Here is a 70,718-nt window from a genome sequence, read left to right as displayed (position 1 = left end):
GGAATAAGTTTTGTACAGCCAGAACCGGGAAACAACCTAAATGCCCCTCAACCAAAGAATGGATAAGGAAAATGTGGTACATTTACGCAATGGAGTACTACACAGCAGAAAAAATAACAACATCTTGAATTTTGCAGGAAAATGGATGGAGCTAGAAAACATCATTTTGAGTGGGGTAATCCAGACCCAGAAAGACAATTATCACATGTACTCACTCATAAGTGTTTTTTTTTAACATAAAGCAAAGAAAACCAGCCTACAAATCACAATCCCAGAGAACCTAGACAACAATGAGGACCCTAAGAGAGACATACATGGATCTAATCTACAAGGGAAGTAGAAAAAGACAAGATCTCCTGAGTAAATTGGGAGCATGGGGACCTTGGGAGAGGGTTGAAGGAGAGGGGAGAGGGAGGGAGGAAAGTAGAGAAAAATGTAGAGCTCAATAAAAATAAATAAAATTAAAAAAATAGGAATAAGCTTTGTATATACATTATGGTTCTCATAACTTCAAGGTTAAACTTAGAAAGTTGGCTGTGTTTTCACAGATGAGGCTAACTTTCCTGGGTTGGAGTTTTCCTTCTAGTACCTTCTCTAGTGCTGGGTCTGTGGACAGGTATTGTTTGAGTTTGGTTTTGTCGTGGAGTATCTTGTTGATAGGCCATGCTTTGTTGGCACCCATGGGAGTCCTGCCCCATTCTGAACAGAGGTAGGAGAGCGGTGGATGCATCAGAAAGGACAAGAGGAGATGGAAGGGGAGGGAAACTGTGATCATGATGTAAAATAAATTAAAAAATTTAAATAATGAAAAGAAATACATGAATCTCACGAATGGGTGTTTTATGATATATTCTTATATTCAAAGGAGAACTTAGCCCTATTGTTAAAACATAATTTAAATGACTGAAGAAAAGTTGGGATAATGGGTTAGACCTTTTCACCAAACTACTCAAATAGCCTTTCCTCCATGGTGAGTCAAAGAGGACAGTGATGCCTCAGCGCGGCAGAATCCAGCGCAGGTGGTTGTTCATTGCTCTGCTGTCCTGAGGACCCCACAAGGCTCCTCCTCCATCTTTTAGTATCTAATGGATTTAAAAACTTCAGAATAGGAATGTGTGTAAGAAACCAAGCTACAGACATACTCACTCTTACCTATTGTTAAATTTGTATTGTTTTTGTGTATGGGTAATTTTCCAGCATGTCTGTCTATACTTTAATGACTGCCTGGTTTCCAGGGAGGCCAAAAGAGGGCATTGGATCCCCTAGACCTGGAGTTTCCTACATGACCTGCCATTTGGGCTTTGGGAATCAAACTCAGGTCCTCTAAAATAACAGCTGGTGCTCTTAATTGCTGAACCATCTCTCTAACCATGTAACAATCTTTTAAAGGTAGCCAAACACTGGTGGTGAGGGGCTAGGCCAGATCTTTGAATCTGATAGGCAAGTATTTTTCCATCGTACTATCTATGTCCCTGGCCTCTACCGCCCACATCCCTGCTCCCTCTCACCCCCAAGCAGGATTTCACTGTGTGGTTGTGGCTGGCCTCAAATTGGAGCACCTCCTGCCTCTGTCCCCTGAGTGCTAGGATTACGGGCAGACATGTAGTATCGCGGCTAGACCTGCTTTTCACATTTACTTATCTAGTTTGGAGTCTGCCATCAGACACTGAAATGAACACACAGAACCACTAGACAGTTCAGTCTCTGCATTTCCACAGGGGACCTTGCAAGCTTCTCGGGGTCCACAGGAAATTTCCCAGTACTGAAGAAGATGCTTTTTCATTTAAACTGAGAACTTAGAAAGCTTCAAGATAAAAACCATCTCCCACAGTTCAGGAAGCCTTGATGAAGAGATCTTTGAGGTCAGGAGTCTGTGCTAGCAGGCACAGGGCACAGGGCACAGGGCTTCTCTGCACAACAGAGGAGCTGGCGACTCCTCAGAAGGAGGACATTGAACTCAAGTCACGCTCACTTGGCTGTGTTTCCCAGTGCTTGGAGCGCTTGCAGTATTTGTACAATAGAAACACCAAGCTACAGACTCCAAGAAGCAGCAGAGCGAAGAGCACATTCACCGCCGTCTGTGCTTCTGTGATGCCCAGCATCAGCCCCAGGAAGGGCACTTCTGTCTTCACAGGGCTGGCAGTGGGTTCAGCATCTAGGAGAGGACAATGGAGCTTAGGTTCTGGCATTCTGGAAAGTTCCTGCTGATCCTGGAGTCCAGAGGTGGCATAGTATCCCCCTCATAAACATACACAACAAATGCTCACCGCTGTGTTATCAGCGTGGGTTCCCTTCATTATTGTGTTAGTTTTGTGTGTGCATATACCATGATGTTCATGTAGGGGCAAAGAACAACTTTCAGGAAGTCTCTCTTTCCAATTTGGGGTTCCAATATAGAACACAGGCTATAGTGCTTTTACCTACTGATCCATGAGCCACCTTACTGTGCCTTCCCCCTACATATGCTTTTTCCCCTGAGACCAGTCTCATGTAGCCCCACAGGCCTCAGGCTAGGAAGTTAGCCATAGATGATGTTGAAATTCAAATTCTACTGCCTCTACCTCTTACATGCTCAGAGTACACAGATATGCTACTGCATCCCGTTTGTGTTACAATGTGTATTGACCCCCATCACCATGAACATGCTAGGTGAGCTCTCCATCATCTGAGACATATCCCCAATCCTGTCTCAAGCATCACTTTGGGCAACTAAACAACAGTGTGAACTGGATAAAGGTCTTTTACTATCATAGTCATTTACATATTTTAGTCACCCCATAAGAACTACCTGTAGTGTTTATAAAATCCTTTAACTTGACCAAGAAACTACCTGGAAGTGTCTGTCCTTCTCAAGGAAGGTGCAGCAGTGACTTTGAGGTAGGACTGGAGGAATCTAGCTCTGCTCATTCTCACAGCAGGACCCAGTCTCTAGGGTAAGACAGGCTCTGGAGAGACCTGCAGCAGCCCAAAGGCACCTGGAGCACATGCTAATGAATGGAGGGGACAGAAGGGCAGGAGAAGGCCAGGAACTAGAGGAAGGTGGGTGGAAACAGCAGCTCCCCCTCACCCTTGACCCTGCAGTCCCTCCCAGGGCCACCTACCCTCTGGTTGCTGTAGACAAGGGTGAGGTCCTTGTGCAGGGTCAGGAAAGCCATTGCAGCGCACTACAGAGGCATAGAACTTGGCCGATGCCTTGGGGATCCTTGGCAGAGAAGGGTCCGAGCAGTTCACAAAGTGCACACCGAACCTCTCTGCAAAGCCTATGGCCCATTTGAAGTTGTCCATTATGCTCCATTCTGTGTATCCTCGAAGGTCCACCTTATCCTGCACAGTGGCTGAAAAAGATGCCAGGTGTGAACACTCACATGAAGACACCTGTGTTCCAGGTCTCCTGAAGCCGGGCTCATAGTTGTCCCTACTGCTGTGCTTTGTGGAGTGTGAGTTCCAACTCTGAGGCCCTTCCTGTGTGCTAGCAGGTCCTCTACAGTGGACATGCGGGACCATTGGTATCTTTCTACAAAGGCTCCGTTCTGAATGGAGCTTGGATAGCCTGAGCTAACCCCACAGCTTTCTTCTGTAGCTCGGGGTTGGTCTGAGTCAGGACCTTGAAATACCAATGGAGAGGTAGGAGCGTTTAGAAGCAAAAGATCTGATCTGAGCTGTAGTAAGACCTCCTGTCTGTTCCCTTTACTGCAGGAGAGCCCGAGGTTTATATATATATGTCACACACATAGTTTGTAGCTATGTGTCCATGTGAGTGCTGTGTGGTGCATGTGGAGGACAGAGATGAGCCTCAGGTTCTGTCCACCTTTTTTTTTCTAGACAAGTAGGCTAGGCTACCAGTCAAAAAGACCCAAGGGTCCCCCATTTTCTCCCTCCCCAGTGCCAGGATTACAAACACCCACCACCACACCCAGCTTTCCACATGGTGTCTGGGATTGAACCCAGGGCTCACGGTTGGACAGCGAGCCCTTTCCCACCTGAGCTACCACCCCAGTCCTTCTACCTTGCAAACAAACAGCCCTAGAGCCACCAGACAACTCTTGTCTGCTCACAGAGGAAGGCAATGTGCAGAAATGCCAAACAGCAAGAAAGACTAAGGTCAGGAGCTATCTCAGGCCAGTACAGGAAAATGGGTTTACTTGCTGTGGGTAGGTGAGTCTAGGAAGGAAAAAGACTTCTGATTCTAGCCTCAAGCAAAGGCTCAAAATCCTCTGAGCAAAGGGCCTTGTCATTAGTGTCCCCGAGGAGCCAGGCTACTGTCCTGCAGACACTGATGCTCTAGCAATGAAGGAGCTCACTGGGGCCAGGCAGTGAGGTGGGAGCTCTCACCTTTGAGGGCCGCATTGATGTAGCTGCGGAGGTAGTAGATCCTGTCGGTGTCATTGAGTTCTGGGTCCCCCCATCTGGACACCCCATTCTCTGTGACATAAATTGGAGGGTTGTTGTATTCTTCCTTCAGCCAGTTCAAGATCCTCTGGAAGCCAAAAGGGGTCATCTTAAACCAGGAGGAGCCAGAGTCTGGCCAAGAGCTGTCTGCAATGGTAGCCATGCCCTTGCAAGTTCACAAGGTAAAGGAGATGTCTTGTTTATAACTCCCAGGGGGATAATCTTAGTTGTTTCATCTAACCTTCCCTGGGCCCTTGAACTCTTAGATGTCTCCCTACATCTGCATCCTGAGTAGTGAGATTAAAAACATGAGTTACCATGTTCAGCCGGAGAGCATGTGGCTAACCCCAATGCTGGGAGATGGAGATAGGTGAGTCCAGTCAGTCTAGCTGAATCGGTGAGTTCCACAATCAGAGGAATTGAGACCCTGGTTCCAAAAAAGAGATAGGGGTAAAAAGTGTAAAAGTGACAGAAGACACCCAGTGTTGGTCTGGCCTCCAGAAGCACCTGGACACACACCCACAGATGTTCAGGTTACATCTGCACACACACATATTATATTATTGAACATTTATTAGTGCACATATGAGCACACATAGAAAATCTATCAAAATAGAAAAAAAGGGATTCTGCCTGGTCTGTAACTTACATATGCTTGAAGAACTTTAAATTCAGAATTTAAACATGAGAATACAGTAGTGGTAGTCATACATGCATGCTTGCACGCGCACACACACACACACACACACACACACACACTTACCTCAAATGCCTGGCTGACCACACTATTGCTCAGGCTGGGATCTCACGAGCTCATCACTGCCCTTGTCTCACACAGGTCAGCTGTTTCACAGGTAAGGCACCAGTTGAGAGCCAAGCACTTAGTCCCCTAATGCCCAACTCTCACTAGCTCCCCAATGCCTTTCTAATCAAGTTATCCCCAGTGTCCACCAGATTCCACATCTGCTAGCTCAGAAAAATGAAAACCAGCCACGATAAGGTTCTGGATAAACAAATCCCTTGCTGATTAAATGCCATCTCAATTAATTTACTGAATGAGAATTGCTATCTAGAGAACAAAGTGCTGATCACAAAAATCCTTGTCAGCAACAACCTTTGAACTGGTATTTGGCCCTCTGCAAAGCTCAGGGGTAAACGCAGGACAGTGTCTGGTTTCCTTCTGAGAAGTGCAAACCCCCAGGGCCTTCAATGGGCCTGAGCAGTGTGTGCCTCTCTCTGGCTCTGGACTCCCTGCTTTGCCCTGTGTCTGTCTAATACTGGCGCTGACTTCCTATCCTTTTGCATGATCCCCTACCTTCACTGGTATCCATCCTTTTCTGTCTCTTGATATTTCCAGCAAAATTCTCCCTACTGTTAACACCCACACAACAGTGTCCTCCAATGCCGGGCAGTGGTGGCACATGACTTTAATCTCAGGACTCCAGAGGCAGAGGGCGATGGATCCCTGAGTTCTGAGTTCAAGGCCAGCCTGGTCTACAGACTAAGTTCCAGGACAGCCAGGGTTACACAGAGAAACTGGTTTCAAAAAATAAAAAAGAATGTCCCTCAATAGGAGGCTCTTACCTGGGCTCCTCTCTCCTGAGGTGCTCTTTCCCCATAGGGAACTATTAGCTTAGATCAGCAGAGACCCTGGGCTGGGGATGTGGTCCAGCAGGGATCTTTGCCTAGCATGCACAAAGGCCTGGGTTCCATCCTAGCATGATGGAAACCGGGCATGGTGGTTCATGCCAATAACCCAGAACTTGGGGGATAGAGGCAGGAAGGTCAGGAGTTCAAGGTCATCTTCAGCTATACAGTGACTTAGGCTAGCCTGAGATACATGTGGCCCTTTCTCAAAAACAAAATGAATAAGCAAATAAAGGAGTGAGTAAATAAATAACAGTTACTAGAGGAGATGGTGGGGACACCTGAGTCTTAGCAACTTGATATATTTTTCTCTCTCTGTGTGCATGTGTAGACCCTGCAGGTCCCAGAAATATATTTGTTTTATTTTGTTAGACACAGAATCTCAGTATGTATCTGCTTGCTCTACAACTCACCAGGTAGCCTAGGCTGGCCCCAAACTCAAAAAGATCCTCCTGCTTCTGCCTGCTAGGTGTTCAGATTGCACATATGAGACACACTGCCTATCTGAACTCTGCTTTCTTAATGGAGCCAGGCTAAAACATGACAAATCAAGAACCAGGCCTATTTCCTTTTACATTAGCGACAAATCGTGGGAACGGATACCGTTTAGAAGAGTTTATAGAGATGTCAAACTAGGACCGGGTTTGTAGCTTGGTTAGTCCCGTGCTTGCCCAGCATCCACAAAGTTCAGTGAGAGCACTGCATTACCCAGGTGTGTGCCGCATGCCTGTATTCAAGCTGGAGCACCCGGGAGCTGGAGGCAGGAGGCTCACAAGTTCAAGATAGTCTTCTGCTGAATACTCTGAGATACATAGGACCCTATCTCAGAAATTTAAAACTAATAATAAAAGCAAAGAAGCAATCAAAATCTCACTTTTAGGAAATCACAATTTAGCCAGGCATGCTGGTGTGCACTGTTAATCCCAGCACCTTGGAAGGCAGAAGCATGTGCCTCTGTGAGTTCGAGACTTCCTGAACTACATAGGGAGACTGAGGGAACAAGAGTATGACCATCTACCTTGGAGACACCCCCATTCTGGCCTGAACAGAACCCGTTCTCAGTGATTAATCATAGCCTAAGAACCAACCCCACCCCTGTCCGCTCACGAGACTAACAGTTCCAATTTCCCTAAGTCAATGTCATGAAGTCAGCACAAGCAGCATTTCTGCGTGTCCTAGATTAACAACCCTGGCCAAACCCACCCTCTGCCCTCTGACCAGCCCTCCTCCCCGTCCCTGATAAAATCCTAGTCAAGCTCAGTCTCTCTGATGACTGAAAGAAGTAAGATAAGAATAATTTCCAGTACTTTTATTCCCTTAGTCCTGAGTCAAATGGATCCTGGTTACAAATCATCATGTAGGATCTAAGTTTTGTCTGTACAGTATGGTTCTCATAACTTCAAGGTTAACATTAGAAAGTTGGCTGTGTTTTCCTGAATGCAGCTAACTTTCCTGGGTTGGAGTTTTCACTCTAGTTCCTTCTCTAGGGCTAGGTTTGTGGATAGGTATTGTTTAAGTTTGGTTTTTTTTATGGAATATCTTGTTGATAGGCCATGCTTTGTTGGCACCCATGGGAGTCCTGCCCCCTTCTGAACAGAGGTGGGGAGGGGTGGATGGAGATGGGGGTCAGAAAAGACAAGAGGAGATGAAAGGGGAAGGGAAACTGATCAGGATGTAAAATAAATGAAAATTTTAAATAATGACAAGAAATATATGAACCTAATGGATGGGTATTTTATAATATATTCTTATATTCATAAGGAGAACTTAGCCCTATTATTAAAACAATGAGAGAAAAAAAAGTTGGGATGTTGGGTTCAGAACTTCTCCCCAAACTGCTCAAATAGTCTTCTCACAGGTTGAGTCACAAGAGGACATGATGCCTCAGCACGGCAGAATCCAACGCAGGTGGTCGTTCATTGCTATGATGTCCTGAGGACCCCAAAATGTTCCTCTGCTAACTTAGTATCCAAACGGTTAAAAACTTGAGGATAGGAATGCTCATAAGAAACAAACCTTCTAACATAATCACTCACTTATAATTAATTCTTATTGTTTTTGTGTATGGGTATTTTCCCTGTATTTCAGTCTACACATCACATGAGTGCCTGGTTTCCAGGGAGGCCAGATGAGGGTGTTGGATCCCCAAGACCTGGAGTTTCCCACTGCTGCCATGTGAAAACTGGGAATCAAATGCAGGTCCTCTAAAAGAAGAGCTGGTGCTCTTAACGGCTGAACCATCTCTCTAACCACATAACAGTCTTTTAAAGTTAGCCAAACACTGGCGGTGAGGGGCTAGGAATTGAACCCAGATCCTTGAGTCTTATAGGCATGCATTTTTCCATCATGCCATCCATGTCCCTGACCCCCTACTGCCCCCCACCCCAGTTCCTTCTCACCCCCAAACAGGGCTTCACTGTGTGGCAGTGACTGGCCTCAAACTGGAGTGCCTCCTGCCTCTTGCCTCTGCCTCCTGAGTGCGAGGATTATAGACAGGCATGCAGTATCACAGTTAGACCTTCTTTTCACGTCTACTTATTTAGTTCAGAGTCTCTGCATGCCCACAGGGTCTTTGGAGGCTTCTCAGAGTTCAAAATTCCCATATTGAAGATGCTTTTATTTCAACTGAGAAGTTAAAAAGTTTCAAGATGGAAACCATCTCCCACAGTGCTGGAAGCATTGGAAAGGAGATCCACTGTGGCAGGAATTGGTACTAGCAGGCCTGTCTAAACAACCCAGGCTTCTCTGCACAACTGAGGAGCTGGCGACTCCTCAGAAGGAGGACATTGGACTCAGGTCACGCTCACTTGGCTGTGTTTCCCGGTGCTTGGAGCGCTTGCAGTATTTGTACAATAGAAACACCAAGCTACAGACTCCAAGAAGCAGCAGAGCGAAGAGCACGTACAACGCCGTCTGTGCTTCTGTGATGCCCAGCATCAGCCCCAGGAAGGGCACTTCTGTCTTCACAGGGCTGGCAGTGGGTTCAGCATCTAGGAGAGGACAGTGGGGATCAGGCTCTGGCACTGTTAGCTACCAGATTGTAACAGTTCCAGAAAGGTCCTGCTGAGTCTACAGTCCAGAGGCTGCATAGTACTCTCCTTTCAAACAAACGCAGCAAGAAGGCTAATCGCTGTGCAGTCGGCATGGACACCTTTCACTATTTTGTTGTTTTTGTACTTGTGCACACCAGGAGGTTCATGAAGCAGCAGAGGACAACCTTCAAGAGGACACTTTCCACTTTGTACTCCTAGTATAGAACTCACTCCAGAGAGCTTTTACCTACTGAGTCATGAGCCCTCTCACTGTGCCCCTCCCCATATGCACATATCTTTTTTCCCCTGAGACTGGTGTCATGTGGCCCAGAAAATCCTCAAGCTAGCTAGGGAGCCATGGATGACCTTAAACTTCAATTCCACTGCCTCTACCACTCAGATGCTCAGACTGTAGGGCTATGCATCTGTATGCTGTTTGTGTGATACTGGGTATCATAGCCACGTGTAATTTTTAGCTTCCCAGTAAGTACTGGCCATACTGTTTATACAATCCTTAAAGTGACCTAGAAACTACCTGGAGGTGTCAGTCCTTCTCATTGAAGGTGCAGCAGCGACTTTGAGGTAGGACTGGAGGAATCTAGCTCTGCTCATTCCCACAGCAGGGCCCAGTCTCTAGGGTAAGACAGGCTCTGGAGAGACCTGCAGCAGCCCAAAGGTGCCTGGAGCACATGCTAATGAATGGAGGGGACAGAAGAGCAGGAGAAGGCCAGGAACTAGAGGAAGGTGGGTGGAAACAGCAGATCCCTCACACCCTTGATCACACAGTGTTGGTCCCTCCCAGGGCCACCTACCCTCTGGTTGCTGTAGACAAGGGTGAGGTCCTTGTGCAGGGTCAGGAAAGCCATTGCAGCTCACTACAGAGGCATAGAACTTGGCTGATGCCTTGTGGATCTTTGGCAGAGAAGGGTCTGAGCAGTTCACAAAGCGCACACCAAACCTCTCTGCAAAGCCTATGGCCCATTCGAAGTTGTCCATCACGCTCCATACTGTGTATCCTCGAAGGTCCACCTTATCCTGCACAGTGGCTAAAAATCATGCCGAGTGTGAACACTTTAGAAGCCGGGCTCATAGCTGTCCCCATTGTTCTGCTTTGTAGAGCGTGAGTTCCAACTGTGAGGCCCTTCCTGTGTGCTAGCAGGTCCTCTACAGTGGACATACGGGACCATTGGTATCTTTCTACAAAGGCTCCGTTCTGAATGGAGCTTGGATAGCCTGAGCTAACCCCACAGCTTTCTTCTGTAGCTCGGGGATTGGTCTGAGTCAGGACCTTGAAATACCCATGGAGAGACAGGAGCGTTTAGAAGCAAAAGATCTGATCTGAGCTGTAGTAAGACCTCCTGTCTGTTCCCTTTACTGCAGGAGAGCCCGAGGTTTATATATATGTCACACACATAGTTTGTAGCTATGTGTCCATGTGAGTGCTGTGTGGTGCATGTGGAGGACAGAGATGAGCCTCAGGTTCTGTCCACCTTGTTTTTCTAGACAAGTAGGCTAGGCTACCAGCCAAAAAGACCAAAGGGTCCCCCATTTTCTCCCTCCCCAGTGCCAGGATTACAAACACCCACCACCACACCCAGCTTTCCACATGGTGTCTGGAATTGAACCCAGGGCTCACGGTTAAACAGCGAGCCCTTTCCCACCTTAGCTACCACTCCAGTGCTTCTACCTTGCAAACAAACAGCTCTAGAGCCACCAGACAACTCTTGTCTGCTCACAGAGGAAAGCAATGTGCAGAGATGCCAAACAGCAAGAAAGACTAGGGTCAGGAACGATCTCAGGCCAGTACAGGAAAATGGGTTTACTTGCTGTGGGTAGGTGAGTCTAGGAAGGAAAAAGACCTCTGATTCTAGCCTCAAGCAAAGGCTCAAAATCCTCTGAGCAAAGGGCCTTGTCATTAGTGTCCCCGAGGGGCCAGGCTACCGTCCTGCAGACACTGATTCTCCAGCAATGAAGGGGCTCACTGGGGCCAGGCAGTGAGGTGGGAGCTCTCACCTTTGAGGGCCTCATTGACGTAGCTGCGGAGGTAGTAGATCCTGTCGGTGTCATTGAGTTCTGGGTCCCCCCGTCTGGACACTCCATTCTCTGTGACATAAATTGGAGGGTTGTTGTATACTTCCTTCAGCCAGTTCAAGATCCTCTGGAAGCCAAAAGGGGTCACCTTCAGCCAGAAGGAGCCAGAGTCTGGCCAAGAGCTGTCTGCAGTGGTGGCCATGTCCCTGCAAATTCACAAGGTAAAGGAGATGTCTTGTTTATAATCCCTGGGGATGATCTTAGTTGTGGCATCTAATCTTCCCTGGATCCTCGAACTCTCAGAGACCTCCCTGCACCTGCCCCCCGAGTAGTGAGATTAAAAACATGTGTTACCATGTTCATCTGGAGAGCATGAGGCTAACCCCAATGCTGGGAGATGGAGATAGGTGGGTCCAGTCTGTACATCTGAATCAGTGAGTTCCAGGATCAGAGCGAGGCTGAGACCCTGGCTCCATAAAAGGGGTGGGGGTAAAAATGACATAAGAAGACACACAGTGTTGGCCTCTGTCCTCCACAAGCTCCTGGACCCACAGATGCACAGGTTAGTGCATCTGCACAGATATGTAATATATTAGTGCACATTTCTTATTGCACACATGGACACATAGAGAAATACAATCAAAATAGAAAAAGTATTCTGCCTGATCTGTGTCTTATGATCTACTACTGGCTTGTCCTGCCACTTGGGTACTCTATCTTTTTAAGAGACAAGCCCTGCCCATTTCCCCCTTCACAAGGCAAACAGATCTTCTGCCTCCTTCAACCTGTGCCCTCTCTTCCAATCCCTCTTCTGAAGTGACTGATTCTTCTCTCTCTCTCTCTCTCTCCATTTCTGTTCCATCTCTCTTTCCCTCTGTCTCTCTGTCTCTCTCTCTCTCTCTGTATCTCTCCCTCTCCCTCTTCCCCTTCCCTTCTATAACCCACTAAATAAACTCTATACCCAAACTCTCTCTGCATGGTGTTTCTGTGTGTCTCTCACCCGCCATGGTCTTCCATCTGCCTTGGACCCTCCAAGGCCTCGGGTGGTAGGACTGGCAGCCCCTCATGGCTTGACATTGCCCTGCTTGGGGCACCCGCCATGGTCTCCCACCCACCAAGGGGACCAGGATTGGCCTCAGGTCACCTGCCGAGGCCTCTGACCTGCTGACCCCTCCCACAGTCTCTGTCCTGCATGGGATACCCTTCGCTTTAGAGAATAACACTGTGATTTACACATCCTTGAAGAAGCCTTAATTCAGGATTTAAACATGAGAACACAGCAGTGTGAGTCACACACACACACACACACACACACACACACACACACACACACACACTTGCCTCTTCATAGCTGGCTGGCCACACTATTGCTCTCTTGTGTGGGATCTCACGAGCTCATCACTACCCTGTCTCCCACAGGTCAGCTGTTTCACAGGTAAGGCACCAGTTGAGAGCCAAGCACCCAGTCCCCTAATGCCCAACTCTCACTAGCTCCCCAATGTCTTCCTAATCAAGTTGTCCCCAGTGTCCATCAGATTCCACATCTGCTAGCTCAGAAAAATGAAAACCAGCCACGATAAGGTTCTGGATAATGAAATCTCTTCCTGATTAAATGCCATCTAAATTCATTTACTGAGTGATAATTGCTATCTAGAGAACAAAGTGCTGATCACAAAAATCCTTGTCCAGCAACAGCCTTTGAACAGGTATCTCATTCCATGTATCCAGCATAAAGCTCAGGGGTAAACCCAAGACAGTGTGTGTTTTCCCTCTGGGAAGTGTAAATCCCCAGGGCCTTGAATGGGTCTGAGCAGTGTGTGCCTCTCTATCTGGCTCTGGACTCCCTGCTTTGCCCTGTGTCTGTCTATTGCTGGTACTGACTTCCTGCCCATTTGATGATTCTAGCTTTTACTGGTATCCCTCTGTTGTGGGAGGCTTCTTGTTTGTTTCCTGGCTGCCAAGACTCCTGAAATAACCACCCAGAAACTGTATTAATTAAATCACTGCTTTTCCTATTAGCTCTAATAGCTTATTGACTAGCTCTTACATCTTAATTTAACCCATTTCTATTCATCTGTGTATCACCACATGGCTGTAGTTTACTGGTAAGTTTTCAGCAAGTCTGTTCCCGGCTGTTGCTACATGGTATCTCCTGACTCTGCCTTCTTCCTCCCAACATTCAGTTCAGTCTTTCCCACCTAGCTCTCTTCTACCCGATCAAAGGCCCAAAACAGCTTCTTTATTCATTAACCAATAAAAGCAATACATATACAGAAGGACCTCCAAATCATAAATGTGTGGTTTTGAAATGGCGACTTCCAGGTTCGTGATGTCAGCTCGAATTCTGACTCTTTCAGGAGGTCTGGCTATAAAGCATTTAAATGGGGTTTGTAAACACAGTGTTATAAACTGCTTAATGATGTGACATAGACCCGCTGCATACCTGGAACTGGGTGGTGTGCACGGCTGGCAGAGGTGGTGAACATGCCTCTGCCATGTTGGATTGAGTGGAGCCAGAAGGTCAAGCAGCCTTAGTCCTAGTAATGCAGCTTTGCATTTTAAGAAGCAGTCCTGGTCAGAAAAGGACTACAGAAATGCAATAAAGACAGATTCAGATAAAAATGAAAAAAAAAAAGACCTCAAAACGAGATACAGTGTTTTTTTTTTTAAAAAAACGTATATAGGCTTGGGAGAGAGAAGAAGAAGAATATAGAGAGCTATAAAAGGAAGTAAATGGTTTCTAAAAAATAAAACAAAGTCTTTAAAGAGGCAGAGTAAACTTCTAGAAAAAGTAATAAAGTAAGAAAAATAAGCCATATAAAGATGGAAAACACACAGAGAGTCTGGATTATGTGCATTCTTGTGTTTCCTTTAAATTTTTTGACTATGAAGGAGCTAAGTACAGAGAGACATTCTATTGTATGGACTGAAAAGCTAAACCAACATATGTGTTTTAATGGTTTCTTGACTTCAAAATTTGAGTTTAAAAATATGTTGATTTGGAAAAGAGGTTCCTCTTTTGTTTCCAGAAAAGATGAGAACCTGTGGAATCCTTCTAGACTAATGTGGTTTGATGGACCAAGACCACACAAAAGGTCTCTGTGAAAAGCCCCAAATAGACTTCGTCCAACAAAAAGCAGGAAGTAATTTGGAGAGACCTATATACAAATTCCCTAAATGATTGTTTATAAATGTTTGTTTATATTTAATGGAGGATACAATAGATAAGAATAATTTGCTTTGGAATAGGTCTTGGTCTATTGATACAAATTTTGGGTCAATCTTATTATATGTATATTTCTGCTCTTGATTAAGGTTTTGTGATTGTGCAGTTCATTTAAAAATGTAATGTATAGTTACAAAATACAAATTAATAGATAGTTATCTATAATAGTCAAGCGTGTAGTCATGTTAAGTTAGGGTTTCTAGATGTATAGAGATATATTTCAGTTAGATGGAATATCTTCAAACTTTTCAAAGACCAAAGGAATATGGCATTTAAAATATTTTAATATTTTAAATATTTTAGGACTGTTCATGACAATGAGATACAATGAGATACTCCTGGCAGCACAAATCTACTTCAAGAAGATGATGGACATTGAAGAGGCTCCAGTGGAGTTTGTGAGCTATTTGGGCAAGGAACTGCTCTTGCCTGGACTGCTTGATGGTATGCTGTATGAACTGGACACGCAGGACCCACAGAAGAATGACTGCTGAAGTTGTCTAAAGGTGAGACAGTCCTTTGGTGTTCCTGCTCCATGAAAGAGTCTGCCAGTCATTCTGCAGGACCCAGAAGAAAGGGCCTGACAAACTGCCAATATAGGCGGAACTGTCTTTGAAATTTCCCGTTTCGTGGAAAAGTCTGCCAGGTACTATGGGCCTGTGGGCTGAAGATGGATGCCCCAATGGTACAGAAGAACTTTGGTTGACTGCCCAGGCAGCAAGATGTCTCTGTCAATTCTAGAGTTTTGAATGTTGCTTACAATGTACTTCCTGTTAACTTAGGTAATATAGTATCCTTCTGAGGTTTTTGATAGAGTTAAAGAATAGATAGCTATAATTATAGTTTTCCTTAGTTATGATAAAAGATAAAGTAGATATAAATATTGTAACTATGATTCTTGCTTGATACCTGTTATATGTAATTTTACTATGTTAAAGTTAAACCCTTTTTTTACTTAGACAGAAAAGGGTAGATGATACAGGATGTCCTTCTGTATATGTGTTGCTTTCATTGGTTAATGAATAAAGAAAGATGCTGTTTTGGGCTTGTGATAGGATAGAATAGACCTTGGTGTGGAAGACTGAACTGAATGCTGGAAAGAAGAAGGTGGAGTTTGGGGATGCCATGTAACCTCTGCCAGGAACAGATGTGCCGGAAACTTGCCAGTAAACCAGAGCCACATGGCAATATACAGATTAATAGAAATGGGTTAAATTAAGACGTAAGAGCAAGCCAATAAGAAATTAGAGCTAAAGGTCAAACAGTGATTAAATTAATACAGTTTCTGTGTGGTTATTTTTGGACTGGCTGGCAGGGAATGTACAAACATCCCTCCTGTTCTGTCTCTCTATATTTCCAGTAAAATTTTCCCTACTGTTAACACCCATATAACAGTGTCCTCCAATGCCAGGCAGTGGTGGCATATGCCTTTAATCCCAGCACTCAGAAGGAAGAGATAGGTGAATCTCTGAGATCTAAATTCGAGGTGACCTGGTATACAGAGTAAGTTCCATGACAGCCAGGGCTACACAGAGAAAAATGGCTCAAAAAAATAAAAATAAAAAAGAGTGTCCCCCAGTAGGAGGCTCTTACCTGGGCTCCTCTCTCCTGAGGTGCTCTTTCCCCATAGGAAACTATTAGCTTAGACCAGCAGAGACCCTGGGCTGGGGATGTGGTCCAGCACGGATGTTTGCCTAGCGTGCACAAAGGCCTGAGTTCCATCCTAACATGATGGAAACCGGGCATGGTGGTTCATGCCAATAATCCAGAACTTGGGGGGTAAAGGCAGGAAGGTCAGGTCATCCTCAGCTATACAGTGACTTAGGCTAGCCTGAGATACATGTGGCCCTTTCTCAAAAACAAAATGAATAAGCAAATAAAGGAGTGAGTAAATAAATAACAGTTACTAGAGGAGATGGTGGGGACACCTGAGTCTTAGCAACTTGATATATTTTTCTCTCTGTGGGCCTATGTAGACCCTGTGGGTCCCAGAAATATATTTGTATTGTTTTGTTTGAGACAGAGTCTCAGTACGTATCTGTGCTTGGCCTGCAGCCCACTGTGTTGTCCAGGCTGGCCTCAAACTCACAGAGATCCTCCTGCTTCTGCCTGCTAGGTGTTCAGATTGCACATATGAGACATGCTGCCTCTCTGAACTCTGCTTTCTTAATGGAGCCAGGCTAAAACATGACAAGTCAAGAACCAGGCCTATTTCCTTTTATGTTAGCTACAAATCTTGGGAACGGATGCTGTTTAGAAGAGTTTATACAGATGTCAAACTAGGACCGGGTTTGTAGCTTGGTTAGTCCCGTGCTTGCCCAGCATCCACAAAGTTCAATGAGAGCACTGCATTACCCAGGTGTGCGTCGCATGCCTGTAATCAGGCTGGAGCACCCGGGAGCTGGAGGCAGGAGGCTCACAAGTTCAAGATAATCTTCTGCTGAATACTCTGAGAGACATAGGACCCTATCTCAGAAATTTAAAACTAATAATAAAAGCAAAGAAGCAAACAAAATCTCATTTTTAGGAAATCACAATTTAGCCAGGCATGCTGGTGTGCACTGTTAATACCAGCACCTTGGAAGGCAGAGGCAGGCGTTTCTGTGAGTTCGAGGCTTACTGACCTACATACTGAGACTAAGGGTCAAGAGCACGACCTTGGAGGCAATCTTCATTCTGGCCTGAATAGCACCCCGTTCTCTGTGATTAATCATAGCCTGAGGACCAACCCCACCCCTGCCCACTCGTGAGACTAACAGTTCCAATTTCCCTAAGTCAGTGTCATAATGGCAGCACAAACAGCATTCCTGCATGTCCTAGATTAACAACAACCCTGGCCAAACCCACCCTCTGCCCTCTGACCAACCTTCCTCCCCATCCCTGATAAAACCCTAGCCCATGGGAGAAGCTCAGTCTCCTCCTCTTCTCTGGTGACAGCCCTTTTCAGGTTGACTAATACACCTGTGCCACAGTCACTGAGCAGCCTCAAGCTCTTTTCCTCTTACACAGGCCTCATCTCAAAATAAATAAACACAATCACATTTCTCCCTAGGCATTACAGATGCTGCATCTACCTTGGTGAGTGCAGCCGAGGATGGGGTTAGTAGGAGCTCGGGGATATCTTCAGCCTTCAGGATCACAGAGAGCCTTCCTCCTGGAACCAAACAGGAAAGAGCAGTAGTTGAGGGGGGGGCTGAGCTTCTGAAGGGATAGCTCAGGACCATGACTTCTCTTTAGCAGCTGACAGAGTCCAGAAAACAAAGTGGCTAAAAATACAAAGTCTCACTAAGGGATTAGTTTGGATTTTATTCAGATTTTTTTGAGACACATTCTCATTGTGTGACCCTGGCTGTCTTGGAGGTCAGCTGGCCTTGAATTCACAGAGATCTACCTGTCTCTGCCTCCCAAGTGCTTCGACTAAACTTGTGTGTCACCATGCCAGGCAAAGAGACTGTTGTGTACGAATCAAGACCCACATGCAGAACACTTGGAAAAGTCAGCATAGAAAGAATTATCCCAAGGTGACAAGAGGACCCTTTTCCAAACTGGATTTAAAAGCAAGTTGCTTCAGGCTGAGGATGCAGCTCTGTTGGTAGAGAGCTCGTTCAAGTTCAGGGATTGATTGATTGATTGATTGATTGAATAGCTTTGTGATTGATTGAGTGACCAATTTCAGGGATTGATTGATTGTTGTATATGTTTGTGATTGATTGATTGATTTGAACAAGCCCAGAGATTGACTGATTGATTGAAGGAATGACAAGCCCAGGGACTGATAGCCAGCACAGCATAACCAGGCATGGTGGCACAGGTCTGTGATCTCAGCACTTGAGAAGGAGAAGCAAGCAGGATCAGAAGCCTGAGGTCATCTCTGCTATATCCCCAGCTATATCTCTGGACAGTCAGGACCAGAGCTGTCACCTAACACAAACAAAACCAAAGTCAGGGTGCTCTCCGGAACCTCTGTGTCTCTGTCCTCATTGCAGCTACTGTGCCTTGATGGGGAAACAAAGGAAACACTGATGTGTGCATGCGTTTTGTTTAGCTCTCCTGCAGCATGGTGACTGCTCTCAAGCTTGTGTGTGCACCACAACTGCCTGGAGAACAAAGGCAGGAAATACAGAGCTGCTGGGTGGGGGCGGTGCATGCCCTTAACTGTGGCACTTACAAGGCAAGGCAGAGACAGGGGGATCTCTGAGTCTGAGGCCAGCAGGGTCTTCAGAGTGAGTTTACAGGCCAGTCAGGGCTACAGAGAGAAGCCCTATCTTGAAAAAGTAAGCCAAACCAAACAAAAAAAATCAAAAACAAACTAAAAAGGACTTTAAGTTAATTTACTAAGTATGGATACATACACACATTCATTCATGTTGAAACTGTGCTTTTATTTGGAGCCCACAGAATCCCGGAACTCCTCTTAACTGAACCAGCTAACTGCTGGGACCAGAGAAGTGAGTCACTGGCATCTACATTTATTTGAAATGCTAGATCCTCTAACATTTGTGATATTGTCTTTCCATGCAGGCTGACTTTTCAGTCCCTATTACATGGTGCACACAATCCATATTTAGTAACTGTAAGAATATCAATCTGGGCTTCTGTTTTCAACAGAATTCTGTATTAAATTGAAATAGTTAAAAAATTAGTACATAATTAGTTTAATTTTCAATATTTTCCCCTCAGATGGCACCTCCTCAATTTCTTTTCTTAAGATTTATTTATCTCCCATGTATGAGTGTTTTGCCTGCATGAATGTATGTGTACCAGTTGTGTGCCTGATGCCTTCAGAGGCCAGAAGAGGGAGTTCGATCCTCTGGAATGGTTGTTAAGTCACCATGTTGGTGCTGGGAACTGAACCTGTACAAGAGTCCTATACAAGACTGACAAGTGCTCTAATCTGCTTAGTCAGCTCCACTCCCAACCCCATCATAAATGTGCGTTCGTGTGTATCATGACATATTTGGATGTCAGAGGACAATGGTGTGGAGTTCATTCTTGTCTTCAATGTTTTTATGGGTTCTGGGGCTCAAACCAGATCACCAGGCCATGCTTTTACCCTTGAATCTATCGTCCTAGCCCAAGACAGGGTTGTTGTTTTGTTGGGGGAGTTTTATTGTTCTTTATTTGGTTGTTTTTGATGGGCTTGTGTTCCATTATATGTAGGAGTGTGGATCTGATGTGGACATGTGCATGAGAGTGTAGATATTCTCAGAGACCAGAGGAGTCAAATCCCCTGGACCTGGAGCTACAGATGGTTGTGAGCTCCCTTACATGAGTGTTAGGAGCTGAATTCGGGTCCTTTGGAAGAGCAGCAAGTGCTCTTAACCACTGAATCATCTCTATGGCCACCCAAAACCATTTTAAAGTTATTTCTCCATGTTTCATTACATTTTGAGACAGAGTCTCACATTATAACCATGGCTGTCCTGGAACATGGTGTGTAGACCAGGCTGGCCTCAAAATCACAGAGATCTGCCATGTTGCAAAAGGAGCAGCAGGCCCCGTTCCCGCCGCCCAGTTCCCGGCTAGTTTTATATCTGAAATAATTATGTGGAAACTGTATTTATTTAAACACTGTCTGGCCCATTAGTTCTCCAGCCTTTTATTTGCCAACTCTCACATCTTGACTAACCCATATCTAATAATCTGTATGCCATCATGAGGTCATGGCTTACCAGGAGGATTCTAACCCATGTCCATCTTGGGCAGGAGAAGCATGGCGTCTGACTGCCTCTGCTTTCTTTCTCCCACAATTTTGTTTTGTCTATTATACCTATCTAAGCTGTTGTCCTATCAAAAGCCAAGACAATTTCTTTATTAACCAATAAAAATAACATATAGACTGATGACCCTCCTACATCACTGCCAAGTGTTGGGGTTAAAGGCATGACCATCCCACACACATACACCCCCAGTTATTACGAGTTTTCTAAGAAGGCACAGCTTTTAAAGATTCTCTAGTTGGGGGGCTGGAGAGATGGCTCAGCAGTTAAGAGCACTGACTGCTCTTCCAGAGGACCCGGGTTCAATTCCCAGCACCCACATGGCAGCTAACAACTGTCTGAAAATCTAGTTCCAGGGGACCTGACACCTTTACACTAATGCACATAAAATACAAAGTTAAATAAATCATTTTTTTTTTAAAAAAAGATTCTCTAGCTGGGCATGGTGATGCGAGCCTTTAATCCTGGCCCTCGGGAGACATGGAGATGGAGCTAGAATGCAAGGCTAGCCTGGTCTACGACGAGAGTCACAGGCCAGTCAGGGCTAAAAAGTGAAACCCTGTCCAAAAAACATCCCAAGGAAACATAGAATTTGTTACATTGTGATCTGCATAAGGCATCAATTTTGAGGGAGAGACTCTCAAAGGATGTAGGCACAACTCATGGCTTACAATGGTTTTACAGCAATTGCTTTTCTTAAATTACTTTTTATGTATTTAAGTGTTTTACATATGTGTATGTACATACACCATATCCATACAGAGCTCACAGAGGACAGGAGAGGGTGTTGGGTACCCTGACACAGGAGTTACAGAGGTTTGTTAGTTGCCATGTGGATGCTGGGACCCTGTGTCCTCTGGAAGAATTGTCAGTGTGCTGAACCACTGGGCCATAACAAGCTCGGGAGCTGCTTTTTAAATTAACTATTGTATACATATCTAAATACTGTTTATTTGTGTGGCCATTCAACAAACACTTTTTTTTTTGTTGGTGGTGGTCTTTCTTTTCTTTCCTTTCTTCTTTTCTTTTCATTCATTCTTTCTTTCCCTTTGTCCTCCTTCCTTCCTTCCTTCCTTCCTTCATTTCCTTTTTTACTTTTTGAGACAGGGTTTCTCTGTGTAGCTTTGGAGCCTGTCCTGGAACTAGCTCTTGTAGACCAGGCTGACCTTGAACTCACAAAGATCCACCTGCTTCTGCCTCCTAAGAACTGGGATTAAAGTTGTGTGCCACCACATTCTGGCTTTCAACAAACACTCATTAAACATCAACTTTATGCCAGACTTCCTTCCTGGCTTTGGAGTCAGTTCATCTTTTTTGTTTGTTTGTATGCTTGTATAACAATTCAAATTCTTGATAGTTGCCTAAATGAAGAAAGAAGAAAAAACAAAAAATCCCTCAAAGCTTAAATGTCTGCACATGAACCTAAGGAATTTCATGTACTGTGTTTGTTCCTTGTGTTTATAAATATGTAGGCTCTGACAGCGAGAAGTAATGTGTCTAATGGTGTTTCCTTCAAAGAATTGTGCGGAGAAAGCTGTTTGTTTTGTGAAGACAAAGGAGTGAAGGCTCAAGGCTGCTGCCTTGCTGGCCAGACAGGCAGAAGCAGAGTCAAGAGGGAGTCTTCTGCTCGAGACAGAAGGTACACCTTGCTTTATAAATGTCATCCTGAACTAGCCGGGTTCCTGGGGCTGGTTAGTGTTTATCTCATTTATTTATTTTGCTATTCATTTTGAAAAGAATTTCCCTATGATGTCCTTGCTAACCTGAAACTGCTTATGTAGACCAGGCTAACCTTGATCTCACAGAGATCCATCTGCCTCTGCCTTCAAACTGCTGGGTTTAAAGACTTGGGACACCAAGTCTAGCACCTGTTTAGGATTTAAGTTTTATTTGACATTGGACAATTGCTAACTTTCATAATCAAATATTATGACTGGGTGTGGTGGTGCATGCCTTTACCCGAGTACTTGGGAGGCAGGCCGATCTCTGTGAGATTGAGGCTAGCCTGTCCAGGGCTGCCAGGGCTACGTGGTGAAACCCTGTGTAAATGGAGACTGCTCATTCGCTTTCCGGCCATCCAGAGCCAAATGATCACACCGAAACTATATTAATTACCACACATTTTGACCAATATCTTAGATGTATTCCTGGATAGCTCTTTTATTAATCTATTTCTGTTAATCAGTGCATCACCACAAGGCTGAGGCCTACAGCTAAGGTTCTGAGTCCTTCTTTGGCAGCTACATGACATCTCCCTGACTCCACCTACTTTCTCTCTAGATCTCTATTCAGATTTTCCACCTGGCTTTACTCTGCAAAGCCACTGGCTGGAACACCTTTATTCATCAACCAGTAAAAACAACACATATACAGAAGTACATCCAACATCAACCCTGTCTCAAAAATACACTTTTTAAACTTCTGATTTCTCTGAAGGGCTGGAGAAATGGCTCAGAGGTTGGGTGAGCCCTTGCTGCTCTGGCAGAGAACCTGAGTTCAGTTTCTAACACCCACGTCAGGTAGCTTAAAACCACCTGTAGCAACTCTTGCTCCAGAGGATCTAAGACTGTCTTCCTGCTTCCAAGGGCACCTATATTGTTTGGCATACATTCACACAGACACACACTGACACATATACATAAATAAAAATACAAAAAATCTCAAAATAATGAGAATAAACTTTTTTAGAAGTTGTAATAAATAGTTGATAAATTTAACATTAGGAAAAGTCTTATAGAATAGAAAGTAAAAATATTATTAAAAGAATTAAAACCTGGAAGTCTTTAATTTCTTTCTTTATTTCTTCCTTGACCCAGGGGTGATTCAGTAGTTGACTGTTCAACTTCCATGAATTTGTTGGCTTCCTGGGGGTAGCACTGTTCTTGAATTCTAACTTTAATCCACGGTGGTCTGACAAGACACAGGTGGTTACTAATATTTTTTTGTATCTGTGGAAGTTTGCTTTGTTACCCAGTATGTGGTCAATTTTCGAGAAGGTTCCATGAGCTGCAGAGAAGAAGGTATATTCTTTCCTATTTGGGTGGAATGTTCTATAGATGTCTGTTAAGTCCATTTGATTCAATACCTCCAATAATTCTCTTAATTCTCTGTTAGGTTTCTGTCTGATTGACCTGTCCATTGGTGAGAGAGGAGTGTTGAAGTCTCCTACTATTAGTGTGTGTGGTTTGATGACTGCCTTGAGTTCTAGAAGTGTTTCTTTTACATAAGTAGGAGGCTTTATATTAGGGGCGTAGATATTCAGGATTGAGACTTCCTCCTGATGAATTGTTCCTGTTATGAGTATAAAATGTCCATCTCCATCTCTTCTGATTGATTTTAGTTTGAAGTCAATTTTGTTGGAGATTAGAATGGCCACGCCTGCTTGTTTCTTAGGTCCGTTTGCTTGAAAAACCTTTTCCCAACCCTTTACTCTGAGTAAATGTCTGTCTTTGTGGTTGAGGTGTGTTTCTTGTAAACAGCAGAATGTTGGATCCTGTTTTCGTATCCAGTCTCTTAGTCTGTGCCTTTTTATAGGTGAATTGAGTCCATTAATATTAAGTGATATTAATGACCAGTGGTTGTTGACTCCGGTTATTATTATTTTTTGTTTGTTTGATTAATAGAGTTTGTATGTGTCCCTTCTTTGAGTTAAGCTCGTGAAGGGTCGCTAGATGTCTGAGTTATTGTAAGCATTGCTGGCAATGTTGGACTCCTTTGGTTGCAATTTTCCTTCTAATACTTTCTGTAAGGCTGGGTTTGTGGCTGCGAATTGTTTAAATGTGTTCTTATCCTGGAATATTTTGTTTTCTCCATTGATAGTGAATGATAGCTTGGCTGGGTATATTAGTCTGGGTTTGCATCCATGGTCTCTTAGTTTCTGCAGTACCTCTATCCAGGACCTTCTGGCTTTCATGGTTTCCATAGAGAAGTCCGGTGTGAGTCTGATAGGTTTACCTTTATAAGTTACTTGCCCTTTTTCCTTTGCAGCTCTTAATATTCTTTCTTTAATCTGTATGTTTTGTGTTTTGATTATTATATGGCGAGGGGATGGTTTTTTTTTTTTGATCAAGCCTATTCGGTGTTCTGTATGCTTCTTGAACCTTCATAGGAATATCATTCTTTAGATTGGGAAAGTTTTCTTCTATAATTTTGTTGAATATATTTTCTGGTCCTTTGATCTGCAGTTCTTCTCCTTCTTCAATCCCTATTATTCTTAGATTTGGTTTTTTTATTGTGTCCCAGATTTCTTGAATGTTTTGTGATGAGAATTTATTGGATTTGCTGTTTTCTTTGATCAGAGCATTTATTTTCTCTATGGTATCTTCAGACTCTGAGATTCGTTCTTCCATCTCTTGTATCCTATTGGTTATGCTTGATTCTGTAGTCTCGTTCGTTTACCTAGATTTTCCATATCCAGCCGGCCCTCGTTTTGTGTTTTCTTCATTGTCTCCATTTCAGTTTTCAATTCTTGAACTGTTTCCATTACCTGTTTGATTGTTTTTTCTTGGTTTCCCAATATATCATTCATGGATTTACTCATTTCTTCGATGTTTTTTTTTTTATTTTTCATCCATTTCTTTACTCATTTCTTCAATCTTTTTGTTATACTTCTCATCCAGTTCTTTAAGGGAGTTATTCATATCCTGTTTAAGGGACTCTATTGCTTTCATAATGGCATTTTTTCCCGCTTCTTCTGAATTAAGAGGTTCAAGTCCTTCTATTGTAGGGTCATTGGGTTCTGGTGTTTTCATGTTGTTTTTTAGATTGTTGGAGGAGTTCTTGCCTTGGCGTCTGCCCATCTCTTCCTTCAAATGCTCTCTACTGGATCTTTTAGTACCAGGTCAGGTTCCCTTGTTGGGCAGGGAATTCACTGACAGAAGGCCTACCTTTCCTCAGGCAGTCTATTGAAACACAGGCACTCCCTACTACCGGGTTGTACCCACAACTCAGGCCCCGTGAGCAAGGGAGTTGCTCTGGGGAGATCTTGTGGCCCCAGAGGGAAGGGGGGAAGAGAGGAAGGTGTACCTGGATAAAGGCTGGGACGGGATTCGGGAGAGCTCCGCAGAGAGGAGTCGCCTCTGCCTGGTGACCAGATTGTCGAGGGGGGCGGGGAAAGGCTGAATTCCTCCTAGAGGAAGCCCTCTGGCCAGGGGAAAACTCACCCCTCCTCCAATGGAAGTCTGCTAGAAGTTCACTCTCTCTTGCTGGCCAGGAATGTGATTGAGCTGAGACAGGGCTTGCCTTTCCTCAGGCAGGCTCTCAAAGCACCGGAGCTGCCCCTGCCGGACTGAGCCCACAGTCCAGGCCCAGCGTGCAAGGGAGCAGCTCTGGGGAGATCTTGTGTCTCCAGAGGGGAGGGGGGGGGGAGAGGAAGGTGTACCTGGATAAAGGCTGGATAAATCACCCCTGGGTCAAGGAAGAAATAAAGAAAGAAATTAAAGCCTTCCTTGAATTTAATGAAAATAAAGACACAACATACTCAAACCTATGGGACACTATGAAAGCAGTGCTAAGAGGAAAGTTCATAGCACTAAGTGCCCAATTAAAGAAAACGGAGAAAGCACACATTGGAGACTTAACAGCACACTTGAAAGATCTAGAAAAAAAAAGAAGCTGATTCACCCAGGAGGAGTAGAAGACTGGAAATAATCAAACTGAGGGCTGAAATCAACAAAATAGAAACACAGAAAACAATCCAAAGAATCAATGAATCAAAAAGTTGGTTCTTGGAGAAAATCAACAAGATCGACAAACCCCTATCCAAATTAATCAAACGGCAGAGAGAGAACATGCAAATTAATAAGATCAGAAATGAAAAGGGGGACATAACCACAGACACAGAGGAAATTCAGAGAATCATTAGATCTTACTACGAAAATTTATATGCCACAAAGTTGGAAAATGTAAAAGAAATGGACATTTTTTTAGATAAGTACCATATACCAAAGTTGAACCAAGAACAGGCGAACAATCTAAATAGACCTGTCAGTCGTGAAGAATTAGAAGCTGTTATTAAAAATCTCCCTACCAAAAAAGCCCAGGACCAGATGGTTTCAATGCAGAATTCTACCGGAACTTCCAGGAAGAGCTAATACCTATACTCCTTAATGTATTTCACAATATAGAAACAGAAGAATCACTGCCAAACTCTTTTTATGAAGCTACAGTTACCCTGATACCAAAACCACACAAAGACACAACCAGGAAAGAGAATTACAGACCAATATCACTCATGAACATTGACGCAAAAATACTCAATAAAATACTGGCAAACCGAATCCAAGAATACATTAGAAAAATTATCCATTATGATCAAGTGGGCTTCATCCCAGAGATGCAGGGCTGGTTCAACATACGCAAATCTATCAATGTAATCCATCATATAAATAAACTGAAAGAAAAAAACCATATGATCATTTCATTGGATGCTGAAAAAGCATTTGACAAAATTCAACACCCATTTATGATAAAGGTGTTGGAGAGACTGGGGATACAAGGATCATACCTAAATATAATAAAAGCAATATACAGCAAACCGTCAGCTAACATCAAATTGAATGGAGAGAAACTCAAAGCCTTTCCACTAAAATCAGGAACACGACAAGGCTGTCCACTCTCACCATTCCTCTTCAATATAGTGCTTGAAGTTCTAGCAATAGCAATAAGACAACATAAGGGGATCAAGGGGATTCGAATTGGAAAAGATGAAGTTAAACTTTCGTTATTTGCAGACGATATGATAGTGTACATCAGCGACCCCAAAAACTCTACCAAAGAACTCCTACAGTTGATAAACACCTTTAGTAATGTGGCAGGATACAAGATCAACTCCAAAAAATCGGTAGCCCTCCTATACACAAAGGATAAAGAAGCAGAGAGGGAAATCAGAGAAACATCACCTTTCATGATAGCCACAAATAGCATAAAATATCTTGGGGTAACTCTAACCAAGGAAGTGAAAGACCTATTTGACAAGAACTTTAAGACTTTGAAGAAAGACATTAAGGAGGATACCAGAAAATGGAAAGACCTTCCCTGCTCTTGGATAGGGAGAATCAACATAGTAAAAATGGCAATTCTACCAAAAGCAATCTATAGATTCAATGCAATTCCCATCAAAATCCCATCAAACTTCTTTACAGACCTTGAGAAAACAATAATCAAGTTTATATGGCAAAACAAAAAACCCAGGATAGCCAAAACAATCTTATACAATAAAGGAACCTCTGGAGGCATTATCATCCCTGACTTCAAACTGTATTACAGAGCAACAGTATTGAAAACAGCTTGGTATTGGCATAACAACAGAGAAGTCGACCTATGGAATCGAATAGAAGACCCGGGTATTAACCCACAAACTTATGAACACCTGATTTTTGACAAGGGAGCTAAAGCTATACAATGGAAGAAAGATAGCATCTTTAACAAATGGTGCTGGCATAACTGGATGTCAACCTGTAGAAGAATGAAAATAGATCTATATCTATCACCATGCACAAAACTCAGGTCCAAATGGATAAAAGACATCAACATTAATCCGACCACTTTGAACCTGATAGAAGAGAAAGTGGGAAGTAGTCTACAAGATATAGGCACAGGAGATCACTTCCTAAGCAGAACCCCAGGAGCGCAGACAATAAGAGAAACAATAAATAAATGGGACCTACTGAAACTGAGAAGCTTCTGTAAAGCAAAGGACACTGTCAGTAAGACAAAAAGGCTACCTTCTGACTGGGAAAAGATCTTCACAAACCCTGCAACAGATAAAGGTCTGATCTCCAAAATATACAAAGAACTCAAGAAACTAGACACTAAAACTCTAATTAACCCAATTAAAAAATGGGGTACTGAACTGAACAGAGAATTCACAACAGATGAACTTCGAAGGGCTAAAAAGCACTTAAGGTCATGCTCAACCTCCTTAGCGATCAGGGAAATGCAAATCAAAACCACTTTGAGATATCATCTTACACCTGTCAGAATAGCCAAACTCAAAAACACCAATGATAGCCTATGCTGGAGAGGATGTGGAATGAGGGGAACACTCATCCATTGTTGGTGGGAATGCAAACTTGTGCAGCCACTGTGGAAATCAGTGTGGCGGTTTCTCAGGAAACTGGGAGTCAACCTCCCTCAGGACCCAGCAATTCCACTCTTGGGAATATACCCTAGAGATTCCCTAACATACTACAAAAGCATTTGTTCTACTATGTTCATAGCAGCACTATTTGTAATAGCCAGAACCTGGAAACAGCCTAGGTGCCCCTCAATAGAAGAATGGTTAAAAAAGGTGTGGAACATATACACATTAGAGTTTTACTCAGCGGTAAAAAACAATGACATCTTGAATTTTGCATGCAAATGGATGGAAATAGAAAACGCTTTACTGAGTGAGGTAAGCCAGACCCAAAAAGAGGAACATGGTATGTATTCACTCATAAGTGGATTCTAACCATAATTATTAAATTAAATAATAGGCTCATAGTCTTTGAGCCTATTATTCGTGATCCTAGAGAAGCTAAATAAGAAGATGAACCTGATGAAGATTATTTAGCTATCCGCCAGGAGGTAGGAAATAGACAAGAGTCCCAGGTAACCTCGGGTGCATGGGGGGGTGGGAGGGTTGTCAGAAAGGGAGAGGGTTAGAGAGAAGGGAGTAGGGGAGGATTGGGGAAAGATCGGGGGACTAGGATGGGGGGGAGGGAGGAAGGATGGATATGGGATCAGGCAAGTTTATACCTCAACTAAGGGAATCATTTTAGGGTTTACAAGAGACTTGATTATAAAGGGGATCCCCGGTCCAAGGAGAGATCCCCAGATGGTTCTCTGGACAGAGGAGAGGGTGCCTGAACCGGCCTTGGCCCACAGCCATACTGATGATTATTTTGCATGTCACCATAGAACCCTCATCTGGCGATGGATGGAGATGGAGGCGGAGAACCACGTTGGAACACGGGACCTAGCTCCCTAGGTCCAAATAAGAGGCAGAAGGAAAGAGAACGTGAGCAAAGAAGGCAAGGGCAGAGGAAACCTTCATCCGACGTTGGATGGCGATACAGATGGAGACCCATATTGGAACACCGAACTGAGCACTCCACGGTCCAAATGAGGAACAGAAAGATGAAGAAAATAAAAAAAGTAACCAGGACTGCGAGGGATGCGAGCACCCACTGATACAAGGGAACTGATATAATGAGAGTTCACCAAGGCCTGTTGGACTGGGACTGAACGAGGTCGTGATCCAACCAGATTCTCTGAATGTGGCTGGCCCGGAGCCTTTTTGAAAAGCCATTGACAATGACACTGGGACTTGCTTCCTCTGCATATACTGGATTTTGGCGCTCCAGTCTGTTTGGACTCTCACCTTTTCTGGACCTGGAGGGAGGGGGGAGGAACTTGAACTTCCCACAGGACAGGAAACCCTGACTGCTCTAGGGGATGGAGAGGGAGGAGGAGAGGGAGTGGGGGGACTGGGACGGTGTTGGGAGGAGGGGCTGAAATGGAAACTTTTATAATTTAATAATAATAAAAAAAAAAAGAATTAAAACCTGAATCCATAGGCAAATACTCTGTTCCGTCCTCAGAAGCCGTAGTTTTTATATGGTCATACTTGGAGTGGGAGAGATGGCTCATCAGTTAAGAAAGCTCACTCTGCTGGGCGGTAGCGGCATGTGCCTTTAAGGATCCCAGCACTCACACTCAAGAGGCAGAAGCAGGTGGATCTCTGTGAGTTCAAAGCCAGCCTGGTCTACAGAGTAAACTCCAGGTCAGTCAGGACTGTTTCACAGAGAAACCCTGTTTCCAAAAACAAAACCAAAAACAAACAAACAAAAAGAATGCTCACTGTGTGATCATCAGAACGTGAATTGAGATCCCAGCACTCCTGTAACAAGCCCGGAGTCCACCAAATGTCCAACCCAGCTCCAATCACGGAGCACACAGGACATGGCCTACACTGGCTGACTTCCAGGCTAGCTGAGACCGTACAGGCCCCAGGTCCAAAGGACTAAGTGGAGAGTGACAGAAGACACCCTGTGCCTTCTTCTGGCCTCTGTGAAGGTGTGCGTGCAGACATGTTTGCATATGCTCTCCACAGACACGCACAAATTAAACCTCTCTCTTCTTTTAATCTCAAAAGCAACTTCCAAGGGTGAGAGATGATGGTGGCTGGGTGCCTTGAAGGTACAGTCAAGGCAGCTCCCAACCCTGGCGGCTGGAACCAAACTCAGGTCCTCTGCAAGAGCAGTGAGTTCTCTTAACTGCTGAGCCATCCCTCCATTCCTGACTTTTACAGAATTATTAATCTTGAAATGTATAAGGAACTGGAGAAAATACATCCAAGTATATACTTACTAAGGATTTTATACCTGCACTACAAAAACGTTTCTATAGCTCAACAATGAAAAGATAACTCCTACATGGGAAAAGAATTGGGATAGTTATTTCTCTAAAGAAGGCACAGAAATGGCCCATAAGCAAGCCGGGTGTTAGGAATGTGCATATAAATCTAACCCTTGGGAATCACAATCATGATCCCTGCAAGGTTGAGGGCTACTATGTTTATATACGAAGTTTCAAACCAGCCTGGCTACACAGTGAAACTATATCACAAAAAGGAACAATCCAAAAGATTGCATATCACACTGCCAAGGATAACACAGTTTTGAAAGACAAAAGCAGTTTAGGCATGAAGTCACATGCCTTTAATCCTAGCACTCAGAAGCAAAGGCAAACTGATCTCTGAATTCAAGGTCAGAACAGCAAGTGCTAGGCAGGGTCTATACAATGAGACTGAAGAAAATCCAGTAAAGACAGTAACAAGTGTTGGTGAGGAGGAAGAAAATTTGGAGCCTCTCTACATTATGAATGGGTGATAAAATGGTGAAGCCATTTTAGAAAACCATTTCGTAATTCCTCAGGGTATTAAACAAGGAGTTACCAGGTGGCCCAGCACTCACTCTTAGATATATATCAGAGTGGGTTGTTGTGGTTAGGGTTACTACTGTGATAAAACACCATGATCAAGGAAGTTGGGGAGTAAAGGGTTTGTTTGTCTTTCACTTCCACAGCACAGTCCATTATCAGAGGAAGTCAGGACAGGAACTCAAACAGAACAGGAACCTGGATGCAGGAGCTGAAGCAGAGGCCATGGGTAGGTACTACTTGCTGGTTTGCTCCCTTATTGCTTGTTCAGCCTGCTTTCTCATAACATCTAGCACAGAATGGACTGGGTTCTCCCCCATTGGTTACTAACTGAGAAGATGTGTTACAGGTGGTTTTTATAGAAGCTTTATTGAGGGTCCTTCCTTTTGATGACTTTTGATACAGTTTGATACTAACTGGTATCAAGTTGACATAAAACTGGCCAATACAAATATTAAAATTGGGCCCACCCAAAAAACTATACATAAACATTCATGATATTCAAAAAAGCCAAAACATGGTCATTAATTTCATCCACTTATGAGGAGATTCTGCAATACGAGAAGAACCGAGAGAGCAGTGCTCTTAACCGCGGAGCCATCTCTCCAGGCCCAGGAATTCACTTTAAAAGTGTGGGCTTACGCAAAATCTAAGTGGCACATGAAATTTGATGACCTAAGAAGGAAGGTAGGAGCAATTTCTACTACTTTTTATTCCCTTAGTCCTGAGTCAAATTGATCCTGGTTACAAATCATTCTTCAGGGTCTAAGCTTTGTATGTACAGTATGGTTCTCATAACGTCAATGTTAATATTAGAAAGTTGCCTACGTTTTAATGAATGCAGATAACTCTCCTAGGTTGGAATTTTCCTTCCAGTACCTTTTCTAGGGTTGGGTCCGTGGAAAGGTATTGTTTAAATTTGGTTTTGTCATGGAATATCTTGTTGATAAGCCAAGCTTTGTTGGCACCTATAGGAGACCTGCCCCCTTCTGAACAGAGGTGAAGGAGGGGTGGATTAGGTGGCAGGGCAGAGGGGATGAGTGGGGACAGTAGTGAGGGAAATGAAGTTTCGATCATGATGTAAAATAAATGAAAATTTTAATCAATGAAAATACATTATAAAACCATGAAAACAATGGATAGAATTTTACAATATATTCTTATTTTCATAAGGAAAAACTAGCCCTATTATTAAAACACAATTTTCATGACTGAAAAAAAAGTTGGAATATTGGGTTCAGAACTTTTCACCAAACTGCTCAAATAGTCTTCTCACATGTTGAGTCACAAGAGGACATGATTCCTCAGCACGGCAGAATCCAATGCAGGTGGTCGTTCATTGCTATGATGTCCTAAGAACCTCGCAAGCTCCCCTGCCATCTTTTAGTTTCCAAATGGTTAAAAACTTTAGGATAGGAATGTGTGTAAGAAACCAAACTACAGACATAATCACTCTTACTTATTTTTAAATTTTTATTCTTTTTGTGTATGGGTAATTTTCCCAGCATGTATAACTGTGCATCACATGAGTGCCTGGTTTCCAGGGAGGCCAGAAGAGGGCATTGGATCCCCAATACCTGGAGTTTCCTACATGAGATGCCATGTGGGCATTGGAATCAAACTCAGGTCCTCTAAAATAACACCCGGTGGTCTTAATTGCTGAACCATCTCTCTAACCACATAACAACCTTTCAAAGTTAGCCAAAAACTGGGGGTGAGGGGCTAAAAATTGAACTCAGATCTCTGAATCTGATAGGCAAGTGTTTTGCCACCATGCTATTTATGTTCCTGACCTCTACTGCCCCCCATCCTTGTTTCTTCTCACCCCCAAGCAGGATTTTACTATGTGGTTGTGGCTGGCCTCAAAGTGGATCGCCTCCTGCCTCTGCCTCCTGAGTGCTAGGATTATAGACAGACACATAGTATCACGACTAGACCTGCTTTTCACTTTTATTTAGCTAGGCGTCTACCGTCAGACACTGGAATGAGCACACAGAACCACCACACACTTTAGTCTCTGCATTTCCACAAGGAAACATGTAGGCTTCTTGGAGTCCATTGATAAATTTTCATACTGAAGATGCTTTCTTTTATTTCAACTGAGAATTTAAAAAGTTTCAAGATGGAAACCATCTCCCACAGTGCTGGAAGCATTGGAAAGGAGATCCACTGTGGCAGGAATCGGTACTAGCAGGCCTGTCTAAAGAACCCAGGCTTCTCTGCACAACTGAGGAGCTGGCGACTCCTCAGAAGGAGGACACTGGACTCAGCTCACTTTCACTTGGCTGTGTTTCCCGGTGCTTGGAGCGCTTGCAGTATTTGTACAATAGAAACACCAAGCTACAGACTCCAAGAAGCAGCAGAGCGAAGAGCACATACAACGCCGTCTGTGCTTCTGTGATGCCCAGCATCAGCCCCAGGAAGGGCACTTCTGTCTTCACAGGGCTGGCAGTGGGTTCAGCATCTAGGAGAGGACAGTGGGGATCAGGCTCTGGCACTGTTAGCTACCAGACTGTAACAGTTCCGGAAAGGTCCTGCTGAGTCTACAGTCCAGAGGCTGTTTAGTATCTCCTTCCCAAAAGAGGCTTCCACCAAAAGAGGCTAATTGCTGTGGTCCCCTTCACTGCTGTGTTGTTTCTGTGTTTGCCCATACCATTATTATCATGTACCAGCAGAGCATAACATTCAGGAGGCCTCTCTTTCCACTTTGTGCTCCTTGTACAGAACTCATGCCATAGTGCTTTTACTGACAGAACCATGAGCCACCTCAGTGTACCCCTCCCCACCCCCGCACTCACCCTTTCTTGCCCTGACTCTAGTCTCATATAGATCAGAAAGTCCTCAAGCTAGCTAGGTAGCTATGGATGACCTTAAACTTCACTTCCACTGCCTCTACCACCTCGATGATCAGATTGCAGTACTGGCTACTATACTCTGTTTGTTTGGCGCTGGGTGGTATCATAGCCATGTAAGTACTGGTCATACTGTTTATACAATCCTTAAAGTGACCTAGAAACTACCTGGAAGTGTCTGTCCTTCTCATTGAAGGTGATGCAGCAACTTCAAGGTAGGACTGGAGGAATCTAGCTCTGCTCATTCTCACAGCAGGACCCAGTCTCTAGGGTAAGACAGGCTCTGGAGAGACCTGCAGCAGCCCAAAGGCACCTGGAGCACATGCTAATGAATGGAGGGGACAGAAGGGCAGGAGAAGGCCAGGAACTAGAGGAAGGTGGGTGGAAACAGCAGCTCCCCCTCACCCTTGACCCTGCAGTCCCTCCCAGGGCCACCTACCCTCTGGTTGCTGTAGACAAGGGTGAGGGCCTTGTGCAGGGTCAGGAAAGCCATTGCAGTGCACTATAGAGGCATAGAACTTGGCTGATGCCTTTGGGATCCTTGGCAGAGAAGGGTCTGAGCGGTTCACAAAGTTCAAACCAAACCTCTCTGTAAGGCCCGCAGCCCATTCGAAGTTGTCCAACACGCTCCAAACCGTGTATCCCCGAAGGTCCACCTTATCCTGCACAATGGCTGAAAAAGATGCCAGGTGTGAACACTCACATGAAGACCCTGTGTGCCAGGCCTCCTGAAGCCGAGCTCATAGTTGTCCCTACTGCTGTGCTTTGTAGAGTGTGAGTTCCAACTGTGAGGCCCTTCCTGTGTGCTAGCAGGTCCTCTACAGTGGACATGCGGGACCATTGGTATCTTTCTACAAAGGTTCAGTTCTGAATGGAGCTTGGATAGCCTGAGCTAACCCCACAGCTTTCTTCTGTAGCTCGGGGATTGGTCTGAGTCAGGACCTTGAAATACTCCTGGTGTAGGAGGTCCTTCTGCATTTGTGTTGGTTTCATTGGTTGAATAAAGAAGCTGCCTTGGCCTTTTGATAGGGCAGCCCTTAGGTTGGTGGAGTAGAAAGAACAGAATTCTGGGAGGAAGAAGACAGGCAGAGAGCCGCCCGCCATGAAGCTGCCAGGTCAGACATGCTCAAACTTTCCCAGTAAATCACAGCCTTGTGGTGACATGCAGATTATTAGAAATGGGTTGAATCAAGATGTGAAAGTTAGCCAATAAGAGGCTAGAGCTAATGGGCCAGGCAGAGATTTAATTAATACAGATTTCCGTGTGGTTATTTTGGGGGTTAAGCTAGCCAGGCTAGGAATGCAGTCCACTCATCCTACAACATATTCCTACCCATGGAGAGGCAAAAGTGTTTAGAAGCAAAAGATCTGAGCTATAATATAAGATATCCTGTCTGTTCCCTTGACTATAGGGAAGCCCGGGGTCTACATATATATCACACATATAGTTTGTAGTCTAGGCTGCCAGTCAAAGAGCCTCAGGGATTCCCAATTTTCTCCCTCCCAAGTGCTGGGATTACAAGCACCCACCACCACACCCAGCTTTCCACATGGTGTCTGGGATTGAACCCAGGGCTCACAGTTGTACAGGGAGCACTTTCCCACCTTAGCTACCACCCCAGTCCTCCTACCTTGCAAACAAACGGCCCTAGAGCCACCAGACAACTCTCATCTGCCCACAGAGGAAAGCAATGTGCAGAGACGCCAAACAGCAAGAAAGACTAAGGGCTTCAGGGGGAACTAACTCAGGCCAGTTCAGGAAAATGGGTTTACTTGCTGTCGGTAGGTGAGTCTAGGAAGGAAAGTTTCAGATTCTAGCCTCAAACAAATGCTCAAACTCCTCTGAACAAAGGGCCTTGTCCTTAGTGTCCCTGAGGTACCAGACTACCCTCCTGCAGACACTGGGGTCAGACAGTGAGGTGGGAGCTCTCACCTTTGAGGGCCGCATTGATGTAGCCGCGGAGGTAATAGATCCGGTCGGTATCATTGAGTTCTGGGTTCCCCCGTCTGGACACCCCATTCTCTGTGACATAAATTGGAGGGTTGTTGTATTCCTCCTTCAGCCAGTTCAAGATCCTCCGGAAGCCAAAAGGGGTCATCTTAAGCCAGGAGGAGCCAGAGACTGGCCAAGAGCTGTCTTGAATGGTAGCCACACCCCTGCAAGTTCACAAGGTAAAGAAGATGTCTTGTTTATAAGCCCAGAGGATGGCCTTGGTTGTGACATCTAACCTTCTGTGGGTCCTATTCACACAGGATTCCTCACATTAATTTAAATAGTTCCACAGGTCCCCAGCTCCTATCTCCTACTGAAAAGTAAATGCTACCACCAGAGAGTGGGTCCCCGTGCAATTGCTGTGATCTGAACTCAGGACCTCTGGAAGAGCAGCCAGTGTTCTTTACCACTAAACCCTCTCCCCAGCTTCATGTAAGAATATCTTATTCTCGGGCTGGAGAGATGGCTCAGTGGTTAAGAGCATTGCCTGCTCTTCCAAAGGTCCTGAGTTCAATTCCCGGCAACCACATGGTGGCTCACAACCATCTGTAATGAGGTCTGGTCCCCTCTTCTGGCCTGTAGGCATACATGGAGACAGAATATTGTATACACAATAAATAAATATTTTTTAAAAAAGAATATCTTATTCTCATTTCTCAGTGTTTCCTCCATGCATTTATACTGTTTATAAAGCACAGATATAATTGTTTGGCCTTTGTATTGAAAAACGAAGCCAAGGACATATATTAGGGAAAGCAGCTGGGAGATGCAACATCACATGGCTGTCACGTGCTGTAGCCATAAAGCAAATCCAGGTATACAGACCATCAGGTATGTTCTGAGGATGACAGACCTGAATCTACACTGGGAAAAGAGCACTTCCCTCCCCAGGTGTCCTGTTGTTTGTCTTACCTGTCTGCATCAAAGGAAGAGATGTTAGCAGGATAGTCGAAGTTGTAGGCGAGGACTGTGGTGTAGTGGTTGAACCCGAAAAAGTCAAAGGTGCCGTTGATCCTCTTCTTCTCGCTCTCTGTAAATTCAGGAAGCCTGGGAAGAGGGAGTCATTAGGGGAAGAATCAGGAGGAATCACACTTTGAGGAGAGACTGTCTGGACACGGTAGGGGCACTCGGAACTCCAGACACGTGGTTATGACTAGAGCAGCTCCCACAAAGGGAAGCTCTTCAGGTGATGCTCCTGCCTGCTGCTACATCCCTTCTCCTCCCCAAAGATCCACTCTGCACACTGGTCTCACTGTCCTGGGTATGCTACCTGCATCCCCCACTCCCGTCCATTACCTTCAGACATTCTGAGTTTTATTATGTAAGATAGGTTTGACAACCAAGCCTGAATCTGAAGTAATTTCTTCTAACTATTCCTTTATGCTCTTAATTTAGTCTTTGTCATACGTGTCCTCCCAGCTCACACTTGGCTCCTCTCTTTTCCTGGGCTTGCTTCATTCAGGAGCCCTCTGCTGTCTGTCCTTACTAATGGGGAGTTCTGAGAACTGAATGTTGGATTGTGGACTTCCGTGTCTGATTGATTATTTCACTGACCTGTGATCTCAACCCCTGCTTCTCTCTCTGGAGTCTGTAATGGCCCCTCAGCTGTGGCCTCAAGGCCATGTCCCTGTCCAGCTTCCCTGTGGCCCTGCCCTGCAGCAGGCTCCTCTCAGCTCTGCTGTATGTATTCTGCTTAGTCTTCCTCTGCCTGTACCAGTAGTTCCGAGACACAGGGAGTTCTGCCCTTCCAAGGTTTTGTGGTTTTTTTGGGGGGTGGGGGTGGGGGGATGCTTGCGCGGGCATGCATGGTTTTTTAAGACAGGGTGTCTCTTGCCCTCTTTTTCCAGGGTTTCTTAATCACTCTCAATCACTCTTGCCCTGACTTTTACTATTCTTTTTAATAATAAGAGCACCTTTGAAGCCTTAACTTCTAGTTTCTGCTCCCAGGAAGAGAGCAGAGCAGGGAAGCAGGGATGCTCTGTTGTACACCACTCCCATCTGCTGGCCGAGTGACAAAAAGCACGTGCCTGACAGTCCCCAAGCAATGGCTTTCTCTCAAGAGCAGGGCGAACTAGGCAACTCGTTCTTGAGCAAGGCAGTGGGGTTACTTAGGACCACGTACTCTTGGGACAGTTTCCATGGCTACCCTGGAGAACAATAACATTAATATTGACTGTCTCATCAGGCACATTCCCGGGTCAAGCTTGAGCTTAGTTTTCTTTTATTTTAATTTAAAAAATTTCTTTCTCGGGCTCGAGAAAAGTCTTAGAGGTGAAGAGCATGGGCTGCTATATCTGAAGTCCTGAGTTCAATTCCCAGCAACCACATGGTGGCTCACAACCATCTAGAATGAGATCTGGTGCTCTCTTCTAGTGTGTACGTATGTATGCATACAGAACACTGAATATATACTAAATGAAATGATAGCTTTTTAAAAAGAATTGTTTCTCCCACAATATGTTTTAAATAGATTTTTCCTTCCTCGATCTATACCCAGATCCTGTCCACCACCCTGTTCACCCAATTTTGTTTTTTTCTCTCTCAATCAAAAACAAAAATAAAACAAAACAAACAAAAAACCCAAACATAGATCAGTGGCTCACTCAGTCTCATCAGAAGATTGTCTTATGAAGTAGATGGGAATTAACAAAGAGCCACAATTGAACAAAACACAGAGTGGGAGACTTTGGAGCACTCTATCCTAAATGGTGTCTTCCTCAAACCTGCCTTCTATGTGCAGAAGAGGAGGTGGGAAGACTGTAAGAGTCAGAGGTGATGGGTGACCCTAAGTGTCTTCCTGAGTTTTACAGATGCTATCACATGCCATCTTCATAGCAAGAACACGAGTTCTAGGCACAGGGCCCTTCCTGGCACTGACACTCACACCGTTCAATCACCGCTGAGGACACAGCACTGACCTTGACTTGTTGAGGCCCTCCGCCAGGCTCCTTTCAAGGACCCGTGTCTTCATCACCTCCGGGTAATCTCCGCTTTTGAAGATGGGGTGTGCAAACCAGGCTCCCATGAACTGTGTGAGGGTAAATCACTGTTGAAACTGACATGGGCACCAGCAGGCTAGGGGAGGCTGTACCATCGGGGTCACTCTCTCCCTCCTGTCAGGGCTCTTCACTGTTCCCTGCTGGCCTCTGCTTACTATACTACAGACTTCCAGGGGCTGTATAAGCACATCACTGTTCTGAGAATTAGAAACTAGGGGCGCTGGAGTTCCTCAGAATTTAAGGAACTCTTGGCACCCAGAGGTGATGGCTACAGCCTCCTCTATAACCTACTATAGGGAAAGCAGGGGGTTAGAGTGGAGGAAGTTACCATCAAGTCAGTGCTGCATCCAGTGAGGCCTACACATGACAGGGTCTCACTGTAGCACAGGCAAGCCCCAGACTTGCTATGTAGCCAAGGATGCCCGTGAACTCCCGATCCTCCTACTTATGCAGAGCTGACGACAGAACCTCAGGCTCCATGCCTGCTAAGCAAGCACTCAACCAATGAGTTTTCTTGTTAAATTATCATCACCACTAGCTGTGGAGGTGGTGTTGGTGGCGGTGGAGGTGGCAGCAGCAGCTGTGGTGTGTGCATCTGTGTGTATGAGGTGGAGTGGGGGCGGTGCCATGGTGGACAAATGGAGGTCAGAAGACAACTCTGTGGAGTTTCTCCTCTTCATCCTTCCTTCTTTTTAAATTTATTTGTATTTTATTTTCATTCGTTTTGCCTGCATGTATGTCTGTGTGAGGGTGTCAGACCCCAAGAACAGGAATTACAGACACTTGTGAGCTGCCATGTGGTTACTGGAATTGATCCTGGGTCCTCTGGCACAGAAGACAGAGCTCTTATTTGATGAGTATTTTTCCAGCCCTACAGAAAAACTGATATTTTTCCAGATTTTTTAAATGTGTATGAGTACTCAGTCTGCATGTATTTCTTTATGCGAGAAGAGGGCAGCAGATCACACTATAGAAGGTTGCAAACCACCATGCCGTTCCTGGGAATTGAATTTAGGAACTCTAGCAGAATAGTCTAGTGGCCGTAATGGTAAGCCATCTCTCCAGCCGCATCTCCTTCATATTTACATGGGTCCTGAAGATAGAATTTATGTCAACAAGTTTGGATTGGCAAGGACCTTCAGTCACAGAGTCATCTTGCCAACCCATAGACAATTATTTTAAGACTAAAAACTCAGTCACTCACTGGAGAGAAGGTACAATTGTCAATGAAAGTTGATGCTCTCCAAAGGACCCAAGTTTGGTTCCCAGTAGCCTAGTCATGTGGTTTGCAATCATTCCCAAATATTTGATGTCCTTTTCTAAACTCCACACGCTCCTGCACACCCAGTCACGCATGCATACACAGAATTAAAAGTAAAATAAATCGGTGGTAGTGGTGCAAACCTTTAATTCCAGCACTCTGGAAGCAGAGGCCGATGGATTGCTGTGAATTCAAGTTAGCCTGGTCTACAAATTGAGTTCCAAGATAGGCGGGACTACACACAGAAAATGTCTTCAAAAACTAAATAAATAATTTTTTTTAAAAAACCTCTGTCTTTTATAACTCATCCCCTTTGCTACAGCAAATCTCTAAGTAAGAAACATTTAGTTCACAAATGAAAGACCTGAAGAACAAAACAGTTAAGTGTTACCCACAAGCACAGAATCAAGTAAGAGCAAAACTGGCTTAGATCTAAACTTTTGATTCCTGGTCTCCATCTACTTCTTTCAGAGCACAGTGGGAGAGAAGAGAGCCAAGAAGAGATGGTACCCAGAGGACACACCTGGACGTTCCTCCTGGCAGCCTCCACGTCCTCCTGCTTGGAGGGATCCCTGGGCTCAGCCCAGTCACAGTTGATGGTGATGGAAATCACGCCTCCCTGGCTGGCACGGTACTTGTCATTGTAGAGATGCCAAGCCTCAGCGTGAGCCTTTATTAGGTTGTGGCCGACAGTGTATGGAGCCGTGCCAGGCCTGGAGGAGATTCCTGGAAACACACACAGGAATGTCAGCAGAAAACACCGTCCTCCCTGTGTATGGGAAGAGGGGTTTGACACCTGGGAGACTGGCACTCCAATCCCACATCTCCTTCCTACTGGAGGGCAGACAGTAGTCAGCCTCATAGTGCCTTTCCCAGGAGAACAGGCAGCAAAGAGTGCTTGTAAGAAGGGAATGGATTGTTTGTGGGCAGCAGCCAGCAGCACTCTGGCTGAGAGAAGGTACTTGATCTATGGTGGCTTATGTCCCCTCCTCTGGTGGGACTTCTACTATGACGTATGCTCAGTAGACATCCTAGAACTCTAGGGGACACCATGAAGTCAGGACTGGAGGACACACCCAAGGGAGACAATAGCCACATCAGGAGAACAAGTGCTCAAATCAAAGTGCCAACTAGAGCCACAGAAGATGCCTCTATCTGTGATTTGAGAAATACCTCCCAATCCATTTCAAGTTTAGTGTGTGTGTGCAGGAGCAAGTGTGTGCAGGAGCAAGTGTGTGCAGGAGCAAGTGTGTGCAGGAGCATGTGCTGACATGTGTGAGTGTAGGTGGAGGCCAGAGGACAGCCTTAGGTATCATCACAGAGAGACCATCTACTTTTCTGTGACAGGATCACTTGTGGACCTAAACTAGGCTAAACTGAGGGACATGGGAACCCCAGAGGGTCACCTGACTCTGCCTTCTCAGGGTTAGGGTTACAAATGTGTCACCTTAACTGGTTTTACTGTTTGTTTTGTGTTTTGCATGGATTCTGGGAAGAGAATTCAGACCAGACTTGCATGGGAAGTCTTTACCAACTGAGCTCTCTTCCAACACCTGTAGAAGTGGGGACTCCAAAACACTGCCTGGCCATGACTTCTCATGTGAGCAGGATCCCAGGGCTTTACTGTGCTAAGAATATCATGAGCTAAGCAGCTGAAATGTTGGACTTAGGACATTTACCTGGAGCATGCACCCCACTGGCATAGCCATGAGTAGCAAAGACAGAGGGCTCATTCAGTGTGATCCAAAACTTCACCTTGTCCCCCAGCCTCTCGAAGAGCACATCTGCATACTCCTTAAACCGCTGCACAATTGTCTCATTCTCCCAGCCCCCGAAGTCATGTAGTGCCTGGGGCAGGTCCCAATGAAATAGTGTCACCTGCGGGGAAGCCAGATCAATGTTGAATCCACCATCTCCTCAGGAAGCCAGCGACATGAGACATGCAAGGACACTCACACGGAAAGGTTCAGGGAGTTCTGAACATTCTCCACGACAGAGAAGAAAACATTTCAGTCTCTAACTCTGCACCATGTGAATCTATGGACAATTCAAAACCCAAGTTACAAAACCATTTAGGTGCTTGGGTGATGGCTCAGTAGGTGCCTGCCACCAAACCTGATGACCTAGGTTCAAACTCCAGAATCCACACGGGGGAAGGAAAGTGGTCACTCCTATATAGATTTTCTCTGATACACACACACACACACACACACAGCACGGTGGTGCACACCTGAAAGTCTAGACTATAAGGTGTGGGATACAGAACAGAAGTTCAAGAACATCTCCAGCTACATAAGGAGTAAGAGGTCTGCAGGGATATTGGAGGCTTTTTCTCAAATGTAGATAAATAGATAAATAAATACATAAGACCCTATTTGATAAATAAATAAATATGAACAGCAGGCAGCACACTTTAAAAATATATAGAGTAAATGAATAAAATAAAATCCAAGCACTTGTTTGTATAATAAATGGGTTCCTCTGACCCACTGCCTCCAGGGACCACCCTCACCTGTGGTGTGATGCCAGCAGCCAGCAGTGCATCTATCAATCGAACATAGTAGTTGAGGCCAGCTTCATTGATGAACCTGGTGGTTCCGTCTGGGAGGACTCGAGGCCAGGAGATGGAGAATCGATAGTGGGACACACCCAGGTTCTGAAGGGCCACCACGTCCTCAGCAATCTTGTGGTAACTGTCACAATTCAAATTGCCATTGTCGTCATTCTCAATCTTCAATGGTGTGTGGGAAAATGTGTCCCAAATACTGAGTCCTTTGCCATCTTCTCTCCAGGCACCTTCGATCTCAAGATGACAAGAGGTGGTCTAAGCCATCTGACCAAATACATTCCCTTCTGCAGCTCCCTGGGGAGCCTTCTCTGCACACCCTGCCGCCAGTTACTAAAGTTGCCCTGCACATATGGCAGCATCACACTGCACTCTGCTACCGTGATGGTTTCCCATTTCCACATGCGGTGTAGGCACGTGTGTGTGTGTGTGTGTGTGTGTGTGTGTGTGTGTGTGCCTGAGTGCATGCATGTTTGTTTGTGTGTGTGTGTGTGTGTGTGTGTGCGCGCACACGCACACACTGACCCATGCATGTAAAGAGAGACAGAAACAGAGAGCTTCACACAGCCTAGGCTGGCTTTGAGCTCTCAGGTAACAAAGGAACCGAGTACTCTACTGAGTCACATTCCCAGTTCCAGAATGGGTATCGCATTTTAGTTTCCCAATTAATGCTGGCAGTGGGGTCTGGCATATGGTGGGTACTCACCAAAGGTGCTGCGTGAACAATTTCACATCCCCTATCACCTCTAAGTACAGTCAAGAAAACTGCAAGGATACTGGTGTGGAAAGTATTTGTAGTCCAGACATACATGGCTGTTTCTATGCCTTCCTCCTCCTCTCTAACTCTCTTCCAATAAGACTTTGGAGGACGCCCATCTGTGGTGTTCAGTGGGTAGATAGGTACCACCTTTGTAATTCACTTTCAAACATTTCAGCAAATATGGTGGGACAGCAAATACGGTGTCACAGCTGAGATGGTGCTGGCATTCTAGCCAATAATGAACATCCAGTGCTGGCTGGGAGAGGGCGGAGTGGAGCCAGCAGGAAACAGCCATAGGAACCATGTGTGTGGAGGTGGAAGAGGCCAGGACCAAAGGGACTAGCCTAGGCTGCCAGGAGCTAGATTTATATATATCCATTAGTGTAGAGAGTTATTCACAGGAGAAAGGAGATGCAAATATGGAAAATGAAAGGGCTAGCATTTCCTTATAGATTTGAACTGGACGTATGGATATGAACTCACGACTTTAAATATACAAAGTGTGGGGTTGGGGGATGTGACTAAGTTAGAAAAGGCATTGATTGCCATACATGAGGCCCTGGGCTCCATCCCCGGCACTGCATATGCTGAGAGTATTTAGGCATGCTAGTAAGCCTGATATTTGAACAGTAGAGGCAGGAGGGTCAGAAGTTCAAGATCATCTTGGGCTACAGAGTGAGTTGGTTTACATAAAACCCTGTCTCCTGTATAATTAATTAAGGAATGCAAAGTGGGAAGGGTCAAGGGTAAAATGACAGAAAATATGTGTGGGTCCATCCATGTGCTGTGCAGTTCCGACTGCTGAGAGGACCTACAAGTTGGAACAATCCAGGGGCAGAGAGGACACCAGAGAGGACGACAATTGTTGGCTGCTGTGTAAAACAGCTGGGTCTCACCAGAGAAATGGCCGCTTAACAGCTGGGGAGGAAGAGGAACAGAGGAGCCCACTGTGCCCGAAGGGATAGGAAGTCAGACTGGGGTGAGACTCAACTGGTCGAGGCTTTTCTAGCATGCGTGGACCCCAGGCTATCCCATCCCCGCACTGAGAAACCAGGCCTAGCGCTGCACACCTGTAACCCCAGCATTCAAGGAAATGGAGGCAGAATGGTCAAGAATCCAAGAATATGGGCTGCTCAGTAATTCAATGCCAGCCTGATCTGTATGAGACCCTGTCTAGAAAAAAAAAAATGGAAAAAGTGGAGGAGGAAGAGAAGAAGAGGATGAAGAAAGGCGGAGCCCCACGCCCGCTGATGGGTCACCATGCCTGCACTGAGCACACCCCTTGCCCTCTCTCTTTCATCTTTCCTCTTCCTGAGGAAAGGGAATCACGGCACCATATGTTCTGTGTTTACCTTCCTGGTCATGAACTCAGTAGCAGCCCCAGGTCAGAGCATCAGAAAATGCCCAGATTGACCCCAGCACCAGTTAGGTCAGCTGACGCACAGATGGAGCCTCCAGGGAGATTACATGTTTGCATGCTCTTCCTGAACCTTCTGTCATGGCTCTACCTGATCCATCTGGCCCTTCAAATGTCCATCTCAGTCCTTCACAAGATCTACAGACACCTAGGAAACACATGTCTGGCCAATCTATAAAGAAGTTTCTAGACTGAATTAACTAAGGAAAGAAAAATCACCCTTAATGTGGGCAATTACCGTTCAGTGGCTGAAATTTACCGAATAAAACCGAGAAATTGAGCTGAGCACCAGAACCCACGTCTCTCTGCTTCCTGACTGAAGATGCCATGTGACCAGCTGCCTCACCTGGCTGCTGTCAGGACTTCTCCTCATCCTTAAACTGTGAACCTGAAATTCTCCCTTCCCTCCATAAGTGGCCTGTGTCAGGTATCTTACCACAGCTACTAGACAAGTAACAAGCCAACCTTACCCACAGGGATCTAACTGACTTTGGGGTCTGAGGACCTGGATCCTCACGCACACGCACACTCATCTGCGCAGGTTTGCTAGTGGCTCTGGCTTGTGTGCTTCCAGTCCTGTGCACATGCTTGGGCCCAGCAGCCTGTAGGAAAGTGAGCTCATGGCTCCACACTCCTCACCTGATATGCAGCAGAAGCCGCACTCCAGATGAAGCCCTTGGGGAACTCTCCATACAGGAACTCGTCCTCCTTGACCAGGGGCATGCCATTGTTGGTAATGACCTCTGTGTAGTATCTGGCTGAGGCTCTTGCTGTTCGAGGCCTGGTCACATTGTCAAAGTCAACATGATACAGTCCAAACTTGACCGTGTAGCCTGACAGCCACTCGAAGTTGTCCATCAGCGACCAGGCAAAATACCCTCGAAGGTCCACACCATCCAGCCTGTAGGCTAGGATATGCCAAAGAGAGGAGAAGAAAGCTTTAGCCAGTAGGCAGGGCTCTCGAGAAGCCCGGTCCTGTGCTGGTACTGGACTCCAGGCTATGCCCTATGCTAAACCATGCACGCGTGCAGTCACATGCTTCCTGAGAGTGGAACATGTCACCTCATCACTCGTACTTTTTGCTTTTTATTGTTTTGCTTTTGTCTTTTGTGGGTTTTTTTTTTTCCAGACAAGGTTTATCTGTGAAACCCTGGCTGTCCTGGAACACACTTTGCAGACCAGACTGGCCTCGTACTCAGAGTTCACCGAGCTCTTCATCCCTAGCCGCACAATTAAATCGTACACCACCACCACCACCAGTTTTCAATCTTACTTTTCCTGGCCTGAATGACCTTACAGCAAGTGTTATTTGTTAAGGTAAAGGGATAAGCCTCAAATTCAAGGGCCTCAGCCCGCTTTGCTGGTAAGCACACAAGTGTGAATTTCTTGATATCATGTGAAACATTTTGAGACAGATCCCAGGTAGCGCAGGCTGGTCTTGCACTCACTCTACAGTCAAGAATAAACTTGGATTATTTTCTGCTCCTCCTGCCCCTACTGCTCCAGTGTGGGATTGCAGGTGTGTACCTTGCCCACTCTAGGGCTGGGAGTGCAGCCTGGGGCTGTGTATTCTGGGCAAGCAGTTTACTAACTGAGCTTCATCCCCTGCTCTAGAAGTGGGAACTTTACCTTTTTATGTAAATCTCTGTGTGTGTATGAGTGAGCAAGTGTGTGTGTGTGTGTTTGTGTTTGCGTGTGTAGGCTAGAACACAACCTCAGACATTATTTCTTGGGCATCACTCACTTTTCTTTTTCAAAGCCTCTCAGTTGACCTGGAGCTCACCAAGTGGGCCAGGCTGGTGGGCCAGAGAGCGCCAAGAATGCACCTTTCTGCTTCCTCGGCACACAGATTACAAATGTACCAAGCCTGATGTTTCCCTAGAAAATGGACTCTGATCCCTATGCTTGCAGACAACACTTTACTGAGCCCTAGCCCAAGACCAAAAGAGAGATGTTCAGAGTGCTTGCCAGAGCATGGGACACATGACAGACCGAGGACAGGGAAACTGGACACAAGAGAGGCACAGGACAGCGAGAATGGAGGTTTAGTGAGAGCGGCTGCAGCCTCATGTACCTTTCAGAGCCTCGTTGATATAGGTTTTGTGGTAGAATATCCTGTCAGTGTCATCCAGCGAGGGGTCGTCCAGGCCGTTTCCATTCTCCGAGATGTAAATGGGAATGTCGCCATACTCTTCCTTGATCCAGTTCAGCAGCCTCCGCATCCCCCAGGGCACGGCTGAGAACATTGACGGGGAGGTCAACGAAGAGTCCATATTGCTGACCGTGAGCTCGCGGTCATCATAATAGCTGGGTGGGGTCAGCCTTGGAGTGCTGTGCTGCACAAACACGGACGAGTAGGTGTTGAGGCAGAAGACATCGGCGGTGCCCCTGATGTACGCCTTCTCCTCCTCTGTGAAGCTGGGCAGGCGGGAGCCCGCCAGGTGCTGCAGTTCACTCCTGTTCCCCACGTTCCATTTCATGACATCTGGATAGTCCCCGTTTCTAAAAATGGGGTGGGCAAACCAGCCCAGGGAAAACTGCAGCATCCGGTCGGCAGCTTCCACATCTCTTAGGACTCCTGGGTCTTTGGGTTCCACCCAGTGAGCGTTGAGGCTCAGTGAGATGACCCCCTTCTGCTCCTGCCTGTATTTCTCATCATAAGTATGGTAGACTCTAGCATGAGCCTTGAGGATGACGTGGCTGACCCTGTAAGGTGCCCAGCCCGGGTCCTGCACATTTGGGGGAAACTCCCCGGAACCATAGCCAGACAGCGACACTAAATAGGGCTCATTAAAGGTCATCCAGAACTTGACTCTGTCACCAAAGGTCTTAAAACAGAAGTCAGCATAGCTGTCAAACAACTCGATCAAAGAAGGGTTCTCCCAACCTCCAATATCCTGGAGGGCCTGGGGCAGGTCCCAGTGAAACAGTGTCACCATGGGGAGGATGTTGCTCTGCACCAAGCCGTCAATCAGACTGTTGTAATAATCGACACCGGGCCTGTTGAGGGAACTGTTTCTTCCCGTTGGGAAAATCCGAGGCCAGGAGATAGAGAACCTATAGGCCTTGACCTTCAGGGCGCGAAGAATGTTCAGATCGGCTTCCAGTTGGTGATAGCTGTCACAAGCTATGTCTGCGGTGGCATTGTCTTTCACGGTGCTCCCTGTGCTGTGGGTGAAGTTGTCCCAGATGCTGGGCCCTTTGCCATCCTCATCCCAACCTCCTTCGATCTGAAAGGCCGAGGTGGACACGCCCCACAGGAAGTCATCCCTGAATGTGCCATGATAGAACAAGTCTCTCTCAAACTTGGGCTGGTTGGAGAACTTCTCCCACACGATTTTAGCCTGGGAGGGCACCTCAGATGGGGAGTTGTAGAAGGTTGTGACTCTGGAGGAAAAGTCTGCTTTCACAGGCACTGGGGTTCTTCTCAGCTCTTTAGCAGGGAAACCATTCTTTTCAATGATGCCAGTGAAGAAGTGGGCAGATCTCCTGGCAGTTCTCGGTCTGCTGCTGTCACTGAAGTTGACACGGTACAGCCCAAACCTCTGGCTGTACCCTGGGGGTCCTTCGAAGCCATCAATGAGGGAACGAGCAATGTATGCACGGACATCCACCAAATCCTCCTTGACAGCTGTAAAGAGAAAACAAAGTCAGTCCTGTGTGAGTGCGTGCGTGTGTGATGTGCGTGTGTGTGTGTGTCTGTGTGTGTGCGTGTGTGTGTGTGAATGCATGGGAAAGCCAGAAGACAACCTCATTTGTTGTTCCTTAGGATGCCATCCCCCTTTAGTTTTCCTTACTCTTTTTTAATTTGAAAATCTTTTTATGTGCATGGGTGTTTTCCCTACATGTATGTCTATGCACCACATGTATGTAGTGCAAGCAGAAGTTGGAAAGGAGCATCAGATCCCATGGGGTAGAGTTTCAGAGGGTGTGAGCTGCTGTGTTGGAACTGGGACTTGAACTCATGTTCTCCAGAAAAGCAGCCTGTTCTGCGATATTTTTACTCTTTTGTCTTTGGGGACCACTAGCAAATCCTCCATGTAAATCACACATGAGACTTATACTTAGTTATGAATGCCCAACTTTGGCTTGTATCTAGCCAGTTTTTCTTAAATTATCCCAAATACCTTTTCCCTCAGGCTTTTTCCTTTGCTTACTTCTGTATATCTTCCTTTCCGCTGTGACTGGCCGTATTCCTGGGTCGCTGGAGCCCTGTGTCCTCCACTCTTTGTTCTATTGCTTCTTGCTCTCTCTCTCCTCATTTCCCCTTCTATTTATCCTCTCTGCCTGCCAGCCCTGCCTATCATTGCTCCTGCCACCCAATTGGCCATTCAGCTCTTTATTAGACCATCAGGTGTTTTAGACAGGCAAAGAATCACAGCTTAACAGGGTTAAACAAATGCAGCATAAACCAAAGTCACACACCTTAAAATAGTAATTCCCAACATTGCCAGTGCTCTTAACTGCTGAGCCATTTCTCCAACTGCCACCACCCACCACAACCCCAGCCTGAGTTCATACACATTACAAAAATAATAACAAGGTGGCCAAGGCTGACTTCAAACTCTGTGGAGCTGAGGATAAACGCGCACTCCTGACCCCACGGCCTCCACCTCCTGAGCACTGGTGTCACAGGCACACACTCCCTCGTTGACACAGTGCTGGGGATGGAACCCACGACGGTCAGAATGGTAGGAAAGAACTCTACCAAGTACATCCTGGGCCTATTTAATTATTTTTATGACAAGCTCTCATTAAGTATTCCAGGATGACTTTGAACTCTCAATCCTTCTGCCTCTGATTCCAGCTGCTGGGGATAAAGGGTTGCACCACCAGGCCTAGAGACACGTGTCCCTAATAGGAAAGATCACACGAAGATGGAGGCATAGACTGGTGTGAAGCCGAACTCCCCACTCTCCATATATAGACAGTGGCTGGGGAAGGTATGGAAGACTGGGCTAGGCTATTAACCCCGTCTTCTCAGATGGCCGAGTCTCTGAAGACAGCATCCCTGTCCCTGCTCACTGGCTTCTGTGAGTGACAGCCATCATCAACTGATCTAGGTTAGTGACCCATGTGCTGAAAACCACTTGCCCTCCTTTTCCACTTAAAGAAGACACATTGGGTCCAACTGAGCATGTATGCACGGCTCACCTGCAGAACAGGGAGGTCAATGCAGACTGGATAGCAGCTGAGGGAGATGGGGCTCAAAGGGGGCAGCGCACTGAGGGGAGTCGTCAGTGGGTTAGGGTCCTGTCCTAAGCGTCAGTCCCACTGTGGACTGAGTCTCCTAAGAAAAGATGACATTACTCAACTACATCTTTACTGTCTTATGCACTTCCAGGCTCCTCATGCTGTCAATAAACACTGATTAATGAAGAGCTCAAGAATACCAGACTGGAGAGGCTGAAATGGATTAGTGAGTATAGGCTCTTGTTGAGCAAGCCTGAAGGCCTGAGTTCAGTCTCTGGTCTGCCCCCTTAAACACTGTGAAGACTTGGGGAAGAGCCGCCCCTCCCACCCCGCCGCTCCCCCCCCCCCCCCCGGACCTTCTTACCCTTGAGCACCTCGTTGATGTACAGGTTGAAGTAGTTCACTCTCACTGAGTCGTCAAGGAGATCCTCTCCTTCCCCTACGGGCATGCCATTCCCAGCCAAGAAGATGGGAACTTTTTCTTTCGTGTATTCCATGGAAGCAAACCGAAGCAGCCTCCTTAGGCCCCAGGGCACCACCCGGATCCAGGGAGATGCAGTCTGGGGCCACGTGGGGTCTACGTGCTGGGAGAAGCCTCCGATGTTATCATAGCTGGGGATGCAGCTCAGCTGGGCAGCGCTGCTGACCAGCCGGGATGTGTAGTGAGACAGACCAAGGAAGTCCGCAGAGCCTTTCAGGAGCTGCTGCTCCGCTGCAGTGAACTCTGGGAGTTGGGCCAGAGGACCCCCACACTGCTGGTTTACCTGCTGGATCTGGGCCCGGAGGGTGGTGGGGTAGTTCCCATCCACAAAGATGGGGTGAGCGAACCAGCCCAGCATGAAGTGCAGGAAGCGCTCAGCGGCAGCAAGGTCCTGGGGACTCTCCCCATCCAGGGGCTCTGCCCAGTCTGAATTGAGCACGATGCCCACGCGGCCCTGCTGCTGTTGGCGATGGTGAAGGTCGTAGTGATGCCAAGTTCTGGCGTGCGCCTTGAGGATCAAGTGAGCCACCTCGGGAGGAAAGGATGACGAAAATAATGTCAACAGTGGCACCAGCTAGTCAGTAGTGTCACCAAATTCCTGCTGAAGTCAGCAGAACCAGCCATGGGTCTGGGACGTGGCTGGATTGTTAGACAGCCTCATAGTCACAGAACCCGGGGCTCCATTTCCTGCACTAATGAACCTGGCATGGTGGTGCAAGCCTGTACTGACAGAACTCGGGAGGTGGAGCAGGAGGATTGCTGGTTCATCCTTGTCTGCATAGCACGTTCAAGGCCATGTCTTCTCGGCTGTGTAGAGCTACAGCTTAGAACCATCAGGCAAAGGGACCCTTCCTTCCCCAAGTGCTTTTTGTGGTGGTGTTCTTTGTATTTCAAGACTGGGTTTCTCATGTAGCCCTGGCTGTCCTATGGTGGCCTTGAACTCAGAACTTGCCTCTGCCTCTCAAGTGCTGGGATTAAAGTTGTGTGCCGCCACCACCCATCTGCAAGTGCTTTTGACAGGTGTATTGTCCTAGCAGTGAGAAAAGGAACTGCTACAGAAATGAGGAGAAATGAACTTTCTCAGCCTGCATATAATATATCTAAAATATCACAGGAGACACTATAAACACTCAGGAAATTCTTACCTATAACAAAAGATTACCAAAGCCAGCTGTGATGGCTCAGTCTGTACTTTAGAGGCTGAGGCAGGAGGATTTCTGTGTGCTGAAGACTGAAAACTGTGTTTCATGTTAGCTTTAGCTACAAACTGAGACCTATCTCAATAAAGCAATGCAAATAAATAGATAAATAAAATCTTAACGGCTATGACTACAGCTGAGTAATATGTACAGAAGTACTTTCCTGAAATGCAGAGCCCTGGGTCTACCCCATAATCCTGGGCACAGACAGCACATGTCTGTCATCGCAGCTCCAAGGAGGTGGGGACTGAACCCAGGCCACGTGTGTGCTAGGAAAGAGCTCTACAGCTGAGGACAATCCTCCAAGCCCGGAACTTGTCCTTGGAGTCCAGGAACCTTGACCAGGCCTGAGGGTGTGGCTCATTTGGCCAAGTGCTCACGTATTATGAAGAAGCCCTAGGTTTCATTCTCACCCCTGTTTAAAACCCAGGCATGGTGGGAGATGCCTGTGACCCCCAGCTCTCAGGATAACAAGCAAAAGGTCAGGAGTTCAAGGTCATCCTCAGCCTAGGTGTAGGAGACAACACTAACAACACATTCTTATCCTTCCCTCTGTTTTTCTTTCCAGGGCTGGGAGTTCACAGCCTGATGTGTCTTCTAATTGACAGGAGTTGAGGGGTGGGAAAAAGTACCTTAAAAGAAGCCACTCCCGGGTCAGAGATGCCTGGTGGGTGCTGCCCAGTGCCATAGCCTGCGTAGCTTATCACCCATGGCTCGTGGAAGGTCACCCACAGCTTCACACGGTCCCCAAATGTTGAGAAGCAGAAGGCTGCATAGTCCAGGAAGGCATCCACCACACTCTCATTCTGCCACCCGCCTTGATCCTGCAGGGCCTGGGGCAGGTCCCAGTGGAACAGCGTAGCCATGGGCTCGATGTGGGAGTCCAGCAGGCTGTCTATCAGTCTGTTGTAGTAGGCGACACCTTGCAGGTTAGGGCTGCTCTTCTGCCCAGTGGGGAACAGCCGGGACCAGGAGATGGAGAATTTGTACACCCCAGCCCTGAGGCCTCGGAGCAGGGCCACATCAGAGGCTGGTTTGTGGTAACTGTCACTGGCCACCTTTGCTGTCGCTTGGCCCTTGGCTGCGTTCAGGTCACTGTAGCTGTCCCAGATGCTCGGCCCTCGGCTGCCTTCTGCCCAGGCTCCTTCCACACTAAAGGCTCCAGTAGACACGCCCCAGAGGAATCCCTCTGGGAACACATCTTGCAGGAAGGCATCCCTTTCTGCCCTAGACTGGTTAGCAAAGGCTGCCCAGACTGTCTGGTAGGCTGAGACGGGGGAAGAGGGCACAGCTGCTGTCTCCTGCTGCTGCTCAGTCTGAAAGGCCAGGCTGTCAGTTAGAGAACAAGATGGACTGTGGGGTAGAGCGACATCAAGGGACACAATTAATGACTGAGTTACAAACGCCCCACAGGGTCAGGTATGGAGGCTCATGCCCTTCTCTCAGAACTCAGGAGGCAGATGCGGCCAGATGTCTGTTAATGTGAGGCCAGCCTGGTGTGCAGAGTGAGTTCCAGGTCAGCCAGGGCTACACAGTGAAACCTTAAGGAGAATGAGAAAAAGAAAAAGGCAGAAGAAATGAGAAGAACAAGCGGAAGAAAGAAGAAGGATGAGGAGGAAGTCAAGAGAAAGAAAGCAAGAGAGAAAGAGAGAGAGAGAGAGAAAAAAAGAAAGAAAGAAAGAAAGAAAGAAAGAAAGAAAGAAAACAACAGAAAGAAAACAACAGAAAGAAAGTAAAGGAGGGGCAGAAAGGGAAGAAGGTCAGGAGGAATAGAAGGATAGTTGGGAGAAAGAGACGGAGCAGAGAAAAAATGAAAAAAAGAAAAAAGGAAGAAAGAAAGAAAGAAAAAGAATGAAAAAATAAAAAAGGAAGAAAGAAGGCAAAGGAAGAGAGGAAGAAAGAAAGAAGAAAAAGATGAGGCAGAATGAGGAGGAGGGTCAGGAGGAGGAGGGCCAGGAGGAGGAGCATCAGGAGGAGGAGCATCAGGAGGAGGAGCATCAGGAGGAACATAGTCAGGAGGAGAAGGGTCAGAAGGAGGAGGACCAGTAGAAGGAGGGCCAGGAGGAAGAAGACCATCTCTGAATCCAGCACTGTGATATGAAACATTCCCATTGTACTTGGCTTTTATGCTTGTTCTCTGCTCAGGCCCCCCATGCTTACAGAGAAGGCACCTGACAGCCTGAATCTCCTCTTCTGCCCATTTGATCTGAGAAAGTTCTAAAATAAGGATTTTCCTGTGAGAGCTGTGATTCGAGGAAGGTGTTCACATCTCATACTGAAGAACTGAGCTCAGAAGTTTATCTCGTGAAGCCTCAGTGGGCTGCTCAGGTCTACACCTAAACTGCTCTCTTTTTTTTTCTTCTCTTTAATAATTACTATATTTATTTACCTTTTAAGTTTCATTATTTATTGCTGTGGATTTTATATATGGACAATTTCATGGAGTCTGTTCTCTTCGGCTGCACTTACGTGGGACCTGGGGATCTAACTCAGGTACAAATGCATGCGTGGTGAGCTGCTTACTTTTTGTTAACCTTGGTGCGGGAAATTGTCTGTAATCTGTCAATCATGTTTTACATAAATGCTGATTGGCCAGGCAGGAAGCATAGGCAGAAAAATCAGACAGGAAGTAGAGGTGATGCAATGAGAACAGGAGAATTCTGGGAAGGAAGAAGCTGATTCCTTCCAGTCCTGCCCAGATCACTGAGGAAGCAGGATGTGACCTGCCAGCGAAAAAGGTACCGAGCCATATGGCTAAAACATATCAGAACAAGAACTAATAGGAAGCCTGAGCTAATGGGTCAATCAGTTTTATAACTTATGGAGACTTCTGTGAGTTTTAATTTGGGGCTTGCTGGTTGTGGGATACCGGGCAGGACAGAAACCCCAACAAGCAGGCCCCTTCATGTTAAAAACCTGACACCAAGCTGGAGTCATCTGAGAAGAGGAAACCTTGACAGAGAAAAGGCTTATGTCCGACTGGATTGTGCACAAGTCTGTGGGCATCATCCTTATGTAATGATGGGTGTGAGAGGCCAAGTCAACTGTGGGTAGAACGACCCCTGGGTAGGTGGTCCTGAGTTATACAAGAAAGTAGACTGGGAGCTGGAAAGACTAAGACAGCTCAGAGGTTGAGAACACTGTTTGCATTGTCAGAAGTTGTGAGCTCAATTCCTAGCACCCACATGCTGACTCAGTAATGTCTACAACTGTACTTCCAAGCAATGCAGTGCCTCCTCTGATGTGCATACATGCAGACAAAACACACAAATGCATAAATTAAGAAATCTTGAAAAAAAAGAAAGAGGGCTGAGCAAGCCATGGAGAGCAAACAAGCAAGCAGCATTCATTTCCCCATGGCCTCAGTTTCAACTCTGCCTCGAGTTCCTGCCCTGATGCCCATTGTGGAGGACTGTAAACAGTAACATGAAATGAGCTCTGTCCTCCCAAGTTGCTTGGGTCACTGTTTTATCAGAGCAACAGAAAGCCAACCAGCACACAGGCAAGGGCCTTTACCCTCTGAGGCACCAGAGTCATGCATACATGCATTTATTCATTCATTCTTTCATTCAGAGACTCTGTGTGAGGAGTGTGCACACGGCATGTGCAGAGGTTGGATGACAATTGTGGGTGTCAGTCGTCTCCTTCCAACACGTGAGCCTGAGAGACCACACTCAGGTCATCAGACTTGGGCACAGGTACCTTTACCCATGAACCATGTAGCTGGCCCCATAACCTGCTTTCTCTGCCACATATGTGCACACTATCCCAGTATCCTCATCTCAGCTCTGCTAAATATGCAGACCTGGGAGAATCTGACAGTGAGGACACAGGACCTGTAGGCCCAGGCACATCTCCACGAGCTACTGCTTCTCTGGCCTCCCTCTGAGCCTCCACCTCTCATCTCTTAAACGACTGTGACCTGTTTGCTGTTCCAGGAGGCAAAGTCAGGACTGGTGAGATGGCTCAGCAGTTAAGACCAATTACTGCTGTTGCAGAAGGCCTGGGTTTAGTTCCCAGCATTCACATGGGAATTCTAGTTCCAAGGGATCTGTCATTCTGACATTCTGACCTCTGTGGGCTCACTCAGGCAGGTGGTGCACCTGTATGCTCACTCAGGATGCTGCATGCGCGCACACACGCCTCAAACAAAACCAAAACACAAGGACAATGGTCCCCAGTGATTGCCCATGTACGCAACAACAGAACCCATAGTAACCGTTACTTCTTGTTAACGGCACAAGTCAGCATTACCTCTCCTCAGGACTGGATGAACAGCTCAGGAATGCATTGATGTCGAACCCAACCATCTGTACTTGGTCTTTATTTATGGCTGTAAGAAAAGCAGCTTTGTTAACTGTGTGTGGAGCTGGAGCAGAAACATGCAATCTGTAGTTTACTTCATTTTAAAACCACTCTAAACACAAGTGATGATGATAAGACTTTCTGAAGATACCATGGATGCATCTGGTCTGCTTAGAACTAGAATGTTGGTCCTCATATTTCAGAGTGAATATCAGTGACACAAACACTTCAGAAGATAGCTGGACCCACCCTTGAGTCTTGGTCATGGGAACGTGTTCATACCTCCTTTCGGGCTTTTTATTTTTTATTTTTTTATTTTATTTTGAGATAGGATTTCACGATGTAGCTCTGACTTTCCTAGAACTTGCTCTTAGAGTTGAATGGCTTTGAACTCAGAGATTTGCCTACCTCTGTCTTCTGAGTACTAGGATTTAAAGTGTCTGCCACTGCCACCTTCTTGTGAAATTTTTGAAAAAGAAGGTGGGGGAGTTAATTGGCTCGGTGCCTTCTGGGTAAACAGGGGGAATTAGCTAAAGCTCCAGAACCACACAAAAAGCCTGGCATGGGATGAGAGAGATGACTCTGGATAAGAAGCAAATTGTTCTTCTAGAAGACCTGAGTTCAGATCCCAGCATCCACTGCAGGCAGCTCACAACTGCTTGCGAGTAACTTTGTTTCCAGAGGATCCAACAGCCTCCTCTGTTCTCCTCAGGCACCTGCACCAATATGTACACACACAGACAAACACACAGACACAGACATGCACACACACGTGCACTAAATAGACTTCCCTTGAGTTCAAGGCCTGGCAGGACTATTCAGTGACGTCTAGACCACAAGGTCCTACACCAGAGGTTTTCAGCATCTTAGATGCTACCAGGACTGCTCAGACAGCGGAACACAAGGATATGTTTCCATTCTGACAGTTCACACCTGAGTCAGGAACATGTCATATTGGGCACCCTTGCCATCTGTACAGGACCACTCGGTGTCCCAGGACAGGAGGAGCTCACTGCCAGGGAAGTTATGGGACTTTAGCCTCACCTGGTAGGCTCTCAGTCCAGCCATTTTCCTAAGCCCCTCCCGCGTGAGAACCCCCGATGTCAGTATTGCTTCCCAACACACAGTGTAACAAATGCCACTCAACACCTGCCACATGCTGGCCCACTCACCTTCAAGAAGGCTGAAGAGCAGTGAGGAGGGTCTCCTCCCTGTGGATGGGCAATCCTGAAGTTCTAGGGAATAGATGAAAATCTTCATTTTGGGCTCAATGTTCTAGAAAAGATGAAGACCAACAAGTGTGCCTTTAGTAATGGGAACAGGGGAGAAGCTACATGCTCACCTTCTAGAAACAACCTCAAGTCACCCCATCTACTGAGGGCAGTGACTTGGACTCTGGAGAACAACACTCGTCAGTGACCATCGGCCACCAGCCCTTCCTAAATGAACTGAAACCATAGCAGCTCATTTTAGAGAGAGGACTTCATACGCCAGCAAGAAGATTAGGGTCAAGAGCAAGGTTTCTGCTTGTGTAGGAGCCTGCACTTCCTAAAATGTTTAACCAAGATGCTGTATCACCATGATCATGAGTGTTCATGGTTTGCTTAAAAAATACTCTGCTTTGAGGAGAGGGTGCCTGAACTGGCCTTATCCCATAGCCATACTGATGAATATCTTGCATATATCACCATAGAACCTTCATCTAGTGATGGATGGAGATAGAGACAGAGACCTACATTGGAGCAGTGGACTGAGCTCCCAAGGTCCGGATGAAGAGCAGAAGGAGGGAGAACATTAGCAACGAAGTCAGGGCCGAAAGGGGTGCATCCAACCACGGAGCCGGTGGGACTGATCTAATAGGAGCTTACAAAGGCCAGCTGGACTGGGACTGATGGAGCATGTGATCAAACCAGACTCTCTGAATGTGGGTGACGATGAGGGCTGACTGAGAAGCAAAGGATAATGGCACTGGGTTTTGATTCTACTGTACTGACTGGCTTTGTGGGAACCTAGTCTGTTTAGATGCTCACCTTCCTAGACCTGAATGGAGCGGGGAGGACCTTGGACTTCCCACAGGGCAGGGCACTCTGACTTCTCTTAGGACTGGAGAGGGAGAGGGAGGGGAGAAGAGGGAGGGAAATGGGAGGAGGTGGAAAATTTTAATAAATAATAATAAAAAAGCCCCACCCTCTTATACCAAAAAAAGAAAGAAAGAAAAAAAAATCTCTGCTTTGTGATATTGAGAATGTACTTTGGCTGGTAGAGTGTTTTTCTAGAATGTGTAAAGTCCTGGCTTCCATCCTCAGTGGTACATAAACCAGGTGTGGCGGGGCAGGTATACAATGTCCACACTCAAGACATGGGGGCAGGAGAATCATAAGTGCAACGTTAGCCACAGAAGACCAGCCTGGGTTACATGAAAATCTGTCTCAGTATATATACTTTAGATAGAGAACAGATCGGACAGGTAAACAAGTTGGCTATGGCAGCCATGTCCTCATAGGAATTCCTATACTTTCCTTTCTTCTTTGGATTTGTTTCAAACTTTCTGTAATAAAAAGTCAAGCAAATGGCTACAGTGACAAATTGGTGGTTAAGGGCACCCAAATCACAATCATGAGTTCAGGTCCTGTGTAAGAAGCAGGCCTCCCAGGAATGCCTGTCACTCCAGCTCTGAGGGATGTGATGCCGTCTTCCAGCCTCTGTGCACCCAGGCAATACCTCTCCCCCCAAGCAGGAGGCACATGCATTTACACAAATATGTACAGTCACACTGAAACATAAACACAAACTGTCTTAAGAAATCCTGTCTTGAAAATAAAAATCAGTAAAATGACATAGGGTCTGGAGAGATGGCTCAGCGGTTGAGAGCACTGGCTGTTCTTCCAGAGGTCCTGAGTTCAATTCCCAGCACCCACATGGTGGCTCACAACCACCTGTAATGATATCTGGTGCCCTCTTCAGGCCTGCAGGCACATGTGCAGATAGAACACTGTATACATACATAATAAATAAAGAAAATGTTTTTTAAAAAATCAGAGGCGCTGTCACTTTGAGATCTCAGCTCCTATGGCTGATATCCCTCTATTCTTTGCTTCTTTATTTTTGAGATTGTCATTTAATTACAACATTTCTTGCTTCTCTTTCTTCCCTAAGCCCTCCAATATACTTCTCCCTCCTCTTCTTCAAATTCATGGCCTCCTTTTTTTGTCAATTCATATTGCTTGTGTAATGTATTTCTAAGTATGCTTATATACATATATTACTAACTGTAACCTGTTCAGTCCATATACTGTTATTTGTATGTGTGTTTTCGGGCTGACCATTGGGCACTGGACAGCCCACTGGTGTGCTCTTCCCTGGGGAGGAGCCCCTGTCACGCTCTCGCATTACTGTCCCCTGTAGTTCTCTGTGCACAGCTGAGGCTTCATGGGCTGTCCACTACTATGTTGGTGACACTCTATGGCTGTAGCTTCTGATGTTACTGGGAGACACAATCTCACAGCAAACTTGCTATGCTCTGCCTCCCACGATCTCTCTCTCCCTCCCTCTATAGCTTTTCAGCATCTTTGGTGTAACGGGAAATTGTCTTCAGGCTGGTATGTTTGACTTCGCTTTAAAGTAGTGTTACTGATGGTGGGTTTGGGGTGTCTGCACACATTTTCATATGGCAGCTTGTTCTCCCTTCTCCATTCCTCTCTCTCAAACAGGGTCTCAGGTAGCCTAGGTTGGCGTTGACCTCATTATTTAGTTAACAATGATTTCCTACTCCTGATCCTCCTACCTCCCTAGTGCCGGGATTACAAGCAAACTTTACTACACTGTTTCATGCTGAGCTGGGGATGAACTCAGGGCTTTGCTCCTGTAAGGCAAGCAGGCTACTAACTGAGCCACAGAGCACACCCAGGGACTGCCCACGGGGAGCCCACATCTAGCTACAGCAAGCCCACATCCTGATGGTCTCTGTAACAATGGAAAAGCCCTCACATTACCTGTAGGTCACTCAGCTTCTGTGGTAGAGTCGCCACACTCTGACATGTAGAAGTCAAATCAAGAGAGAGGAAGTCAACCGAGTCCTAGAAACAGGGAGATAAACCATTAGAACAAGGCCTCCTCAGAAGTGTGCTGGTTCTCCCCATGACTAACCCGATCTTGGGATTCCCAGGAGAAAGCTGCAGATGAGTGTGCATGTGACTACAGCAGGGGCGTGAGTATGGTGAACTAGTAAGTGTGAAAATGTGTGTGTGGGTGTGCGGTGCCAGCAAATGGAGGAGCACGAAGGGAGGGAATTGGAGTCTGGAGCTTCCCCCAGGGGTCCCCCTCCCCTGACCTTTGTGACATCTGGGAACCGTCTTGGGTCTGGGTTTGGTTTTAATTTCAGGCCACAGCTTGAAGTTCACCCCAGTCAAGCCTGGCTTGAGCAGTTCTCCCAGCAGACAAACAAGCCACACAGCCCTGATCACCTGCGCTCTCTAACCCATGGTCTAGCTAGGGATTCCAGCTCACTGAGCATGTGGCTCAGTAGGAAGAACACTTGCTGAGCGTGTGCAAGGCCCAGGGTCTGTCACCAGCACTGCATTAACAGGGCATGGTGGTGCCTGTCTCTCCTTCAGCATTCTAATCCTTGGCTACCTTGTGAGTTCAAGGCCAGCTAGTGCAACAAGAGATCTTGTCTTGAAGAAGAGGAGGAGGAAGAGAATAGTGACAGGGCCTAGAAGCTATAGGTGTCTGCCCTCCACTCTGATGACCTGAGCTCAACCCCCCATCACACATGAGGGTAGAACTGAGACTCCCCAGATTTCCCTCTGCTCTCTACATAAGTGCCATAGTGTGTTCATGCCTACATAGAGATACACAGATACAGACAGATACATACCACACACACATACACACACATACAACAAATAACACATGTACACCACACCACATATACAGACACACAGACAGACGAACACATACACCATACCACACACAAAATAAAAATGTAATGAATTTTTTAAAAATCAAGGACAGTCGGGCAGTGGTGGCACACACTTTTCATCCCAGCCCCAGGAGACAGAAACAGGCAGATATCTGAGCTTGAGGGCACCCTGGTCTGCACAGCAAGCTTCTTACAACCAGGGCTACACAGAGAAACCCTGTCTTGAAAAAGAAAAAAAAGAAAGGAAGGAAGGGGCTAGAGAATGGGCCCACTCAGTGAGTTCTTCCCATGCTTTCTGATGTCGAGTACACACCGAGTATCCACAAGCACGTCTCATTGGTTTTGTTGTTGTTTGTTTTCTGAGCAGCCTTTGTCTGGCCTAGAATTCATTTGTAGACTAGGCTGGACTTGAACTCCTAGATCTGCCTGCGTCTGTCTCCCAAGTAGTGAGACTAAAAACATGTGTTACCATGTTCAACACGAGAGTGTCTTTAACCTGAACGCTGGGAGATGGAGATCGGTGTGTCCTGGGGGTTCACTGACAAGTCAGTCCAGTCAAATCAGTGAGTTCCCATTTAAGAGAGAGACTGAGACCCTGTCTCCATAAAAGGGGAGGGGTAAAAAGTGACAGAAGAAGACACCTGTACCGTCTGTACTACTACATGCACTGCGGTACTACGCCTGTAGTGCGGACCCGAGCCGGGCAAGAGCCTGGAGATTTGAACACACAAAGACACACAGATAGAAACACGTGTCATCCTTGCAAAAAGAATGCCCCCTTTATTGTGTACCAGAGCCGCTTATATATGGTTCCTTAGCTGATAGCCACGCCCTAGCTAAACCCACTAGAAACCATTCCCCTGTCATCAGGAACTCCTGAGGGTCTCATGCTCACAGTAGCTGCAAACACAGGAAAACAAGTTGTTTTGCTCAGAGCAGCTGCAGGTTTACAGGAAATTCAGGGTCTGGGTCCACAGCCCCCAATAGACACCCAGTGTTGGCCTCTGGCCTTCACAAGCACCTGGACACACACTCACAGATGAGCAGGTTCGTGCACCTGCACACACATGTAATACATTAGCACATGCACAGACAGAGAAAACCAATCATAATAGAAAAGATAAGATTCTACCTGGTCTGTGGTTTACATATGTGCTGTAGGAAGGCTTGTAGCTTGTGGTTACCCGCCTACTGAGGCGTGGCCTCTTATACTATATACACGGACACAGAACCTGCTGTATCCGCCCCTTTTTCTCTTCCTTCCTTTTCGCCAGCTGCTCATTTGGATTGTTGCATTGCGGGATTCAATCTCTGTCCTCCATTCAAGCAGAGAATTCTAAGTTGTGAGTTTACCCCTAAATAAATAACTGTCTACTTATCACTTCTGAGCTAGTGTGGGATTTCTTTCAAGCGTTCATGCACCACTAGGTCCCCTCATCACATATGCTTGAACAACTTTAAATTCAGGATCTAAGCATGACAAGACAGCAATGTAACTCACACACACACACACACACACACATGCACACACACACACACACACACCTGCCTCCACAATCCGGACCGACCACTCTATTTTTCTCTTGGCTGGAATCTCACAAGTTGATAACTGCCCTTCCCTCCAAGAGGTCAGCTGTTTCATAGGTCAGGAACCAACTGGGAGTCACGTGTCCAGGTCCAGTGCCCTAGCGCCCAACTCTCACTGGCTCCCCAATGCCTTCCTATCAAGTGATCCCCGGTGTCCACCAGATTCCACATCTGCCAGCTCAGGAAATTGAAAACCACATACGATACAGCTCTGGATAAACAAATCTCTTGCTGACTAGATGCCATCTAAATTAATTTATAGAGTAATAATTGCTATCGAGAGAACAAAGGGTTAGTCATAAAAATCCTTGTCCAGCAACAACCTTTGAGCTGGTATTTTGCCCCTGCATGCAGCGCAGAGCTCAGGGGTAAACGCAGGACAGTGTCTGGGTTCCTTCTGAGAAGTGCAAACCCTGGGGCCTTCAATGGGCCTGAGCAGTGTGTGCCTCTCTCTGGCTCTGGACTCCCTGCTTTGCCCTGTGTCTGTCTAATGCTGGCGCTGGCTTCCTACCCATACATCATCCCTGCCTTCCCTGTTTTCCCTCCTGTCCTGTCTCATTATGTCTAGTAAATTTCTCCCTACTGTTAACACCCACACAACAGTGTCCTCCAAGGCCAGGGTGATGGGACGTGCCTTTAATCCCAGCACTCAGGAGGCAGAGGAAGGTTGATCTCTGAGTTTGAGGCAACCTGATCTACAGACTGAGTTCCAGGACAGCCAGGGCTACACAGAGAAACCTCTCTCAAAAAATAAAAAAAGAGTGTCCCCCAGTAGGAGGCTCTTACCTGGGCTCCTCTCTCCTGAGGTGCTCTTTCCCCATAGGGAACTATTAGCTTAGACCAGCAGAGACCCTGGGCTGGGGATGTGGTCCAGCAGGGATGTTTGCCTAGCATGCACAAAAGCCTGGGTTCCACCCTAGCATGATGGAAACCAGGCATGGTGATTCATGCCAATAACCCAGAACTTGGAGGGTAGAGGCAGGAAGGTCAGGAGTTCAAGGTCATCCTCAGCTATACAGTGACTTAGGCTAGCCTGAGATACATGTGGCCCTTTCTCAAAAGCAAAATGAATAAGCAAATAAAGCAGTGTATAAATAAATAACAGTTACTAGAGGAGATGGTGGGGACACCTGAGTCTTTAGAGCTTGTGCCTAGACAAGAGGATTGACCAAATCTGAGGCCAGCCTGTAATCTGGCTGTTCTAATTTCCCTAAGTCAGTGACATAATGTAATCTGTGAGAACATTTGACAATAGAATATGGTAAAGTCACACACGGTGTTTCATGCCTCTAATCCCAGACCTCAGAAACAGGAGCTAGAGACCAAAAGCTCAACGTCAACCTGGGCTACAGATGGAAGCCCTGTTCGAAATTTTAAAAATCACAGAGGATGTCATCAGGATGGTACTCTAAGGCATATATTTTGTTTATAAGCCTTATTTATTTTCTTTTCTATACAGCATGTACGAGAGCCCAAGGGAGCCAGGAGAGGGTTATGGTTCCTTGGAACTGGAGGTTACAGAAGGTTGTGAGCCTTCATGTGGGTGCTGGGAACTGACCCTGGATCCTCTGGAAAAGAGCAGCCAGTGCTTTTAACCATTGAGCCATCCCTTCAGCTCCCAGAAGTATATAAATAAATACTTTAATAAATTACTAACTCTTAATTTTTTTTTCTCTGTGGGTATGTGTAGACCAATTGGGTGCCAAAGTATATTTGTTTTGTTTTATTTGACACAGTGTCTCAGAATATATCTCTCCTGGCCTGAAACTCACTAGTAGCCCAGGCTGGACTCAGACTCACAGAGATCCCCCTGCTTCTGCCATCCTCTGTGATTAATCATAGCCTGAGGACCAACCCCACCCCTGCCCACTCGTGAGACTAACAGTTCCAATTTCCCTAAGTCAGTGTCATGAAGTCAGCACAAGTAGCATTCCTGCATGTCCTAGATGAACAACAACACTGGCCAAACCCACCCTCTGCCCTTTGACCAACCCTCCTCCCCATCCCTGATAAAAACCCTAGCCCGTGGGAGAAGCTCAGTCTCCTCTTCTCTGGTGACAGCCCTTCTCAGGTTGACTAATACACCTGTGCCACTGCCACTGAGCAGCCTCAAGCTCTTTTCCTCTTACACAGGCCTCATCTCAAAATAAATAAACACAATCACATTTCTCCCTAGGCATTACAGATGCTGCATCTACCTTGGTGAGTGCAGCCGAGGATGGGGTTAGCAGGAGCTCGGGGATATCTTCAGCCTTCAGGACCACAGAGAGCCTTCCTCCTGGAACCAAACAGGAAAGAGCAGTAGTTGAGGGAGGGCGGAGCTTCTGAAGGGATAGATCAGGACCATGACTTCTTTAGCAGCTGACAGACTCCAGAAAACAAAGTGGCTAAAAATACAATGTCTCAATAAGAGATTAGTTTGGTTTTTATTCAGATTTTTTTGAGACACATTCTCATTGTGTGACCCTGGCTGTCTTGGAGGTCAGCTGGCCTTGAATTCACAGAGATCTACCTGTCTCTGCCTCCCAAATGCTTGGACTAAACTTGTGTGTCACCATGCCATGCAAAGAGACTGTTGTGTACGAATCAAGACCCACATAGAGAGCACTTGGAAAAGTCAGCATAGAAAGAATTAACCCAAGGTGACAAGAGGACCTTTTGCCAAACTCTATTTAAAGGCACAGTGCTCCAGGCTGAGGATGCAGCTCTGTTGGTAGAGAGCTTGGAACAAGCCCAGGGATTGATTGATTGACTGACTGATTGATTGATTGATTGAAAAAGCCCAGGGATTAATTGATCGATTGATTGAATGACAAGCCCAGGGACTGATTTAACCCAGGGACTGATAGCCAGCACAGGATAACCAGGCATGGTGGCACAGGTCTGTGATAAGCAAGCAGGATCAGAAGCCTGAGGTCATCTCGGCTATATCCCCAGCTATATCTCTGGACAGTCGGGACCAGAGCTGCCACCTAACACAAACAAAACCCAAAGTCAGGGTGCTCTCCGGAACCTCTGTGTCTCTGTCCTCACTGCAGTTACTGTGCCTTGATGGGGAAACAAAGGAAATACTGATGTGTGCATGCGTTTTGTTTAGCTGTCCCGCAGCATGGTGACTGCTCTCAAGCTTGTGTGTGCACCACAACTGACTGGAGAACAAGGGTAGGAAATACAGAGCTGCTGGGTGGGGGTGGTGCATGCCCTTAACTGTGGCACTTACAAGGCAAGGCAGAGACAGGGGGATCTCTGAGTCTGAGGCCAGCAGGGTCTTCAGAGTGAGTTTACAGGCCAGTCAGGGCTACAGAGAGAAGCCCTATCTTGAAAAAGTAAGCCAAACCAAACAAAAAAAAATTCAAAAACAAACAAACAAACACAGGACATTAAATCTATTAATTAAGTACATATACACACTCAGATGAAAAAACCTGATTCACATACACAAGTAATATATGAAATTTAGGAAAAAGGAAAAAGAAAAAGAAAACTAACATCAGGACCTACCTTCAGATTTCGAGTCAAGGGTAAAGATACAAATGTACCCAGGAACATAACAACCCTTTTAAAAATACATAGTTGTTTTTATTTATGTGGATATTTCTATGTGTATGTGATCATATGAAATGCATATATAGATGTCAACAGAGGCCAGAAGAAAGTGTGGAATCCCCTGGAGCTGGAAATACAGGTGATTGTGAGCCACTTGATTTGGGTGCTGAGAACTAAGCTCTGGTCCTCTGAAAGACAGCAATAACTCTTAGCCAATCAGGAGCCATCTCTCCACCACCTTGACTCCCAATGCCTCTTCTTTTTTTTTGAGACAGGGTTTCATGTAGTCCAGGCTGGCCTCCAAATTTCCAAGTGGACAAGGATGACCATGAATTGATTATTCTGCCTTCAGCTCCCAAGGTGACCTTGAACTCCTGGTCATCCTGCCTCCACCTTTTCAGTGCTTGGCTTACAGACATGTGTCACTACACCCAGTTCATGCAAGGCAGGAATTGGAACCCAGGGCTTCCTGCATTCATGACAAGCACTCTGCTATGCAATCACACAACCATATTGTTCATTTAAGTTTGTTTTTTTTTGTAGGATCGTTTTTAGAGATGGGGTTTCTCTGTGCAGCCCTAGCTGTCCTGGAACTCATTCTGTAGACCCTTGAATTCAGATATCCACCTGCCTCTGCTACCTCAGTACTAGGACTAAAGGTTGACATCACCATAATCTGATGTGGTATTCCCCTCCGTATGCTGTAAATACCAATGGCACTCTCTCTCCAAGGCAGCTCCAGGTACAAGGAACCCTTAGAAGAATGTGGGAGGAATCCTGACTTTATAAACGTCCCTTCAAGGAAGGGCAGAGAAAGACAGTTGCTCAGACTTGACCCTGAGGAAGGGTCTAGAAGATAGTTTTCAAGGGCTGGAGAAATGGTTCAGCAATAAGAGCACGGGCTGCTCTTCCAGAGGTCCCTGGTTTGATTCCTGGCATCTACACAGCAACTCAAACCCTCTGTAACTCCAGTTCCAGGGGATCTGAGGGCACAGGCATGCACATGGTGCTCATGTAGATAAAACATGTAGATAAAACACCCACATATCTAAAATAAAAATAAAATCACTTGCGCACACACACACACACACACACAGACACACACACACACACACGCACACGCACGCACAGACAGACACACAGAACTCCTAGATGTGTACAGGTGGGGGCCTCATCAGTTCCTGTTAAGGAAGCAAACAGAGGAGGGTGGTGAGAGCTGCTCACGGGCCACCACGTCTGTGTGTACTCACCCTGAGAAGAGAACTCTCTGTGGTAAACTTCAAAGGCTTTCCTGTGGGCCTTGCTGAGGGTTTGGAGAGCAGAAGCTTTCGAACCCTGGGGGGCAAGATCCAGGATCACTTTCTCCAAGTCGCTGAAGGTGAACCAGATCTCAGCAAGGTCCCCAAAGGACTGGAAGGCGAACGTGGCATAGTCGGCAAAGAGGTCAGCAAAGTCCCTGTCTCTCTGGATGGTGCCGCGGGTGGGTGGCGTCTGGTGGCACAGGACCACCATGGGCTGAAGCTGGGCAGCCTTCAGGGACTGCAGGAGTTGTCGGTAGCACCGCACCGCTTCCTGGTCTGGATTCTTGGGGCTTCCCGTTGGCAGAAGCTGTGCCCATGATAGAAGTACTTTGTAATGGGTGACCTGACTGGCACGAAGACTGCTCAAGTACTGTGGCAAGAAAGAGGGCAATGGCTGCTGGCAGACGTAGAAGTCCTTGCTGCCAGGTCCAAAACCAGAGCCCTGGGTTCCCAGTGGATGGCTCAGGTTAAGCACTAAGTCATTTGTAAGAGGACCAGCGGCTGAAATAAAATTTCTATCGGAATCCCAGGCAGTCCCCTGGCATGAAAGACTCAGGAGGACAGTGCTCAGGAAAAGGGCTGTCCAGGGCAGATCCATGTTCAAGGAATGGTTAGAAGCACTGGTAGGAATCCGGTCCTTATAACACAGTTGAAGCTGTAAAAAACAGTGATTATCCCCACAATATTTAACTGTGTTATCTAGGATCATTAAATGAGAACTTGGTAACTTCAAACAGTGTAATCTTCATAGAAACAAAACAAAAACTTGTCTGTGCTGCTGTATACATGTTCATGAACTTGTGTGTGCACAAATATGTGGAGGCCAGAGGTAGATCTTGGGCGTCTTCCCCGATTGTGAGCCCTGGGGAGCTGCCTGTCCCAGCCTCTTCAGTGCAGAATTGCAGTTGTGTCAGCACATCTGGTGTTTTACAAGGACATTGAGCATCAAAACTCAGGTCCGTATTGCTGTACAGCAAGCACCTTACCATCGAGCTGTCTACTCCACCCTAGTCTTTGCAAATGCACAAACCGTAAGATAATGTTATTGGAATTGTTAGGTATAATGATATAATAAATAAAGCTTGCCTAAATATAAGAGGGCAAAGCTAAGACACTAGAGGTTAGGCAGTGGAGGTACACACCTTTAATTCCAGGTTTTGAGAGACAGAGCAGATGGATCTCTGTGAGTTAAAATTCACCCTGGGCTACACAAGATCAATGCAGAAAGAAATGCAGGTGGTGGTGGCTCATACCCTTAATCCCAGTACTAGGGAGTCATATGCCCTTAATGCCAGCACTACAGGGAATATAAAATGGGAGGAGAGAGAGGCTTAGTCTGCTGAGTGTCTGGTCGCCCAGCCTTGGTAGAGATATGACTTCTGTAGTGGCTTGGCTGCTTTGCTTTTCTGGTTGTTGGGTTGAACTCCAATATTTGTGCTACAGTTAGGGTGTCTGAACCCTGGTAGCCCAACAGGCTAAGCTCAGTCACTAAGGCCCCCCAAATGCCAGATACATAACAGTGAAAAAAACAAAAAGAATATTCACTGTGGGCATGGTGGAGAAAATAAAGGGGCGTGTTGAACTTCTAACTTCCAGCCCCATCTTCAGGGTTGTGACATGAGTTTTGTCATTTTTAAAGATTTATTCCAAGATGGTGGTGACATGTCCTTAATCCCAGCTCTCAGGAAGCAGAGGCAGGGAGATCTCTGTGAGTTTCAGGTCAACCTGATCTACTAAGCAGTTCCAGGACAGCCAGGGGAACACGGAGAAACACCACATGCATGCCAGGTGACCTCAGAGGCTAGAAGAGGGTGTCGGATCCCCTGGAAATGGAGTTACACATGGTTTTGAGTCACCACATGGATGCTGGGAATCAAACCGGGTCCTCCGCAGAGCAGCAGTGTTCTTATCCACTGGGCATCTCTCCAGTCCCATGAGGTTTAAGGTTAAATAAAGGGCACAGCACAGCAGTTCTGGTCAAGGTGTGGCCCTGCCCCTCACTGTCCATTCAGTTTCTCCTGCAGAGCGGTCTGAGAAGTGTTGACCTGTGTGCCTTTGTGCAGTTCCTTCCCGGAAGACAAGTCCCTCCCCCCCCCCCCCCCCGACTGAAACTCAGTTTCAGCTTTTGTTCTTGCCCTACCCCAAGGCTGCATGGAATTCCAGGGAAATACTAATTCCAAGAGTTTCCTTGTTCAAATTGGTCTCTACCGATAGGAACAGGGTTGAAGGTCTCTTAAAGAATCTTCATTCCTGCTAGAATTGAAGGTTACAGCAACAAACTTCATGTAAGGACAGAAAGTTGCAAATACCTGAACAAACCAGATGAAATCTGACACAAGAAACACAAACCCCTCTCCAATCTGTTCCCCGTGAAACAAGGGTGATGCCCATCTTTAACTCAGCACTCAGGAGGCTGAGGTGCGTGGATCTCTGAGGTTGAGGGCAGCTGAGTGGACATAGTGACTTTGAGATCTGCCAGAGCTAGTAAGACTGTCTAGAAAAACCAAACTCAGAGAATCGAACCGGGGATAGGAGGGGGAAGACAGCTCAGTGATTTAAGGACACCGGTTGCCTCAGCAACCATCTTCTCCTTCCATCATGTGGGTCCATAGAGTCAACTTTGGCGGCAGGCACTTGTACTCACTGAGCCATCTCAGCAGCAGACAGATTAACTGCACTCTATATTCAGCTTTCCTTACATCAGAATATTGTCTGGGACAGAAGATTGGATTATGGTTTGGGTTCATCACACTTTTCTTTATTTCAGAGAGAGATTAAGAAGGAAATTGAAAGGAGAAAACCTGGAAAGGAAATGTTGGATTATAAGAGGAAACAAGAGGAGGAATTAGCAAAAAGAATGTTAGAAGAAAGAAGCAGAGAAAAGGCAGAAGACCGAGCGGCTCGAGAGCGCATCAAGCAGCAGATAGCGCTGGTGAGCTTCGCTGTGTGCTCCCTCATTCCTGTTGAGACTGCGCCTTTCTGTGCAGCCAGTAGAATCCCTGAACTCCCTTAACTGAACCAGCTAAGGGCTGGGACCAGAGAAGTGAGCCACTGGTGTCTACCTTTATCTGAAATGCTTGATCCTCTGACGTTTGTGATACTGTTTCTCCATGCACGCTGACTTTTCAGTCCCTACCACACAGTGCACACAATAGCACATTTACGAATTGAAAGAATATCAACCTGGGCTTCTGTCTTCAGAATTCTGTACTGAATTGAAATAGTTAAGAAAAATTGATATGAACATAGTTGAACAAATGCTTTTGTAGTATGATTGGGCATCTCTTGGGTATATTCCCAAGAGTGGTTATTGCTGGATCTTGAGGTAGGTTGACTCTGAATTTCCTGAGAAACCACCACACTGATTTC

At 46.1% G+C, this 70,718-nt stretch overlaps 3 protein-coding genes and 1 long non-coding RNA gene across 4 annotated transcripts; all 4 read right to left on the bottom strand.

Moving 5' to 3' along the window:
• Positions 1–832: 832 nt before the first annotated feature.
• On the bottom strand, positions 833–3,317 carry LOC148122156 (lactase/phlorizin hydrolase-like). Its single transcript, XM_087906566.1, has 2 exons — positions 3,102–3,317; positions 833–2,155 (listed from the first exon to the last, which is right to left on the bottom strand). Exons 1-2 carry the CDS (start codon positions 3,283–3,285, stop codon positions 1,938–1,940), a joined length of 402 nt encoding a protein of 133 aa, XP_087762692.1. The 5' UTR covers positions 3,286–3,317; the 3' UTR covers positions 833–1,937.
• Positions 3,318–4,338: 1,021 nt separating this feature from the next.
• LOC148122155 (uncharacterized) lies at positions 4,339–5,364 on the bottom strand. Its single transcript, XR_015737945.1, has 3 exons — positions 5,153–5,364; positions 4,707–4,816; positions 4,339–4,477 (listed from the first exon to the last, which is right to left on the bottom strand). It is a non-coding gene; the product is annotated as an uncharacterized LOC148122155 (long non-coding RNA).
• Positions 5,365–8,686: 3,322 nt separating this feature from the next.
• On the bottom strand, positions 8,687–10,214 carry LOC148122154 (lactase/phlorizin hydrolase-like). Its single transcript, XM_087905994.1, has 2 exons — positions 9,881–10,214; positions 8,687–9,026 (listed from the first exon to the last, which is right to left on the bottom strand). The coding sequence occupies exons 1-2, from the start codon at positions 10,062–10,064 to the stop codon at positions 8,809–8,811; spliced, it is 402 nt and encodes a 133-aa protein (XP_087762120.1). The 5' UTR covers positions 10,065–10,214; the 3' UTR covers positions 8,687–8,808.
• A 22,691-nt stretch (positions 10,215–32,905) lies between these two features.
• On the bottom strand, positions 32,906–67,978 carry LOC148122153 (lactase/phlorizin hydrolase-like). Its single transcript, XM_087906565.1, has 17 exons — positions 67,299–67,978; positions 64,701–64,780; positions 59,987–60,070; positions 57,167–57,269; positions 55,944–56,022; positions 52,322–53,042; positions 50,374–51,019; positions 46,891–48,447; positions 45,456–45,724; positions 42,586–42,876; positions 41,753–41,951; positions 40,597–40,799; positions 38,732–38,841; positions 36,726–36,860; positions 35,754–35,977; positions 34,260–34,493; positions 32,906–33,432 (listed from the first exon to the last, which is right to left on the bottom strand). The coding sequence occupies exons 1-17, from the start codon at positions 67,945–67,947 to the stop codon at positions 33,215–33,217; spliced, it is 5,802 nt and encodes a 1,933-aa protein (XP_087762691.1). The 5' UTR covers positions 67,948–67,978; the 3' UTR covers positions 32,906–33,214.
• Positions 67,979–70,718: the final 2,740 nt, after the last annotated feature.

The sequence above is a fragment of the Myodes glareolus genome, chromosome 5 (genome assembly GCF_982192425.1).
Source record: "Myodes glareolus chromosome 5, mMyoGla1.1, whole genome shotgun sequence".
Classification (NCBI taxonomy): domain Eukaryota; kingdom Metazoa; phylum Chordata; class Mammalia; order Rodentia; family Cricetidae; genus Myodes; species Myodes glareolus.
This window is presented reverse-complemented; position numbering and strand designations above follow the sequence as displayed.

Bases quoted from the DNA above. Each gene is read 5' to 3' on its own strand.
- LOC148122156 (XM_087906566.1), bottom strand. From the start codon at position 3,285: ATGGACAACTTCAAATGGGCCATAGGCTTTGCAGAGAGGTTCGGTGTG. The intron at 2,156-3,101 runs GTAGGTGGCCCT...GTCCTCTCCTAG, and splicing joins TTGTCTACAGCAACCAGAGG to ATGCTGAACCCACTGCCAGC.
- LOC148122153 (XM_087906565.1), bottom strand. From the start codon at position 67,947: ATGGATCTGCCCTGGACAGCCCTTTTCCTGAGCACTGTCCTCCTGAGT. The intron at 41,952-42,585 runs GTGAGGGTGGTC...GCTTCCCCGCAG, and splicing joins CTGCTGGCATCACACCACAG to GTGACACTATTTCATTGGGA. The intron at 35,978-36,725 runs GTAAGACAAACA...GTGAACTTGCAG, and splicing joins TCTTCCTTTGATGCAGACAG to GGGTGTGGCTACCATTCAAG.
- LOC148122154 (XM_087905994.1), bottom strand. From the start codon at position 10,064: ATGGACAACTTCGAATGGGCCATAGGCTTTGCAGAGAGGTTTGGTGTG. The intron at 9,027-9,880 runs GTAGGTGGCCCT...GTCCTCTCCTAG, and splicing joins TTGTCTACAGCAACCAGAGG to ATGCTGAACCCACTGCCAGC.